The 72,089-nt window shown below is 35.4% G+C and overlaps 2 protein-coding genes across 6 annotated transcripts; one reads left to right on the plus strand and one right to left on the minus strand.

Moving 5' to 3' along the window:
- Positions 1 to 28,872: 28,872 nt before the first annotated feature.
- Positions 28,873 to 35,731, minus strand: LOC107872877 (zeatin O-glucosyltransferase). 3 transcript variants are annotated; one of them, XR_007057304.1, is made up of 4 exons: positions 34,167 to 35,731; positions 33,666 to 33,703; positions 32,654 to 32,731; positions 28,873 to 29,165 (listed from the first exon to the last, which is right to left on the minus strand). XR_007057304.1 is itself a non-coding variant. In XM_047414991.1 (2 exons), exon 1 carries the CDS (start codon positions 35,572 to 35,574, stop codon positions 34,189 to 34,191), a length of 1,386 nt encoding a protein of 461 aa, XP_047270947.1. In that variant the 5' UTR covers positions 35,575 to 35,731; the 3' UTR covers positions 32,622 to 32,731; positions 34,167 to 34,188. The 3 variants fall into 3 exon arrangements, 1 of the variants encoding a protein (XP_047270947.1); XR_007057305.1 differs by lacking the exon at positions 33,666 to 33,703; XM_047414991.1 differs by lacking the exons at positions 28,873 to 29,165; positions 33,666 to 33,703 and having other exon boundaries at positions 32,622 to 32,731.
- A 5,349-nt stretch (positions 35,732 to 41,080) lies between these two features.
- LOC107872876 (flavin-containing monooxygenase FMO GS-OX-like 4) lies at positions 41,081 to 44,185 on the plus strand. 3 transcript variants are annotated; one of them, XM_016719527.2, is made up of 7 exons: positions 41,081 to 41,777; positions 41,889 to 41,959; positions 42,155 to 42,307; positions 42,406 to 42,488; positions 43,077 to 43,237; positions 43,363 to 43,475; positions 43,862 to 44,185. In XM_016719527.2, exons 1-7 carry the CDS (start codon positions 41,237 to 41,239, stop codon positions 44,072 to 44,074), a joined length of 1,335 nt encoding a protein of 444 aa, XP_016575013.1. In that variant the 5' UTR covers positions 41,081 to 41,236; the 3' UTR covers positions 44,075 to 44,185. The 3 variants fall into 3 exon arrangements, 2 of the variants coding, with proteins under 2 accessions (XP_016575013.1, XP_016575012.1); XM_016719526.2 differs by having other exon boundaries at positions 41,083 to 41,777; positions 43,077 to 43,212; positions 43,305 to 43,475; XR_007057306.1 differs by having other exon boundaries at positions 41,084 to 41,777; positions 43,077 to 43,212; positions 43,862 to 43,999.
- Positions 44,186 to 72,089: the final 27,904 nt, after the last annotated feature.

Raw genomic sequence — 72,089 nt, forward strand, 5'->3', positions numbered from 1 at the left:
TTACTCCTACTTTTCAATAATTTCAAAATACTATCCATTTTCCAAAAGTCATTCGAGATGATGAGCTACCAGAGAACCCAAGATACAACGTAACTAGTTAATGAAGTGATTGTAGCTGAATCAATGAAATGCATTTGGATAGCTAGACAGTTATAACTTTATAATCAACTACTTTTATTTTGACAGCTGGGGATGTATACTACCATTGCAATAATTTAACCTCTAGTCATTCATCCATTTACAATTACTAGGCATATAAATATTCATTGTATTCGTACAATTATTAGGCACCCCAAAATTCATTGAATATTGTACTAATTTTCCTTTTAATAATTCCTTATATAAACTTTCACAATTTTCAACTCACAGGCTCACATGTTTTAAATTTAGTAGCTTCTACCAAAGGTCAGGGGTGGATCTAATGTTCATACGTGAGTTCATATAAATTTAATAGCTTTTGTCTATATTTTATATATGTATTAATGTAAGAATTGAAAGAAAATTTTGGGAACAAAATTGCAAAGGAATTGCGTAAAATATTCTTCTCCGTTACTTAATTGATTGATAACTTTGTACAATGTCCTCTCTCAATATACAAGTAAGAAAATGAAGTAAAACTAAAACAAAAATCAAATCTAAACACTTAAAGACTCCTAAATAAGGTACAAAATAATAGAGAGATACACTTAAATAAGTAGGATACAAGCCCAAATAAGAATACATAAAAGAATTACCTAGAGTGTACAAAAAGAAACAAATAATATGTACAAGAATTTTCTGAATATAGGACGAAATTAATGTGTTGAGGTTGGCCAAGCAACAACCGAATAATGTTGAGGCTGACACCAGCCATGCACTGCAACACACGAATATACAATAAGATGAAATATGTGAATGATTCTGGTCCAATGAACAAATACAACATATATCTCAACAATCCTCCTTAAGTTGGAGGGTACGAACGAACACCCGACTTACCCAAAACATTGTGATGAAGAGGCCCAGTGAGTAACTTTGTGATGCGATCAACTAATTGAGAGGAAGATGAAATGAATGAAAGTGAAATAAGGTCATCTAAAAATTTTTGTCGAACAAAATAGCAGTCGAGCTTAACATGCTTTTTTCACTTGTGAAATAGAGGGTTCTTAGCAATATTGCTGCTTGACTATCTTAATAAAGATGCACAGGTAGTCGTATTGAAATAGAAAGGTCTTGAAATAGATGAATCAACCATGTGAGCTCGACAACAACGCATCTCATAGAACGATACTCAACCTCTACGGAGCTAAGAAAAATAGAGGTTTGCTTCTTTGATTTTCAAGAAATTGGAGAACCCCAAGTGATTTATAAAATCCACTAATAGATTTTCTTAAATTTATACATGTACCCTAATCCGAGTCACAAAAGACAAACAACTCAAATGAAGATGATGCATTCAGAAAGAGGCCCAAACCGAGGTCTTTTGATAATTAATGAAGAACCCATGATGTAGCAGTGAGATAAGGCAAATGAAGATCTTGCATGTATTGGCTAAGATGTTGTACAATGAAGGTAAGATCCGGCCTTGTACGAGTAAGATAATTCAACTTACCAAAAAAATGCCTATAAATAGTGAAATTAGGAATAAGATTCTCATAATTAAGACGTAGCTTTATTGTTGGATCAAGAGGAAATGAAACGGGTGACATATGTGTGACATCAAATTCTTTCAGAAGATCAACTGTAAACTTCTGTTGTGAAAGTATGATGCCATGAGGCTCTCTCAATACCTCTATGGTTAAGCAAGAATGTAAGTCTCATAAATCCTTGATCCAAAACTCCTCATGCAAAAAACCTTCAATGAGTTAATTAGTTCTGCGACATCATTTTCTGTTAAAATAATGTCATCGACGTATACTACTACTATTGAAATAGAGGAGTCTGATTTTTTCACAAATAAAGAATAATTATTAAGAGAATAAGTGAACCCTTTAAAATTATGAGCAACTCTAAGCCTTGAAAACCACTACCTAAAGGCCTGATGAAGTTCATAGATAGAATTGTTAAAATTGCAAACATGAGATAGTGAGGGTGGGATTTTTCCATTAGGGAACTTCATGTATACTTCCTTATGGAAATCTCCGATGTCTCCGAAATTATGTTTCTCAAAAAGTATAAAGCGATCGCTGAATCAAATATGGAATCCAACAAGGTTGGTGTCGATCCCACAAAATAATTTAAAATTTCATCAAGCGTTTGTCTAAGCAATTGGTAAATAAGCAAAAGAAGGGGGTTTCATAAAACAAAAGAGCAATGATAATAATTGTTAATTATTGGATTTATAATCAATATAAGAAAGGTACTAGGACTGCGGTCTTCAATAACTTCATAATTTCATAGGTTCTCCATACTTTATTGATCTCTTATGATATTCGGCATGCAGAATCAATAAGTTATGTATCATCTAACAAATTAGATTATGCCCTTTATAGATGACTATACTCAAGCACAAAGGTTCATGTGTCATGAATGTTACATTACTAATCCCTAACTATGACCTCAATATAGTCTTTCTCGTTTACCGGCTCAAGGTCAATTAAATGAAGATAACTCCAAGTCTTGTTGCTGACTAATTATTCCTATCCGAGTACCTTTGCTAAAGTCCAGAGCAGAGATCGGATGAGTTTTAATGCATTCACTCGTTAGAATGCAATAAAAACTAAAAAAAGAATAATATATGCCCAACGACCCTTTGAGAATCACCTTGTAGTTCGAACACTACTTTGTTAATTCTTCATGATTCCCATAACTGTAGTTGTGGTATTTAGCTACTCATAATTGTAAGTACACAAGAAGGATTCAAAGATGGAAACATAATTATGAACTTACAATAATAAGAAAACTCCAAAATCTCTTGAATTCAAATCCTAGAAATGATGTTCGTGAAATTCCAAAAATATTCCTTAGAATATCAATATAAAGTTGTAAAATATAAAAGAGTGTAAACTCATACAAAAAATCCCATAGAAGTATTTATAGATATAATAAAACCTATCCTAATACAAATAGGAAATATTGGTCTATTATCTCGTACAAGTGGAAGTTATGATCGTGGTTAGATACCACGATCGTTCTTTGGTGCTTGTGGTTTCATCAAGGACTTTCTCATCTTCAAGTCTTCAATGGTACAACTCTTTGTACAATGCCTTTTTATCCAAGTACGATAGCATAATGTTATTGTCTAATCATCTTTAACTTAAATTTCTATAATCTCCACTTCTCCCCTTTATACAACGACCTCAAGGTACGATTGTCATTTCTAAGAAAGATCATGGGGACCTCTCGTCTGGTGGTTCTTACACTTAGTTTCTATAGCCTTGTTTTCAAGCCTTCCTTTCTACGACTAAATGGTACACTTATATGATCATGGTATGATCGTAGGATCTCTTTGTCTGATTAATTCTTGAATGCCACTTCTCTGTTTCTTACTATAATGACCTAGTATGATCGTAATTAGATTCCATGATCGTGCAATGATCGTTTGGGGCTCATTTCAGGCCAAATTCTAGCACTCCATTCTATGTGGCCTGTTTAACTTGTAAAAACCCAAAAATCCATCATATCCACATAAACATACTCTTGTACTTGCAATGTTGCAAATTCATAACACATCAAACACCCTCAACTTAGAATATTTGCATATCCTCAGCCAAACAAAACACATTAACTCAAATAAGTCGCTTATCCTTAAAAAAACTAATAACACTCTGGCAGTCCAAGTTTCACAAAAAGCTAAATTTTCAGCATGCATACACCAAAACATAGTTTGACACCCTACAATGACATTCAAAATCAACCAGTGCAGTGTATATTTAAATTAAACAACACAACACAGTAGAATCAATACATGACATTACATTATCGGCTGACAACCCAACACGTTAGATAAATGACATTACCTGAACAAGTAACAACTAACCTATAACCCTTATGCCATCACAACAAAGAAGTCCTAACACTCAATATGCAATGTAAAACAAAATCTTGGACGAATCAAATCTCTTATTCTCATAAGAAAGTTTGGTTTGTGTTCGTTTAGTACCATAACTTGTCCTTATTTCTATGCCTTCTCTTTTGGATAGTCAGATTAGGATCACTATAGGTCTTTATTGTCTTATAATTTAGGCTCGAGGGTAGGTATGGCATATATTAGTATAATGACTAATCCTCCTTGACACTTTACTTTTTCTGGCTTCCACTTTCTCTGCCTCGTTTTATTTCTTTCCCCTTTTTAATTATTTACTTTTCAGACCAACAGTGCAGTTTTATTTTATTCAACTTTTCTTTTTCTTCTTCTTCTCAACCTCCCTCTCTCCTTTTTCACACAACACCCACATATCTTTTTTACCATACATTCTTCATACCCAACTTTTTACGCACCTCTATAATAGCCATCCTCAGCTTAGAGGATTTTTCTGAGTTGAGGTACACAGTGTCCAATGAGGGACTAGGACCAAAGAAGGTTCATTATGAAAATCAACAAGGTGAATAGGATAATTCAAAGAATAGGTCTAACTAAGCTCAAAATTAGGCTCAAAGGATGTTTTGTTTATTTGGTAGGCTTATTAGAATTTTATGGGCTCATTTCATAAATGGCCTATGATCCTTTCTTAGCCTTCTGTCCTACAACTTTACCGAGACTAATCGGACAAGTTCTTAACCGCATACATACACCGACTCAGTACATCCACACATACTCTCGACTTTGGGCTATTTTCTCAGTCACTAACTATTTTCTTCAAGCATAGTCAGGTTAGGTTATTACACTAATACTTCTAATGCCATAACCAGATCCAAATAGCGGTTACAGTTCAAGAAATCACACAACACCACACAAAAAGGAAATTTTGGAGGGTCATCATTTAACACGCTCAACAACTATTGCATGATTTTCATTACTTTTGACTGCTCCATGTTTTCTCAATTTACTCAAAGTTACACATAATACCTAAACTAATACAAAACAACACAAAAATATAAATTAACACCTAAACATGCTAGTTCTAACTATGATATCGTAGCCGAGGAAAAGAAATACAATAACAAAAACCCTCAGTTATGTTACACTTCTACCCCCAACTTAGAAATCATGTAATGTCCCCACTGCACAAAATCATGGAAAATAAATATTGGGCAAGTGACATACCTACAGTGCACTAAGCGCTTGTTGTACTCTAATTAGTTGAGATTCGATATGGGACCCCTCCCTCATATTCTTTTTTCATGGCCTCGGGTGTGGTCGGAGCACTCTAAGCTATGTGGGCATCGGTGGTGGCCACTGCACTCAATGTCTCAACAGTGGGGTAAATTTGTGTTGGCCCCCAAACTTTGTTCCACCACCTCAACTGTTGGTGGTAACTCAATTCCCTTTGGAATCACTGCCTCGAAGGTCTGTGCATCATCTTTTGTTCTTTTTTTTCTTTTTTTCACTCTTCTCACCTTTTTTTCTTGAGACCTCCTTCGATGGGGATGCAAATCCTTACCCGTTTTCTCCAAATCCGTATTATTACCCTCAACTCTCGAGGGCCTAGAGTAAAAGTCTAGGATGATAGAGTCTATGTCCACCGCAAAATCTGCTACTGAGTTTATAGATGGAGGTGAAGGAGGTGCAATCGGCATCGCCCGCTCAGTAAGTATCCAGACAGTTTCTTCAAGTATGGTTATGTCAGTAGTAATGGATCTCATGTTAGGATCCTGGATTGCATTTAATTTAGCCGAGATATGTCTCTCAAACCTACTACTTCATGAATCTCATCACTCATGTAAGGTTTGACACCTACTCCAACATTTTAATTCGTGTATTATGTAGCATTTGTGTCCTCAAATTTGCTCCAGTTGAGCAGTTTGTATCAGTGTATAACCAGCTGGAGCATGTGTATATGTACTAAATAGTGCAATAGCCGGTTGTGAGGTCGATAAAATAGCATTGATCTCAGATGTCGAAATCTCACTAGTTGGGGCACCCCCAGCTATATTAGGAATCTCCATACCCCGAGCTTAAGCTGTCAGGTTTCTTAAATTCTTTATCAATGCTATTTTTGCATTTCTTATAGTAATTAGTAAATCTGTCTACTGCGTTAATGAATAAATGCCTGAGTTTTACTATAACTATGTGATGAGATAGGGTAGTGGCAAAGTGGACTGAACTGTAGCACCCTATCTCGTATCTCCTTGGTGATGATCCACGGGATGTTTCGCTCTAACTCTGTTATTAATGTTGCAACTAACCCAGCTTTAGCCACCCCCAAAGTGTTGTCATTAGCTGTAGGCGCAATTTAGTGTCTTACCATTGATCACCAAGCCTTGACAACAAACTTTAATGTGTACTTATAAATTGATGTTTCATTGATCCACAGAGCATTCTCACTATTTTCAGCAATGTGGCTCGCCAACCACCTATAATACATTAGCTTGTTATCTACACTCAACTTCTTTTCCCTCATTAGATTATTCGTCCCAAAATTATATTCTGAGGTATCCTCTACCTACTCAAATGGATCTCTGAACAAGGCATTAGAAATTTCCCTAAGGGACACGTCTACCACAGTGTCCCGGACCCAAACAGTGTCAATTTGGGGCTGATTCTTGATGTTTTTATCCTTGGCTAATGAGGTTATATTCTTCAGCATTGTTGTGTAATTATCATAAAATTCTCGTATAAATTCTGGACCATATATGCGGGTTGGGGAGGGGGGTATAGTCATTTACCCAGTTAGTATCTTTCAAAACCCTGTACTAATTTCAGGATATTTTGAAGGGACTCTGGTAGTATCTAGGGCTCTTCTTGGATATTTATTTTCTTGTTGACCTCTCCAGTCAATGAAACTCCATCGATATAATAATCTTAAAAATTTGGGACTACCCAAGGTCATTGATTTACACCTTTTTAAGGTGGGGCAACAACAACCCTTTTAGAAGATTCATTGTTAGATTCCTCACCCCATATAGGTATGAGTCTACCCTTCCCTCTTCAGACTGTGGAAGGTTAATGCGAGTGACAGTTTCTACCAAGGTCATAGAAGTGGTGGCCTTAGCCTTGGCCTTCTTAAGATCTTTGGCTTTGCCCCTCGTGGTCCGAGGAGAGTGTTGTTCAACTGAGGGAATGGTAGAGTATTTAACCTCTGTCCCATTAGAGCTATCAAATTCACTCTTTAAGGACTTAGATGGGGCTCTACTCTTAGCAATTTTTTCTCGGAGAGCCTTCTCTTGCGTCTTCTTGACTTAGGATCCATAGTATCTGTAAGGAAAATGAATTAGTTCCAATTTTTAAACAGTTTGCAAGTACAGGAATATCTCAAATGACTCCTCCTACGATCGTGCAATAAAGGTACTATCATACCATCTGATTATAGGAAGAGTTCTCCAAAAGTACTGGGGAAATATTACATTAGACGATTGATTTCTACGATCATGCATAAAAGTATGATCATACCTTTTAATTATAGGAACAATTCTAAAGTACTAGAGGCATGTCATACTAGATGAGTACATACCATGATCATACCTAGATAGGACGACCAAGGAATATGCTCACATAATCAGAACATTTAAGGAAGAACTGATACCTCACAATGACCCAACCTATAGTCGTATTCAGATACTACGATCTATGTTGTGTCGTGGAGTACACTGGCACTTAGCAGATTTTAATAACCCACTCTCTGACCCCTTTTAGACCTAATTAACTCCAGTTTTGACTAATATTTTGCACCAATGGTTACTCAGACCTAGGAGTAATATTTAGTACCCTATTACTATGCTACCCGCAAAAACTTATTTGGTCTCTCAACAGTAAGGTTTTGATTGCAGTACTTACAGGTTTGTAGTTTGAACTGAATTTTAGAGAGAGTGCATAGGTTTGGAGCTTGAGGAATAACTTGACATGCATGAATTACAGGTAATGTACTTGCTTTTTCTATATATATCAATTAAGAGTAAAGTTTTAGCTTTAAAAAATGATTGAAAATGGCTTAGTTTTTTAAACCGTGTCTCAGTTATAAGGTTTAAATATTTGAACCCTAATTGAGTTTGCAATTCAGGTTCTCAATTTTTAGGTGGAATCCTCCGATGATCCTCCTTAGATCATAGCATTGAACCACAATCGTAATATTTTATCTGAATATGCGGGTTGAAGAAAACTTACCTAGGAACTTACTAGCCTTAAGGACGATCATGGAATGTAATCATGACCTTTCTTTAAGATCTTAGGTTCATGCCATGATTTATATATTTTAGTAAAGTAATCAGATGATTGACATCATGATTGTAACATCTGGATAAGGTCATGGTATCCAATTATAGGATGACTCCTAAATTTCATCCTTCAGAACTTTAGTGAATTGGGAGCAGACGGCTGAACCCATGATCGTGGGTTCTCCCTATGGTCTTTCAATCCTCTCATGGGTTCAAAGTGAGTTTAGTTCTACACTTTTTTTCCTACATAATCCCTACACACAAAACACATATTATCCTATAAAATTAATAAGTACAAATTATGGGTTGGCTCACAAGAAATGCTTGATTTAACATTGCGGCGCGCCGTGGCTATGTAAGTTAGTTAGACATCACCAATAAGCTTATTACTTGCCACCTATGAAGCACCTAGTTTAATGTCGTGGAACGAATCGAGTTGGCTTGTTTTCTTAAGCCTCCCTTAACTCTACTTCACACATCAACTTCAACTATTCTTTTTCACCTAAATAGGGTTTCACCCTTTCACCATTGACCATAAATTTTAGACCTTATTTTCTTTCAAGTTCAATTGCTCCATAGGGGGCACTGTAACTACTCTATATGGGACTTTCCATTTTGATCTCAACTTCCCAGGTATAGCTTTAATCTTGAGTCAAACAATAGTACCATATCACCTACATTAAATTCTCTCATCTCAATCTTGCGATTATTTAGATTTATTTTTTTTATACAAGGTTGAACTCTCACAAGCATGGAGGTAAAATTCATCCATCTCATTAATCTGTTCTAATCTCATCTTTTCTGCATTACTCTATTCCAGATTCAACCTCTTCAATTCCCACAATGCCTTATGCTCAATATCGATAGGTAAGTGGCATGCTTTTCCATACACAAGTTGATATGAGAGGCATCAATACGAGTTTTGAATGTTTTCCATTAAGCCCATAATACATCAACTAAATTCCTAGCCCATTCCATCCTATTGGCATTCACAATCTTTGCTAAACTAAACTTTATCTCTCGATCGGAGACCTCAACTTGCCCGCTTGTTTGAGGATGGTGTCGTCACCTTGTATTTCACACACTATATTTATCAAGCAGTGCCTTAAATAGACGATTGGAAAAATGGGATTCTCCATTGCTAATGATAATACTTGGTGCCCCAAATATAGAGAATATATTTTTTTAAGAAAGTTATAATGCTTTTTCCTTCGTTGTTTGAAAGTGCAACTGCCTCCACCCACTTCAAAACATAGTCGTCAGCCACCAATATATAATTCATACCATACGAGCTCACAATGAGGCCCATAAAGTCAATACCCCAAACATAAAATAGCTCAAGCTCATAAATAGTAGTCATTGAAAGTTCATGTCTTCACGAGATACTCCCTTGCCTTTGACATTGGTCACAAGCCCTTGTATGGTTATGGTCATCTTTGTGAATGGTAGGCCGGTTATATCCATATTGTAAGATCTTATTCGTAGCCCGCACATCGTAATGGTGACCCCTAACTAGTGATGAGTGATATGCCTCTAATATGCTCATCATTTCAACCTCACAAACACATTGTTGAATCACACCATCTATATAAACCCAAAACAAGTACAACTCATCCCAAAATAATTTTCTTACCTTGTGTATAAACCACTTTTGCTGTTGAAATGACATATCTTTCGAAGCGAGATCACTTGTCAAATAATTATTAAAATCAACAAACCAAGGAGTTAAGTCTTGTGATGTTGCCAACGCTTGCTCATCTGGAAAAGTATCATCAATCTCAAGCTCATCCCCTAATTTTAGCATCGCCTCTTTCTCAAGGCATGATAAATGGCCAGCCACTTAATTTTGGGTCCTCTTTTGATTCTTAACTTCAAAGTCAAATTCCTGCAACAAACGTAGCCATATAATAAACCTCTACTTTGCAACTTTCTTCACCAGGATGTATCTAAAAGTTGCATGGTCAGTATGTACAATCACTTTTGTGCTAAGTAAATAACATCAAAATTTCTCAAATGCAAAAACAACAACAAACAACTCTTATTCAGTTAGAGTGTAATACTTCTGAGCAGGATTAAGTGATTTGCCAGGATAGTAGATGGAATGTAAGAGCTTCTATCGTATTTGGCATAGGACTAAATCTAGCACAAGATCCAATTCAGAGACATAATAATAAGGGCTAAAATCAAATTCTCTTTTAGAAACTTAAATTCCTTTAGACACATCTCATCAAACATAAATTTTACTTCTTTCTCTTACAACTTTTACAATGGATTTGTGATTTTAGAAAAGTCATTGATGAATCTTCGATAGAATCCTGAATGGCCCAAAAAGCTATGAATGCCCTTTATAGAAATTGTTGATGACAATTTTTCAATCACCTTAATTTTTACATTGCTAACCTTAATCCCCTTTTTCGAAATCTTGTGAACAAGAACTATTCCCTTTTTAATCAAGAAGTGGCATTTCTCCCAGTTCAACACCAAGTTACATTCCTCCCATCTCCTCAGAATATTGGAAAGATGTGCCAAATAATCATTAAATGAATCACCCCACAATTGATAAGTCATCCATGAGCACCTCAATAATGTCTCAGAAAAGATGGACATCATACAACGCAGAAAAGTTACGTAAGCATTGAATAAACTGAACCACATCCTTCTAAGTGACAACATCTCATATGAACAATTGAAAGTGATTTTCCTTAGTTTTCAGAAGAGACAGAAATCTGATTGTACCCTGAATAACCATCAAGAAAAAAATACCATTCTCTACCAGTAAGACAATCTAACATCTGATCCATAAAAGGCATAGGAAAATGATCCTTCTTAGTCCATGAATTTATCTTCTTATAGTCAATACAAACTCTCCATACAGTGACTGGCCTCATAGGAATTAACCCATTCTTTTTATTTGAAACCACAATGATTCCACCCTTCTTTGGTACACATAGACTGGGCTCATCTACTTGATGTTAGCAATCAGATAAACCACATCTGCAACCAATCACTTAATAATCTCTTTATTCATAACCTCTTTCATGGTTGGATTAAATCTTCATTGGAATTCAAAGCTCCAACCAACATTTATACACCATCACAAATCTCATAACAAGCTTAGAAAACACTTTAGTGTAAGTTCATCCAAAATCATCTAAGTTTGTGAAAAGAGAAAACCTAGCTATTTATAGCTATGGACTATTTATAACAAAATGGGCCAAAAAGTGACTCTAAACACAAAATGGGCCCAAAAGTGACCAAAGGTACCAAATATTCAAAAGGCGAGACTCCCTCATTGCCGAAATCATTATGGTGGATAACAATACTCCCATTCATCTCTAAAACAACATCTATTACCTTGAGTGAGTATTTTTGGGGTATTTAAGGGTGTATAATATTCTCTTTATTAAAGAGAATTTGTCCTTAAATTCAAGAATTCATCATTTAAAAGATCAAGATTCTCGGGAGAGTCCTTGGAATTAGGAAGGATCATAACTTTCTTAACCAAGTAAAATGAATGCTAATCTCTTTTTCTTAAGGCCAAAACTCTTCAAATGGAACTTTGTTGGCAAGAATATTTGGAACGGTGATACACCTATCACATGGACCCTCTATAACCTCTACATTCTCATCAAAATTATCAACCTCTTCTACGTGTTTTTCCTCTTGCTCTACTTCATCCTTGTAGTATGGGTCACCTTCTTGAAGTATAATTGTTCTTTAAATTGGAAACTCACTTATTCGGTGTCCATATAGTTGACTCCTAAAATATTAGGTACCCTTAAAATAAGGATTACCTCCTTCTCTAGAGGGATAGCATGGAGCATTATTCTCAATTTGTTTTTTTTTCAAAAGACTTGTTGAACTCAAAGCCTTGACTCCCAGTTGAGGACACTTGATGGATCATCTTAGTCTTGATGGACTTTCTCTGTACCTTGATATCTCAATCAACATCTGTAATACCCTGATTTTCTGAACCGAAATGCTACACGGTGTAAACTAACCCATGACTGATATCTGTACCTGTATACTGTATAATATCTCATAAAATATGCGAAAACATGAACTGTAAGGCCATAAGGTTCAATACTGATACATATATGAAAAATATGGTATAATAATACCAAAAAGATATAAATACTGAAGTCTGAACATCTAATCTGACATCTAGTCCGAAAGCCTTTAACTGAACTGAATAATGAGTTGAAGGAACATGTCTCCAACTAACTCCATGAATTGAAAGACTAATCTAAAATACTGTAATAAAGTAATAATAATATTGTCCTCGAATGAAGATGAGCACTGACTGCTGAAATCTGCAATGCTATTGCTGCTCTAAAACTCGTGCCTCTGTACCTATGATATCAAATAAAACACCATAGTGCAAATGTATCAGTACGACTGAATATACTGAGTATACGAGTGAGGTAGGCTAAATGCAAAGAGTTTTATATGCATGAACAATGCTGTCTGATATGAACATGAGAATACATACATACATATGTAACTGCAACTAAACTCGTGGTGATACTGACTACTGAGTCTGAATAATGACAACTTGAGTTTACTGATGCTGAGATACTGAATGAATAAGTTTATTGATATTGAGATACTGAATGACTGAGTTTACTAATATTGATATATAATTCACTAATAAGTGAGGAGTTGATACTGTATTACTGGATACTGGGAGATTGATACTATATTACTAAAAAAGAAATGATTGTTTCTGATAGTTTTGATTATGAAGAACTGATTTAATTGATCGTATATAACAGTCCTAAAACTGAGCTCATGATAACAGACTGCTGAGTATGAATACTGATGACATGTATTAACTGATAACATATCATGAATGATAACTGAATTCTGATAACTGATATATCTGATAACATAAGTTTTGATAACTGATAGCATGAATGACTGTATCTGATAGTCCTAAATCTGATGGAACTAGCTGAGTTTCGTACTGTATCTGAGTTTACTGTATCTGACAGTCCTAATATCCTGAAGAATTATCTGTGTTCTTTTACTGAGACTGATACTGAAACTGTGGAAAGTAGTTATCTAACCGACATGCCCCAAATATGCTATAATAGCTAAGCTGGGGTCCAATCTCTGCCCTAATAAGAAGGGTGTCATACCGCACTACTGGTAAGGACAAGCTGTGAGTGACCCTTATCTGGCAGGTACTCTAATGAGAATGGTGGGAACCCTCATCTGACAGGTTAAGCCACCCCATCTGCCCTCAACTAACAGGTATTGATGTCTTAACCTATGCTGGATACATAGTTCTAGAATGCAAGGACTGCTTGTAAGAATCACACCCTCTACTGGCAGGTGAGTTCCCATCCTTGGGTTCACTCGGTGCTGAATCCTACTCCCAACTGAATAACACTGAACTGATTATACTGAACTGATTTCCTAGTTCATACTAGAATTAACCGAACTATTACTAATTGTTCTGTTTAACTGAACTGAACATGGAATGAGTTTATTGAGTTCCGATGACTAGCGGAACACTACTGAATTCTGTTAACTGACTAAATGCTACTGAGTTCTGTTAGCTGCTGAGTTTACTGATGTCTGAACTGAATACTGAACTAAATTGTACTGATACTGAGATTTACTGAATTCCATAGACTGACGAAATATTACTGAGATTACGTAAATTACTGAGTACTGAGTAAAACTGAACTGATACTGCCTTTACATGAGTTTTTCTGAGTCATGAGACTGACTGAAGTCTACTGAACATGGCTTGACTGAGAGTATCATGAAAACATGACATGGCTCTAGGCACACGACTATATTTTTCGGGTACAAGTACCCCCAGGACTCGATAGAAGGAAATTGACAAAACATGACTTTCTTGAATACATGACCAACATCAACAATCCACAATACCATGACTTGGGGAATTTCATAACATACATGGTTATCATAATCTTGTACATAAATAGGATTGCAAATAAACATGGCATAAATTCATAGAGCTAGTTCATGAACAACCCAACAAGGTTAACAAGACACCTTCATAGCATGGAAACCATTTGGACATAGAGGTGTATCATGAATCCATCATTTAGTCACAATTTAGCTATATTGCATGATTTCTAGTTTCTTAGGCATATTATCAAACTCCTTACATGTACAATTTTAGACATAGGTAAAATCATCAATTCAACAAATCTTAAACCACCAAATTTATGGATTTCAACTTATATACTAACATGTTTTATAAAATCACTTAAAGATTCCAACATGGGAATCATCAACACCAACAACATGATCATCAACGTCCAACTTGAAATTTTAAAAACGCAACATAAAGTTCATATGAATAATACTACAAAATAAATTAGTTTTCATCATTTCTTGAGATAACTCATGGAATTAAAATTTAATTTACATCAACAGCATGGTTATAATCAACCCACAACATAAATATCATTATTTATAAATTTGAAAGAGGGTTTTTGAGCTTCATGGATGAAAGAAATCCATGAATCAACACTATACATACCTTAGATGAAAGATTCTTGAAGATTAATAGTGAAATTCCTTGATTCTTGAAGCTTCTATGAAAACCCTGTACTTGTTCTTGATGAGTTTTGAGAGAAAACAAGCATATGTTGCTAAATTATGACTGATTCTCGTGTTTTTGTGTATATATATAGAGGTAGGAAAGACTAAAATACCCCTGGAGAAAGAGAGAAAGAGGCAATTGTCCTCTGTTGTTTTCAGGTTGATAGGCTGAAGTAAATTGATCATAACTCTTTACTTAGATGTTCAAATTAAATGAAACCAATTGCATTGGAAAGAGGACTCAAATATATTTCGATTGATATATAGCTGATCTCCCAGATCAAAATATTCAAGAAGTTATGATCATTTGAAGTTGACCCTGAAATGCTGAAAATTGGGCAAGCAGTGGAGTTGCCAGGAGACGCGGGCCTTGTCGCCCATAGCTACTCTTTTGGGCACCCAAAAGTGCCCTTACGCTACTACAAAAATTTTGAAACTCACCCGGAGTATACTACGACCTTTCCCCATCGCAACGCAACTTGAAAATCGAAAAACGAAGGTCAGAAAGGTCGTCAAATAAATCCCCGAAGTTCGGAGGTATAAAATGAAACTAAGTGTTTTCAACACTTAGAAAAAATTCTTCCAAGTGTTGGATTTTCTTATGAAACCTCAAGGAGCTGAATTAGGCTTAGAATTTTATGGGGTATTACAACATCAACAGCCACTTCTAAAGGATCATCCATCCGGGCAAACTTGTGTATGATCATTCTAGAGGCAATTTCTTAGTTCAACCTCACTTTGAACTGAATCTTGGTGCGCGCTTCATCCTCGTTGTAATTAAGCTTCAAGAGTACGTTTTTGAATTTATCAAATTATGCTTCAACACTCATGTTTTCTCGTCTTAAATTGTACAACTCAATAAGCAACCCTTGTATGTACCTCTCTAGTACATACTTGGCTCCCATAAGGTCCTTCACAACTTCCCATGGTGGATAATGAACTCTATGAAAAACCCTTGCATTCTCTTAGATGATTCCTACTAAGTCAATGTACATATTTCAAATTGAGCAAAGTCTTAGGTTGTCTTCTTTACATCGGGCAAATTATTAGCTTGGAAGATCTTATCACATTGCGACATCATTACCTTCTTGAAAACTAGGAAGAGGGACCTTGATAGAATTGTAGCCCATGCTGTGAATTTCATATCTACCTTGATCTTTTTGACCATTTCCTTGAGCTCCATACCTATAACCTCTTTTTACATGTCCATCAAACTCTCCTTAAACTCCGATGGCTTGGTAGGGTGGCATTTGGTGAAGTATAGCTTGTTAAGGTGGGTTTAGATTTTGTGGTCTTTGGTAGTGTGGTACTTGCATTTGTGGAACTTGGGTGAGTTGAGGCCTTGTGGGTTCAATCCTTATGGTTTTTAATAGTTTGGAACTTAGTTTTATGGTATTTGATAGGATGGAGTGAGAATTTATGTAGCTTAGGGTAGATTTTGGGGTTTTTTTTGGTTACAATGTAATGGTGGAGACATATGTTATGGATTTTGTTCATTAGTAGTATTAGGTAAGGAAATATCTCCTTATAGGGGATGGTAAAATATGCGGCGTAAAGTTTTAGGAGAAATGGTAGCAGAAGTTTCTTGAGCATGTCCGCTTGAAGTTGGTTGGAAGTTATTTTGGAGAGTAGCATTAGAAGAGTCCATATGTCACTCCATATTTACCACACTTCCATCCATATCTGATACCCTCTTCTCGATGCCCGACATCTTTTTATTCATAGCATCCATACCTCGTCGCATCCCCATGATAGCTTCCAAAATGGTATCAAGATTTGCCCGATTGTGGTAGGTTGGATCTTATTTTCCATTGTCCTAGTACCTATCAATAGGACATTCAACACAACTAACAAACAAGGTTAACGTTAGTGAAATAAAATCTCACATTAACTAGTATTTGCAACCTTGGATTGTCTAACAATTAGCTTTGCTTGTTAATTTTGCTTGTTCACATTGGTAGACGAAGTGTTAATTTGTCACTCTCGGTTAGAATGAATTCTTGTTTGAAGTTGAAAAAGGTGACTCAAAACAAAATAACATACCTAAAACAAGAAATAACAATGAAATAAAACAAAAGAAAAAAGCACATAAAAAAGGGATGAAGAAAGAAAATGATCTCTAAGACTAATTAATCAACAAAGTAGATCGATTACTAGTTGTTAATTAGTGTTTAAGAATTAAGAAAAGCAATTAGTATGTTGGAACTTAAGCGAAAATTAATTTTGAAGTGGTTTAGGTGTGTTCGGTGAGCATGCATGTGAACTTCGAAGGTCACTCTCTAGTGAACCTGAAGTTACCTACGTTGGTGACTGGCATAAGCAAGTGCTGACCTATGTGAGCAGGTTCTGGCGCATGTGACCTAGTCAGATCAATTAGTACCTCTGAATTTTGTCCTTTTGTTCACCTTTGTGTACTTCTTTTTCAAGAATATTCCCTTTCTATTGGATATTCCTTTGTAAAAACAACTTTCTTTCTTTTTCGTCCTATTTATTAGATCAAACACCACCTTTTTGATGAATATCCATATTGAAGATATGAATTTCTTCAAGAACATAGAGAACGCCGAAATTTCCAACTAACTCATTTTGATCGGATTTTCACAAAACTTCAGATTCTAGGTCCTTTCAATGTGAGAATCACTTTCCAATGCTTTTCAACCCACAAATCAAGCAAACTCAATAATGGAAGGTTTCTTCAAATCTTTTTCAAACACTCCAATAACTCAAGATCCAACCTATAGATCACTAGATGGAGGAACAAAGCTAGTGTGGAAACAATAAAAATGACTCAAAAATACAAAGATCTTTTTGAGATTTTCTCAAAAAAGTTTGGACACTTTTTTTTAAGGTAACAAAACTAAGCCTTGCTCTGATACAAATGATACAAGGAAAAATATGAAAATGAAACACAAGTATGTAAATTAAACAATAATAAAGAAAAGGTGATAAAAACAAAAATTAGATAGATAGATAGATAGATACAAGATAATAAAGAAAGCACAACTCAAAGATATCTTAAATCCGAGGACCTCCCTTTTGGTTGCCATAAACGCCTATCTTCTTTGAAGACCGAGAGAGGAATTTACCCTATCATAACCAATCACAAATCTCTCAACAATCTTAGAAAACACTCTCAAGTGTGAGTTCATCCAAAATCATCTAAGTCTGAGAAAAGAGAAAACCTAGCTAATTATAATCATGGACTATTTATTACAAAATGGCCCCAAAAGTGATCCTAAATGCAAATGGGCCCAAAAGTGATCCAAGATGCCAAATACTCAAAGGGTGAGACTCCTCCATTGCCAAAATCATTATTATGGGTCACAATACTCCTCTTCATCTCTAAAACAACATGTATTACCTTGAGTGAGAATCTTTGAGGTGTTTTGGAATATATCACCACATAACCCAAGCTTTTGATGGATCTTCATAAACAAAAAGATATTTTTGGAGAGGATGTTGTCCTTTATTTCTTCTCAATCTGTCCCTTTCATCAACCGTAGCTAGATGATTTGCCTTTTCTTGTCTAGGACAACATCCTCTCCAAAAATATTTTCCCCCCACCAGGTATACCTTGCAACAAGGTTGCTGGATCATGAACTTCATCTCTCTCCAACCTTCAATTTGTCTTAGAGTTCTCTTAAGTTCAAGATAATATGCAATTAGAAAGTTGCCTTGACTCCAAGTATTAGGCATACACCAGTATGTTTCCTAGAAATAGCACAATACTACAATCAACAAACAAAACTAATAGTCTGACAAACACAAACTATTCCCTGACAACGACGTCAAAATTTAATGTCGCGCAAATTAAACCTCCAAAAAAATACATCGTGGTTGCTACATAAAAAATCCAAAAAGGTTGGGGTCGATCCTTTCGGGCCCTCTTTTTCTCACAAAAAGCAAAATTCGATGAGACAACACTTTTTAGAATGGTTTATGTAACACCTCGCCCTTTTACCTAGCTTAAATTCATCCCAAAAATGTCAAAGAATTTCTTTAAGGATAAATACACTTTTATACATGTGGAATTTTCTAGATTTTGACTTTTCATTGTGTGGAAAATTGAATAAGCTTTCCATCAGTACCTAATTCGCCTAAATCCAACACCAGGACGAAGAGTTAGAGCCATTTTTTAAGACAGTATACCAACTGGTACTCTAGCGTGAGACAATGCGATACCACCACATTGCACCACTAGCCTTTTTCCCAATTGTCACTTTTCAGTGTGACTCCGCGATCATGGCGCGTCGCGCCAAAGAGAAAATTCGCAACCAGTAAGGCACCGCAATGGCTCCGCATTGCCCCATCAGCCCAGTTCCCAGTTGTCCACTTTTCAGTGGCACGATGCGATAGTGGCTCGTCGCGTCAGATGCCCAGTTCGAAAATTTTTCATGAAAAATTAAAAAGACACCCAAGGTTAAAACTATCTTTTCCTAAAATTTTACTATGTACAGATAGGAGATTTAATCCCTAAAAACGTCCTTAGCTACTCATTATTCAATTCATCTCCAAATTAAAAAGCATTCTCTCTCAAAGAGGCAAAAACCTTAGTTCAATAAATGAAGTACAAGTCTAAGGATTTCTTCCAAGAACCTTCAAGAAAGAATCTTCCAAGGTATGTTAGATGTTCATCCATGGATCCTTACCTTCCATGGAGCCCAAGAATCCCTTTATAAAATACAAGATTTATGATTTTCATGTTTGAATTAGATTTAATTCATGTTCATGATATTGTTTGAGTTTTAATCCATGAATTAGATTACAACTTTCAAGAATTGATTCTAGTATGTGTTGAATTGCATGATATTCATGATAAACCCTTCAATTTGCAAGTTGATTACTGTAACCATGTTAACCCTAAGTGTTTATGATTTAATGAAATAAGTATGCTTTTTATGCGTTTGATAAATTATCTATGAGAATGAAATAATGCCATTATAGCATGCTAACATGTATTCTCCATCCATGCATAAGTTAATTCATTACAAGTGTTTGATGAAATGTCTCTATGAATAAATTATGACCAAGTGAACATTGTTATGTTATTCAAGATAATGATTTGCTTTACTTTTCATCCTATTGAGTCCTGGGGTATTTAATACCCGACAATTTAGCTGTTTACCTAGAGCCAGTGTCAGTGATAGGATAGTATCAGTCATGTCACGATCAGTAGTACTCTCAGTCAGTTATAGAACTCAGCCAGTTATAGAACTTAGCAAAACTCAGTAAACTCTGTATCAATTCAGTCCAGTTTAGTATGATCAGATCAATGTATTTCAGTTGGAAGTAGGATTCAGTACCGAGCAAGCCTAGGGATAGGGTCTCACCCGTTAGCTAGGACAGGGTCCCAAGAAACAATCCTTAAGTTCTAGAACTACGTAGCCAACATAAGTTAAGAGATGTCACCCGTTAGATAGAACTAAAATACTCAGGGATTACCCGCTAGTTTAGGACTGATCTCAGGGGTCACCCATTAATTAGGACTGACTCTACAACAGTTGTTAGTACCCGTGGCACAGTGCTAACACCCTTCTAATTGGGGTTACAATTAGACCGCAACTCAGTTATCTTATCTTATTTGGGGCATGTCGGTTAGATGATTACCTCCCATAGTTTCAGTTTTAGTCTTCAGTTTAGAACTCAGTTTAGTTTTACAAAATCAGGACTATCAGACACAGTCAATCAGTATCAGTAAATCAGTTATCAGTAACTTCAGATATTAGCTACTCAGTTATCAGAACTCAGTACTTAGCTTTAGAAAAGCTCAATAATAGTATACGTATATGCACAGTAGTACATACTCAGTATTTACAGTAGTTTCAGTTATCTATGTACTCTTATATTCAGTTACTCTATATCATTCAGTCAGTTACTGTTCATGCATATGAACCCTTGCATTCAGGCTTACCTCATCTAGCATACCAGTACATTCTCATGTACAGACACATATTTTCCTGCGCTATGATATTTCATATCATAGGTTCAGATGCTCAGGTTCTCGACCATATATAGTAGATTTAGATTTGGCCACCAGCAGTAGATTTAGCAGTGAGTCCTCATCATTCGAGGATATTCTATTATTTCATATTTTAGTAGATGTAGTAGTTCAGTAGATACAATTAGTTGGGGGATTGTCCTATCAACTCCACTTTCAGCCAGATTCAGGTAGAGGCTTTTCAGACTAGATTTTTAGACAGTAATCAGTTTTATAGATGTTATATTTTATCAGTATTTCAGATGTTTTGAACCTTATGGCATTTCAACCCATTTTTTCTCATCAATTACAGTATTATTATTCAGTGCTTATAATAAATATCATTCATGGGTTAGCTTGTGGTCTTTCGGGGTCGGAAGTACCATGTGACGACTAGGGGGTAGTCCCAGGTGTTATAGCTTAATAGAGAAGAGTCACAACCTAATGAGTTGAGGTGCATTAGGGCACCATTCTAGACTTATTTAGAAATCATTTTATTATTAGCCTATGTCATCATTCTATACTAACCTTCAAGATCAAACGTTAAAACTTTCTAATTAAATGTTTTGCTTAATAAACAACTTAAGTCAAAAATTAATTATCATTCAATTTTAAAATAAATCATCAAGTTAAATATGGTTATTCTTCTAATCTTAAACTCAATTATAGACATTACACCTAGTACTTTATTTTCAATTGACAAAATTATTTGAAATTTGTCACGATCCAAACGATCATAATTGACACCTGCCCTAGCCTATGGTAGGAGAATCATACTATTCCCACCCTTACTTACTCACGTGTTATTCTCACATTCATATTATATTATTCCTCATGTAATAACAAAGTTCTAAAAGGTTTTAATTTAAAAAATCATTGTCAAAATAAATCATCATTCATAAAGTGAATAAAGTGCGAAAACCTCTATTTATTAAAATATTCAAGATCCGAAGTCACCATACAAGAACATATAAATATAAATAAGCCTGATAGTGACGATAATATCCCAAAAACATAACAAAAAGAAATTGCCTTAGTCCTAAAACAAGGGACATCGACATCATAAGAAGATTTAAAGGTTGTCCGGACATAATGCTCACCCTCAAAATTTGATCTGAATTGCTAACTAGAGCCAAGGTCGCGTGTCATCAGCGAAAAAATATTCTACACTAAATAAAAGAAGAGTACAGGTATCATGAGTACATCAACAAGTACAAGTAAGCATCATACGTTGACTAACTAAATAATGTACAAGAAAGCAAGCCAAACAAGTATAAGAGCGATCATAACAAAACTCATATCAATGATATTAATCAACGGAACACATCATGTAGCATCGCATAAAAACAACTCACAAGTTTACTTTCATAGGCTTTCATACTTAGTCATTTTTATTAACAACTCATCATCATGTTTAATCATAAAAAATATACTCAATACATGCGTATGAGTACATGTATATTAGATATGCACATCATCTTTTACTCTTATCAACCTTATTATTAACATCATATCGTACCGATGTGATACCCGATCCATTATCACAACATATAATATTTGTCGTGGCCATTATCACAACATATCCTATTCGTACCAACATAGTACCCGATCCATTATTACGACATATCATATCCTTACTGGTGTGATACTCGTCCCATCATCTCAACATATCATTACAATACAAATGAAATGTAGAGTAGTCATTAAATCACAGTCATTAAATCACAATTCATGCTAGAAGGCAATCATAGATGTCAAGTTCACAAACAAACACAAAGCCATGAAAGTCTAAGTGCTATAACAAAATCATAATCTACTTCAATTTCTTTACTCAAAGTCACCTTTATGCCACACTTTTGCTCGTTCGATCTCCTTTTTGATTTATAACAACAAGAATATATACTCATTTCAATAATTCATCCCCTTTTAACTATTAGGGATCAAAAATCACATATTTTAGCCTTAATTTTATCCTATTTCATCATCTTAGTTTTTTTTATATCTTAACCTTATGAATTTTATTTGAATTAGCATAAACAATCATAATTCTAGTCTCATTAGTATTTTTAACACTGTAGCATCATTATATATCTAATTTATACACATTTCTTTGATTTTCATCAATTTTCATCAACTATGGTTAAACCTCAATTTACACCATTAATTCATTTTTAGTGATTTCTAAGGTTAAACAAAGTAAATTCAAGTTTAGAATGTAATTACTTACCTCCAAAGATGAAAGACTTCAAAAATCCTCTTACAGTTGCCTTTCCAAAGCTTTATTGCATTTTTTGAAAAAGTGTGGAATGAAAATGTAATACCCTGAACTTTTCTAGCTTAAATTCATTCCTAGAATGTTAAGAGATATCTTCCAAAATAAAAAATATATTTTTCATATAGAATTTTCCAAATTTCAACTTTCCATTGTGTGGGAAATTGAATAAGCTTTCCATCGATATCAAATTTGCCCAATTCCAACACTCGATTCCGACACTCGCGGAGACCCCCAATTTTTCAGTCATTAAATTCCAGTGAGCCACCGCGATAGTGGTGCATCGCAGTGGCCCATTAAATCTAGATCTCAGTTCAGTTTTTTAGTTTCGTTTAGGAGTTTAAAAAGGGTATTTTGGACAATTTCCAAGCACCCAATCCCATCTAAACACAAGATTTAAGCCTATTACAAGCATTTTATGTTTATATTCATCAAAGTTTCTCTCAAGAAAAACCCTAAGTTTCAACATTCAACTTCAAGAATCCCTAAGATTTCACCATTCTTTTCCTGAATCAATTCAAGATTCAAAGTTCCCAAGTCAAGAATTTCAAGAATCATCATTCAAGAGCACAAATAGAATTTCAAAAGTAGACTTGTTCATCTAGTTCATCATCCAAGGTATGTGGGGTTTTGAACAAGGATAAACCTTTCATCCTTGTGCCCATAACTTAATTATGGTTTCAATTTTACTAAATATTCTATGATTTCATGAAATTTAAGTTAGGATTTATATCCAAATCCTTATTATTTTAGTTTATGACATTATTATGATATTTTAGGCTCCAATTACAAGGAATTTACATACATTCATGTTTGTAATTATAAGATTCATATTATGAGTTATATACCATTATCTTGACTGAGATTATTGAAAGGTTTTAAGATAATTGTTGAGCATGAAGTTTAAATCTGATTATTGATGTAATTATTAATGCATTAAAGCTTTATACTTTGAGTCCTAAGTACTATTGATGATTTTATAAGGAGATTATGATCTCAAGTCCTATTGACAAGTTTTGATAAGTGCTTTTAAAAACAAAGATTGATATTTTGATCCTAAGCTAAGATTAGAATCCACATTATTCATATGGTTTATGATTGAAAACAAAGAAAAGCATAATTGGTTTTAATTATGAACCCTTATGCTATTTTAAGGTGGATTTCCTAAAAGTTCTGAGCAATAAGTAAGGGAGTAGTATTTAGCACTGAGTTGGGTATGATTCCAAGGACTCATGTCCCAGAACTACGAGCCATCATTTGTTTTAAACTCCCATAGTGGGCTAAGATAGTGATCACTTAAGTTAAGGTTCTATTCTGATGGCAAGAATAGAACAACTCTACCCAACGTTGGCAAGACGTTGGACTCCATGTCATCTCACATAGTTTATGTCAGTCAGAAGAAGCTCCCAAAGTTCCAAGATTTCCAAAGCCCCCACAGCTTCTAAGTTTCAAAAGAAAAGAATGATAATTTTTTTTGTAAGACTAAGTGTTATGACTCACTAGATTTACAAGTATGATTTGTTATATATGATTTTATATTTTGGTATTTTTGATATTCAAGATTATGTGAGTCATATACATCCGGCATGCATTTACTTTCTAATTATGATAATGTCTTACTTATGCATTATACCCCTATATACTCAGTACATCCTCAAAGTGCTGATCCACATATATGTCTATGTGCTACATTGTCTTATAATGTAGGTTCAGGTGCTCAATATCAATAGCATGAGTAGTTCGAGCATCTCTATCTACGCTTCCACAGTTGGTGAGTCCCCATGATTCGAGGGCCTACTTCTTCAGATTTCCAGCTACTATAGTAATTGATTTATTATTTTCAGTTTAGTCTAAGTCAGTTGGGGGTCTATCCCAATGACTCTCTAGTTCCTTAGCAGTAGCGGCTTGTCGGACAATGAGTTTATTTATAGACTTTCAGTATTTGATATTCAGATAATATCTTCAGTTTAGTTTTGGTATGATACAACATTATTTCTTGACTAGTTTATCTTGAAGTAAGGTTTAGACCTAGTACCAGGCTTAAAGGGTTAGCTTGGGGCTACTCGTAGCCTTGAGCACCATGTGACATCTTGGGATAAGATTTCGGGGCATTACAAAAATGTCTTTTGATTTTTAAAACTATAATTTTACTGTGCGCTACCACTGCAACAGATAATTACCGCTACAGCGGTACCACTATAGTGGATAATTACCATTGCAACAGTTTACACTCTTTTTACGGAGGCCGCAATTGCGGTTATTGTTGTCGCTAAAGTGGTTACTTTTTTTACTGCAGCGGTCTGAGGTAGCAACTCGGGACTTCTCTTCAATACCACGAATCAAAACATCGCGAATTAACTCCTCCACGATAAATGCTATAACCGGAGCCCCTTTCAGATGCCAAAATATGCGATGACCTCCTATACTCGTTGGCTATCCAATTATCATATCAAACCCCACTATTACCAGATATTAATATTAGATTATGTTCGACTACCATATCTTCAAAAATAAGTCAATTCTAGACTAGCCTTGAGTTTCTCAAAGATTAACCAAAGAGAATCTAGGTATAAATTTTACCTCTTATTTCAGTGTAACGACAATTTGGATCGTTACAAAACTGCTATTTATACTTTTTAAAATTGTTCTTACTCTACAATTTTACAATATGGTGTATTACTTCTACTTTACAACTGCCTTTTATTTGATATCAAGAAATCTGAATTTAATTCTTATTAAACATAAAATGGTTGTAAAGAAATTAGAGATAAGAATTTAGAATTTAAAATATGTGATGTTCCCCTTTAACTCGTTGTCCTTCCATAACAATACTAAGCAAGGAATGATTAATCTGAATCATGTTGGTCTAATCATCTCTACAATTAGTGTTCTTTGATTGATCTCCAGAAAAAGATAGCTGTCAGTGGCGTATTTGTCGTGCTTTTGGACTTTAAAGAGAGAAAGATATTCCTAAAAGGAAAAAGGCTCAAATATGCCGTTAAACTATTAGAATGGTTCATCTATACCATCCATTAAAAATTTGGCTCGTTTATGCCATTGCTATTATAAAACAGATCCATTTATGTCATTATTTTCTAACTGTGGTTTTGTAAAACCACCTTTGCCATGTGGCCTCTTATTAGAGGTCCACATCACCAAACTAGACCCAATAAAATATTACTCATTTTTAAAAAAGATCCATTTTAAATAACATAACCATATTTTATTTTATTCTATCCTAGATCAATCAAATTCAATAATCGAAATTTGTTTAAAAAAAGTTTGAAAACTCAACAAAAATTATTTATAAAAAAACCATAAATACTGGGGAGGGGGTAGTGGTGGTTGATTTCGATTAAATTGAAAACTGTAAGTATTGCTACTGTTTTGCATATTGTTCATTATCATTGATGAATTAGTTATTTTCTTCTTTTTCACAACAAAGCGATCAATGAGTTGAAGATCTTGCCATTCAAAACAAAAAAGAAGGCAAGATCAACATGTAAAAATAACAAGTGAAAGTAACTCATCCCACAAAACTAAATTCAATCCTTGAACAATATATCCTTGGGATAAGCCAAGCTGTTCATAGAAATGAACTCGTGTTGACTAAACTCCAACATGCAAGCTCTATAGAAGCCATTAGGCGATGCACATCCCTTCAATTACACAATATACACTACTGATATATTGAACAATAGTTCATCAATGATATGAACAATATGCAAAACAATCATAATACTTGTAGTTTTCAATTTCATCGAAATCAACTCCCCCTCCCCCTTCGTACACACACAACAAAGTAGTATTTGCATTTCTTTTTTATAAACGATTTTCGTTGAATTTTCAAACTTTTTTTTTTTTAAAAAATGGTTTATTGAATTTGATTGATATAAGACAAAATAATATGTAATATGGTTATGTTATTTAAAATGAATCTTTTTTTTAAAAAATGAGTAATATTTTACTTGGTCTAATTTGGTGATATGGACCTCTAACAAGAGTCCAAATAGCAAAAGTGGTTTTACAAAACCACTGTTAAAAAATAATGACATAAACGAGCGTATTTTGTAAAGATAATGACATAAATGAATCATACTTTTAACGAATGTCATAAATGAACCATTTTTAATAATTCAATAACATATTTGAGTCTTTCCTTTCCTAAAATTACCAAACAATAAGAAGTTAGCTAGTATAATTTTTATAGATTCTTTAAATTTGGCAGAAGAATTATATATTTCTATGCATGAGCTTTCTATCCATCTCTAAGTCATACATCCTATATTGCTTTTGACCTTTTCTTTTTTACGTATTTGGGAACAACTTAACGCAGTAGTTGCTTCTGTTAACTCCTTCTAAGGTGTCATTTGATTATGAGGGGAGAAATTATAATTTTGAGATAAAATGTAAAATTAATTAATTCTAGTATTTGGTAGGATTTTGTTATTGATATAAGCGATTTCGAAATCAGTTATAATACAATTTTAACATAATTTTTGTACCACATTTGAAATAATGGAGGATGTCGTACAACGTATGTATTGGAGTAGGGTGGATGAAATAGAGACTCCCATTCAATGTTTTTTATGATAAGAATGTATCATCGAGACTTAAAAATAAAGAAAGTTCTATAGACTGGCTGTTATAAAAATCATGTTGTATGGAGTCAAGCTAAGTGTTGGTAGTCAAGAACTCGTACAGTCAGAAGATGAAGGTAGCAGAAATGAGAAATGTTCAAATGACTGTGCGAGAGTGCTAGAAGATTCAAGAATAAAAATAAAGATATATGGGACAAGGTGAGAATAGCCTCGGTGGTGATCTAGTTAACAAAGTGAGGTTGAGATGGCTCGAACATGTGAATAGAGAAAATACAAATCCACAGTGAAGAGGTACGAGAGGTTGGTGGTGATAGGTTTGAGAAAAGGGTAGAGATAGAGATAGACCGAATAAAAATAGGATAAAGTGAATTCGATGGGACATAACACATATTTAACTAATCACCGACATTTTTAGAAAATTAAAAAAAAGGCAAAATGACCTTGTGGACCTTTGTACTATGTCAGTTTTGTAAGTTGGACGCTTCTACTTACATGATTGTCATCTGAACCCCTGAACCCATTAAAAAGTAACTTTTTAAAAACAATTCCTGATGTGGCATCCTATGTGGCTGGGACCACATAGGAGCGTGTGTTTTAGTGTCCAGGCACGCGTCAGCCAAAAAATTAAAGGGCCCCAATGGTAAAAAAGGGTTCCAATAGCCATTATAAATGCTCCTTCTTCCTCATTTGGTTCCAACACCATTGTTGGAGCAATTTGAGCATTTTTTTCGTCCGTTGTTCTCCATTTTTTCTCTCTCCAGGTTCTTGTTCATTAATTTCTTTTCTTGCTATGCTTGTAATATTGGAAAGTTAATTTTTTATGTAATTTTTTGCAACACCATGACAGTTTGAATTTGTTATTGTGGACTTTACGCTAAACTTAAGATGTCAAGAACACCAACCAATTCGGGAAGTATGTTTTGGGGCTGTCAAAAATATCAGGTTGGTACTGGTTGTGGATTCTTTCGATGGGCCGATGAAAATAAATAATATAAAGGTAGACATCGAAGGTAATGAAGAAAACAAGGACTGGGAAGATATGGAAGACACGGAAGATATGAAAGACCAAGCATTAATATTGATATCACTATTATCATTATCGTTGTAATGTGGTTTCTATCTGTTGTATTATTTAAGATGGCTTGATCTATATAGTTGATATGTACAATGAAACGAAATTAAAATTTAACGAGAGACATCATTGCGAACATAAAAATCTACAATATATAATTGGCATCAAAATACTTGTCTTAACAACATCAAAATATTTGTCTTAACAACAATGAACCAGAAGTCTTAAAAAATTATCTTAACAATACTTGGGATCAATACAGAAAGAGAATTACACTAATGTGTTGCTTGAGTGCTTGTTGTTGATTGATTCTTGCTGGCTTGAGTGCTTGATATGGCTTGAGTGGTTGGAGATGACTTTGCATTTGATCTTTTGCTACTTTGTTATTGTAGCTGTCTTTGAGTTATTGCAGCTCCACCTTTCCACCTTAGTACATTTGGTTTGAAACCCAAGTCAATATTGGTTGGAACTGAACTAATAAGTGTTGGACTATGTAATACTCTATCAGTATTTCTAGAATGTAAAAATAAAAAAAATCAGTTATTCATGCACTAATTAAAACTAGTTAAATGTAAAGTACATTATATGAAACTTATTCTCTCTACCACACTGCCACTTGGTCCAAATAGCAGACCAAAACCTGTTTCTTTTGCCTTGGTTTTTTATGTGCCAGATTTGCACCACTTCTCAAAGCTGTACTATTCTTCCTCTTTTGGGCACCAACACCATTAGTAGACAGCTGAGTTGTAGATTGTGTAGAAATAGCACCCACTGCTGAAGTGGTAGTGGGCATCACAGCAGCTGCAGGCCTTATATCAGTTGTTGAGGCACGTGCAAGCCTCACACCACTAACTGATGCAGTATTTGCATGTCTTTCTGCAGCTGTTGATGCACTCTGAGCATTTGCAGGCCTTCCTGAACATGTTGGTGCACTTTGAGTATTTGAAGGCCTTCCTGCAGGCCTTCTGTTGCTTGATTTAGCATTTACAGGCATCTCTTCAGCTGTTGAAGCATTTGCATCTCTCTCGGCAGCAGCAGCTGTAGTACTAGTACTGGCTTGCACACTTGGTTGACTGCCACAACTACTACTGAAATTTTTTTTCTACAAAAAAATATGGAAAGGTCAAAAACACATTCAAAAAGAGTAAAATTCATCAATAAGAAAAACTTTGGCTTACCAAAGTTGGACATCCTTTCTTGTTGTGTCCAATACACTTGCACACAGAACATGTCATTTTTCTTCCCTTTCTTGTACCCTTTCCAAACTTCTTCTTAACAGCTTCATCCTTAGCTTTCTTTCTATTTTTACCTGGCCTTCCTGGCATGGGAGTAATCGCAGGTGGCTCAATTGATGGTCTTGTGCTTCTTGGCCACACGTTAATATTTGTCATTGGTTGAATATACTTTTCATATACCTTCAGGTATGTTTCCCTTTGATACCAGTGATCAACATATGACTCCATATTTCATCCCTTGTAATGCATTGCAGCAATTGCATGTGCACAAGGAATTTCTTTTAGTTGCCAAGACCTACAACTATATTGCTTCCTCTTCACATTAACAACATATGTATAAGGTGGATCACCAATCTCAAAGCCCATATCACCATTAAATCGCACCTCACACTTGGCTACATATTCAACATTCTCTGCAAGAACTTCCATAGCCATTGGTGATACATCAGTGATCCATTTTTCACAAAAATCTCTCATTTGATTCATTCTTTCCATGACTTTGCATCTTATTTCCTCCAACATAGTGATAATTGTCTTGAACCTAGCAGCTAAAATCCAACTATTGAAAGTTTCACACATGTTGTTTTCAACCACATCACACCTGTTATGTTCCTTAAAAAAAGCCCTACACCATGCCTCTTTGTTGTACTTGAGCAAATTTTCAACAATTCCAATACCCAACTCACTCATTTCATTAAGTTTCTTTTGCAAGTACACTTCAAATGGGGCCCTTGTAACCTGCCAGAATTTTTTTCTCCTTTTCTCACCACTCCAAACCTACTTTCAGTTGGCCCATATATGTCTAACACACCATCTATGCTCAGCATTTGGCAGTAGATTAGTAAGTGCCAAATGATGACCTTATCAAAACATGTAAAATAGTAGTTAGACATTAAAGACATCATTATAGCAAACTAGCCAGTAATAAATAATTGAAAAATATGATCAGATGAAGAGTCATACCTTATACATATCAAACATGATTGTCAAGTCTTCACCCTCATTTTCTTCAAGTTCCAAATCATAGCTGATGCACCTAAGAAATCATGACCATATGTCCTTGGTTTCTTTATCAACCATAGCCCATGCTACAGGGTATATTTGATTATTTCCATGTTTGAAAATGCAAGACAACAAGATACCTTTACATACACCCTTGAGAAAGGCACCATCTGAACCAATTATTCTTCTGCAGCCCTCTTTCCATCCATTTTTTAAGGTCCCAAGACAAATGTAAATGCCCATAAACACCTCTTTTCCTGGAACTGCATTCTTGGATGTGCTAATAGATACAGTGGTACTGGGATTGGTGGTCCTCAACGGTTTAGCATCATCATACAACCTAGAAAACTCTTCAACAAAATCACCAAAATGTTCATTCATAATTCTGATTTTTTCCTTTCTCAGGTTGTTTTACTAACATACAACCCATAGTCCTTTCTTAAAAGTGCTTGAATCTGATGCAATTTTATTGATGGATCACTCATAATCCTATCTTTGTAATTCTTACTAATCCACAAAGGGTTGCACATCTTATTTCTTGTCCTTTTAGAACACTTGTGTACAGGGAATTAAGTTTTCACAGTAAAAATTTCTGTGTTATCAATACTTCCAAGAATAACCCAAGGACAACCCTTATGCTTACACTTAGCCCTTACCCTTTCCTTCTCATTAGGTTTCAACTTAAGGTTCACACCTTTTTGAATAGAGTAACTCTGCAGTGCCTCTCTAAACTCAATAACATTCAAAAAAATCATATACAACTGAAAACATACCTTCTTTCCAGTTTTATCATAGTATATCTTGCTAGAAGAAGTTCTAGGTAGGGATCTACCACTTCATCATCATCAACAGGATCTCCTTCCTCTTCATCACTAATGTTACTACCCGGATCTGAACTATCAAAATAGGGTCATCCCCACCCAGTTTACCTTCATATCTAACCCCCTTGTTCTTACAAATATCCGCAAAACCAGCATCTATATCTACTGGTCCAGATGGTATCTCATCTACATTCACCCTATCAGCCTTTTCTTTTGCTTGTTTTTAATGTTAGCCTTTCTAACTTGAGGCAACTCTTCATCAAAATCACTCAACTCTTTAATATTTTCATCAACATCATAAAGTGAATCACTATCAGAATCAATCCAATCAAAATCTAATTCAGAATCAGATGTTTGGAGATGGTATCTGGAGAAATCATTAAATTGACCTTCACCTAAGTCTTCATAAGAAACCTTAGCTTTTCCTTTTTCTACCCTAGGAAGCTGATTTTCATTTATATATTCATCTTCATTTATATATTCATCTTCATTTATATCCAATAGGTGAGATGAAGACACATCAGCCCTATCAGGTTCAACAGGGGCTGCCACATCACCATTACCAAGTTGTAATAATGGTGGAGTGGCTGCCACATCATCATTAACAAGTATAGGTTCACTAATTTGGTGAACCACATATACATCAACCAAATCTCCATATTTTAAACTACTGATAAGGCTTAAAACATCAACATTATTTTCTAACTTGTAATAATAGCCTTTTTTGTTTACTCTACACCAAAAGGTTTCAATTTTTCCCACATCTAAATCTGTTGCTAAGTTATGAAACAACATAACATGAAGCTCATCAACATCTACTCTAATTTTATCAGGAATACGAATTCCATTTGCATACCTTAAATCAGGGTTTGACAAAAAGACACCCCCATATGTGAATTGAATTGTTACAATTATATCCATTTATTTACAAAACCTGCAAAATGACAACATAACATATACATTAGACAATTATCCACAAAGCCCTAATTTTTAAACAAAAAACTAAGGAATAAAAACATCAATTCTGATTTTACCCAACAAACCCTAAAGTGTAATTGAAATAACAAAACATGCCATTGAAGGCACAAAACGGTTATACACACGTTTAATAGGAGCATTAAACAACAAAAAAAAATCAAAAGGCCCAAAATTTTCAGACCCAATTCTGAACTGATCAAAAAAACCATAAAATTTTATCGAAACAACAAAAAATGCTATCGAAGGCATAAAAACTATAATATATAGCTTTTATACGAGCATTAGACTACAAACAAACCAAAAGCCCCAAATTTTCGGTCTCAATTTTTCAGTTTACGAAAAACTTGAAAACCCAAAATTCTAATCAAAATCAGATATATGCCATTGAAGCCATATCATCACTACAAATACTAACTACAACAATACTACATGCGAAAAAGAATAAAATCACACAAAAAATTGCAGAAAAACGTTCGTAATCTGAAAAATCCTAAAATCAGTAGAACGGACCATCATTTAATCGACTACAAGCTTCAGAATAAACAACCACATACTACAACTACACCAAAATGTTAAATACTTACAAGGATCGCAACAAGCTTCAACAACTATCGACCTAAATTACCCTAAAATCGTGCTAATCTTTCAGTTTCGAATGAGAGAGAGAGGAGAGGCAAAGAAGAAGGCATAACATGACCTAAATTTTAGGTCAAATTTTACTATTTATACTCTACACACGTCATTTTATACGTGAAAATTATTTTACACAAAATTAATGACGTGGCAGCGGTTGTGCAACACGCACAACTGAGTAGACCGACAAATGATTTAAAAAATTATTTTTTAATGGGTTTAGATGATAAACATGTAAGTAGAAGCGTCCAACTTACCAAATTGACATAGTTCAGGATCCAGAATGTCATTTTGCCTAAAAAAAAAAAAAAAAAAAAAGACTAATAATGAGTGGTCGGACAATCATGTAGTACAATTTTTAATCTGAAAAAAGCTGAAAAGATCACTTTTTCAATAACATCCTACTATTAATAAAGGTCAGCCAATAATGTACAATTTTTAATCCAAATATTTTATCTTTCATTTCAATTTCAACAGTTCTGTGATATCCAGCTAATTATATTCTAACACAATTCTTGGTGTTACATCTTTCATGGAAAAGTATTATTATCACAACTACAGTAGTTAGAAAGTCTGCATTCAAATTTTAAGAGTTCTAAAAAAAAGGCAGTTTTAAGGTATCCATTACTTTGAAGGTTACCAAAGCTTCAAATTGAATACAAATTTCTGAAGATTAAATAAAGATCTTACTCCCCAAGGAAACACTAAAGTTAACATCATCGAACATGAGAATTTTAACAAAGCCAAATATTACATACGTTTTGAGATTCTCAATGGAAATTAGTTCTTGGTAATATTAGAGATGAAAGATTCCATTTCCTTGCGCGCAAGTCCTCCATGCCTAACAGAGTTCTTGATTTTATTTCTCAACTCTATTGCCCTCTGCCTCATCTCTTCTCCTTCTGGCATACCCATCAATGTCTTGACAGCTTTCTCAATTGCTGTTGCTGGTACTGTTTCCTCCCTACGAGTCCAATTCCACACAGAGATTCCAATCTTCAACACGTTCATTATGAACACTGTGTTGTAAGGTTGGTCCACATGAATTGGCCAAGTTGCTGTAGGAACCCCCATGCTAATGCTTTCCATACAAGAATTCCATCCACAATGACTCATAAACCCGCCTGTAGATGGATGTCCCAAGATTTCTAATTGGGGCGCCCAATTTCTCACCACCATTCCTCGTCCTTCCACTCTTTCTTCAAACCCTTCTGGCAATACAATCTTCCCATCTTTCTCCTCAGAATTATTCTCCATGTATATTCTTTCATCATCCGCTTCTCTTACTACCCATATAAATTTATGATTACTCTGTTCTAAACCGAGAGCGAGCTCATTGACTTGCTCTTGTGACAACATAGTGGTTGTTCCAAATGACACGAATATTACTGAGTTACCATCTTGCTTGTCGAGAAATTTTAGGCACACATGTTGAGTACTCCTACTACATTTATCAAGTGATGCTTCGAGCAACATGTGAAATGGACCAAGACACCACAATGGCTTATTGTTCTCTTCAAAAATGGCAAGTGAATCAAGATACTTGCCTTCTAGTTCTCTCATGGAGTTCATTATAACTCCGGAATTTAGCTTCCATTTGCGTTCTTCTCTCATATACTCCTCCAAATGTGGCCCAAAAGTGCTCTCCACTGTTGGAAACTCATCGCCTAATTGCTGAATTAATTTGTCCTGATCTTCATCAACAATATGAATAACTTGTCGGAGAGTAGAATACCTAACGAAAGATGAAATGGAGTGGAAAGAATAACATTTGACGTTGGTGATTGAATGCAAATCCCCTATGTAAGTTATCATCAAACAATCATGAATGATGACCAATCTTTTCGTATTTTTGGAGAGTATATTGCATTTTTCACAAATTGACTTCCCTAGCTTTTCCAACAACACCTCTTTATTACTCTCAGAAGTAGGTACTGAGAGGTCACAGAAATGTAAATTTTCATCTTGTTGAGCATCTTGAAGGCGTTTCTTTAAGTCATGGTTCCGGGCAGTGAGAGAGAGGAAGTGTACAGGAATGTTATGGGAAGCGATGAAGCGAGAAAGGAGAAATAGTGGGTTGACATGGCCGTGTTCAGGCCAGGGAATCATGGCTACAGTTACTTCATTAAGCTGAATAGCATTTTCTGATAAGTTGTTGGTAGCCATTGGAAAAAAGATGAAGATACAACTGCGAAATTGAAAATAAAGAAAACGTTAGGCCTTGAGGGGACAACCTGTCATATGTTCAGGTGCCCCCACTTGGGTAAATTAGAATACATGTGCCAGTGCATGGTAAAGAGTGTATAGTAAAGAAAATCAAGTTGTAATATATATACATATGCAACTTGCAACTATTTTATACTACATGATTCCTGTCAAGAAAATAACAATAATGTAATGGTTAAATGGTGGAATATTTTTAGATTCATCACCATAAGGTGGCGTTGGCTAAATGGGTTGATTGAGAACATTTGTTTTTTTGTGAATTATATGACAAATAATCTCCTTTAAGGAATATTGTAATGTATACTTGCCACGGCCATATGACAAGGAAGTCGAGGTTTTAAACCATGGAAAAACTGTTTCTTGCAAAAACGAGGATAAGACTGCATGCAATAGAACTTTGTTTGACCCTTCCCCAGCTTTGACATAATGGGAGCTTTCGTACATCACGCTGCCTTTTATAGTTGTCACGACCATTGAAGAAATGGATGCTATCTTCAATCTAACAATATCATGAGTTATAAACAGGACATTAACAACAAAGTTTAAAGGGGTAATGTTATTGTTAGAGTTGTGACCCGAATTTTGTTGGTCCGGCCCTGAAAGTTTCGCGGTGCGACCCATGTTTGTGATTTTCAATGGGGTGCGGGGGCGAAGCCCCCACGGTATGGACCTTTATGTTTCTGGGCCTCGGACCTATTTGTACGCACATACTATATAAGTGCGATTTAGCGGGTTATTTTCGTTATTCAAAAAATTCAGCCTTCTCCACATTGTACTCTCTCTCTATTATAGGGAAACCACCCTTGCCTCTGCCCGTGGTTTCTCCCGCAAGGGTTTCCACATAAATCTGTGTGTTGTTCTTTTTTTCTTTTATTGCGGTTTGCTTATTCTGTCCGAATCATAACAAACTGGTATCAGAGCCTATTCGATTATTTTCTCGGGGATGACAACCATGAAGTATGATACTCCGCTGTTGGATCACAACGCTAGATTTTCATTATGACAGGTTAAGATGCGGGTTGTGCTCATGACGATGGATTTGGATGATGCTCTATTAGGGTTTGGTAAGATGCCCTCATCATGGACGGACGAGGACAAACGACGTAAGGATTAGGAGGCTCTATCTCAGATCCACCTTTTTTTATCCAATCAGATTCTATAGGATGTTTTGAAAGAGACCACTGTCACTGCGTTATGGTTGAAACTGGAATCCCTGTGTATAACGAAAAACCTAACAAGTAAGTTGCATCACAAATAATGACTTTATTCCTATCATATGTTTGAGAGTGCGTCCTTGGAGGATCACCTATTTGTATTTAAAGAAATCATCTCCAATTTAGAGACTTTGGAGGTTAAGTACGATGAGGAAGATCTAGGGTTGATTTTGTTGTGTCCGCTACCTACATCATACACGACCTTTAGGGATACTATTTTATATAGTCGTGATATCGTGACGATAGATGAAGTCTATGATGTGTTGTTCTCTAAGGAGAAGATGTAGCATCTTGTGAATGAGTTGGAGACTCAAGAAGATGGTCTCATTATTCAAGAAAGGACTCATGAGAAGAATTCTGGGGTGATGATAGAAATAGGTCCAAATCTAGAAAAAAAACCTATAATTACTGTAAAAAGAAGGGCCATATCAAATTCGAGTGTTGGAAGTTACATCATAGAGTGAAAAGAAAAGCTTCAAAACCGAAGAAAAACCAACCATAGAAGTCCGTTAAAGCTAGTTTTGTTAAAGATGGAAATAGTGATGGAGAACTCTTGGTAGTTTCTGACGGTAACTCCAAACCCTGTGAGGATTGGATTCTTGATTCAATTTGCATATTTCATATGTGTTACAATTGGGATTGGTTTACAATATATGAAATAATTTCTAAAGGTGGTGTTGATGGGAAATAACACACCTTGTAAGATAGTTGGTATTGGAACAATAAGAATTAAGATGTTTGATGGGGTTGTGAGGATATTTGGTGATGTGCGATATGTCCGAGATCTGAAGAGAGATCTTATTTCCTTGAGTACCCTTGATTCGAACGGATATAGGTACATTGGTGAAGGTGGAGTCCTGAAGGCTACTAAAGATGCTCTTGTTGTGATGAAGGGACAGAGAAAGTCTAAAAATTTATATGGCTTGCAAGGATCTACAGTTATAGGTGATGCAACTGTTTCTACCTCCTCTCTATGAGAAAGTGACGTTGCTAAGCTTTGGTATATGCTCCTTGGGCATATGAGTGAAAACGGGATGGCTGAACTAAGCAGGAAAGGACTTCTTGATGGCTAGAGTATTACTAAATTGTAGTTCTATGAGCACTGCATTTTTGGGAAGCAGAAAAGAGTCAGATTCACTAAAGGCATCCACTCAACTAAAGGAACACTTAATTACATTCATTCTGATATCTGGGGTCCTTCTAGAGGAGGTGCGAATTACCTGTTGACTATTATTAATGACTATTCGAGAAAAGTTTGGGTGTTCTTCCTGAAGCAAAAGAATTATGTGTCGCCTACTTTCAAGGAGTGAAAGATTATGATTGAAAAATAAATAGGGAAGCAGGTAAAACGCCTTCGGACAGATAAAAGTTTAGAGTTTTGTTCTAATGAATTTAATTTTCTGTGTATGTCAGAAGGAATTGTGCGGCACTTGAAAGTTCATTTTACTTCGCAGCAGAATGGTGTGGCCGAACGAATAAATGAGATTATAACGGAGAAGGTGCATTGTATGCTGTCTAATGCTGGTTTAACCAAGTCTTTTCGGGCCGAAGCTACTTCCACAACTTGTCTTTTTATTAAACTCTCTCTCTCAATCGCGATTGATAAAATGACTCCACAAGGGGTATGGTCTGATACTTCTGCTAGTTATTCTGATTTGAAGATATTTGGATTTCCTGCTTATGCTCATATTGATAATGGAAAGTTGGAACCTAGAACTGTCAAATGCTTATTTATGGGTTATAAACCTGGTGTTAAAGGTTATAAGCTTTGGTGTCCAGAAAATAGAAAGGTTCTAATTAGTAGAGATGTTGTGTTTGATGAAATTGTCATGCTTCGGGCTCTCTACGAATCTAGTGCTTCTCCCCCAGATGAGCTTAGTGACATGAATTAGTAAAAGTCAAGCACCCACATTAAGCTGCAGATTGGAGTAGAGTATACACCAATGCCTACTTCTCAGTCTAGCCCAGAGATACAAAGTGGTACTATTTTTTCTTCATCACTAGTAACGCCACAATATTTTATTGCTAAAGACAGGCCTAAAAGAGATATTATACCTCCTCAGAAGTATGCTGAATCTGATTTGGTTTCTTATGCATTGAATGTAGCAGAAGATATTAATTCTGGTGACGAATTTTCTTCTTACTCAGAGGCAGTTAGTTCTGATGATTCTGACCGATGGATGATTGTTATGCAGAAGGAGATAAAATCAATTCATAAGTATGACACATGGGATTTGGTGAGATTACTTAAAGATAAGAAAGTTGTCCATTGCAAGTGGATATTTAAAAAGAAAGAAGGAACATCAGGAGTTGAAAATGCTAGATACAAAGTAAGACTAGTTGCTAAAGGCTACAGTCAGGTTCCAGGTATTGACTTCGCAGATGTGTTTTCTCCAGTTGTTAAGCATAGCTCGATTTGAGCCTTGCTTGGTATTATGGACATGCATAATCTTGAGCTTGAGCCGTTGGATGTCAAAACTGCATTCTTACATGGAGAACTTGATGAGGACATCTATATGCAACAACCAGAGGGCTTTGTAGTTTCAGGAAAGGAGGACTATGTATGCTTGCTGAAAAAGTCTTTTTATGGCTTAATATAGTCGCCCAGGCAGTGGTATAAGAGATTTGACTCTTTTATGACCTCTCATATGTTTCGTAGGAGTAGTTATGGTAGCTGTGTCTACTTCAAGGAGGTAAGTGATGGTTCATTCATGTATCTTCTCTTGTATGTTGATGATATGTTGATTGCAACAAAGGATATGAGAGAAATAATAAAAGTCAAACCCAGCTCAGCAAGGAATTTGAGATGAAGGATTTAGGAGCAGCAAAAAAGATTCTTAGCATGTAAATTATGAGGGATAGAGAGAAGTGTAAGTTATACTTGAGTCAGAAAAGGTATATTGAGAAAGTGCTTCACAGTTCAATATGCAAATGTCAATCCTGTCAGTACTCCATTGGCATCTCACTTCAAACTCTCGGCAACTTTATCTCCAGAGACAGATGATGAGCATAACTATGTCTCGAGTTCCATACTCTAGTGTCGTCGGGTTTCTTATATATGCGATGATGTGTTCCCGACCAAATTTATCCTATGCTGTCAGCGTAATTAGCAGATACATGGCAAATCCTGGCAAAGAACATTGGAAAACAGTTCAATGGTTTTTCAGATACTTCCATGGATCTGTTGATATTTGTATGCAGTTTGGGTGAAATAGAAATGGAGTAATTGGGTATGTTGATTCTGATTTTGCAAGAGACCATGATGAAAGGAGATCCCTTACAGGCTATGTTTTCACCATTGGTGGTTGTGCTATCAGTTGGAAAGCTACCTTACAGACTATGGTTACTTTGTTAACTATTGAAGTAGAGTACATGGCTGTTACGGAGGCTTTCAAGGAAGCTATTTGGTTAAAGGGTCTATTCGATAAACTTAGCAAAGACTTGCAGATTACTACGATCTTTTGCGACAGTCACAGTGTTATCTTCCTTACGAAAGATCAGATATTTCACGAAAGGACAAAGCACATCGATGTTCAATATCATTTTGTGTGTGAAATTATTACTCATGGTGATATTGTGGTAAACAAGATTAGAACCCATGACAACCCTGCTGATATAGTGAGTCAAGTTTGAGCATTGCTTGGACTTGGTTGGTGTTAGCTGTTAAGATGTGCCCTTAGGGGCTTTTGTGGAAGAGGTGGAGAGTTTGTCTTGAAATGAATTTGAGTCCTGAATTAGAATTCATGTCAAGGTGGAGATTGCTAGATTTGTGACCCGAATTTTGTTGGTCCGGCCCTGAAAATTTCGTGGTGCGACCGATGTTTGTGATATTCAATAGAGGTGCAGGGGCGAAGCCCCCGCGGTATGGACCTTTATGTTTTTGGGCCTAGGACCTAATTGTATGCACGTACTAATAAGTGTGATTTAGTAGGTTATTTTCGTTATTCAGAAAATTCAGCCTTCTCCGTATTGCACTCTCTCCATTATAGCGAAACCTCCTCTGCCTCTGTCCGTGATTTTTTCCGCAAGAGTTTCCACGTAAATCTATGTGTTGTTCTTGTTTTCTTTTACTTGTGGTTTTCTTATTGTGTCCGAATCATAACAGTTATGTATTTAGTCATCAAAATATAATGTTTGGCTAATGGCTTATATGCTACAGTATATGGCTGGCTGGCTGGCTATAAACAACCAAGGTTGGCGGGTCTTTTCATCTCTTTTAAAAATTCACATACGAAAACAGACATACCAAACACAACAATCAATAAATAAAATATTACTACTGCCAACTCATGATCATTCAACCTATGTCTTTTCTTCAAATTTTCTCCATTTGCACATATGACCACTAATCTCATATCCAACTCCACCCCCTTTTCATATTCTTTCCAATGCCTCAAAATCCATCTAAAAACGTTGCAGTTATCGGGGCTGGTCCTGCAGGCCTTGTTTCGGCCCGAGAACTCCAACGTGAAGGTCACAATGTAGTTGTATTCGAGCGAGAAAATCAGGTAGGAGGCACATGGATATACAATCCAGCAACTGATTCCGACCCAATGGGGGTCGACCCCAATCGGAAAGTCATTCATTCAAGTCTTTATTCATCACTTCGGGTAAATCTTCCTCGGGAAATAATGGGTTTTCGTGACTACCCTTTTGTCGCCGCGAAAAAGCCAAATAGAGACCCGAGAAGGTATCCGGGTCATAAGGAAGTGTTGGACTATTTGAATGATTTTGCGGCTGAGTTTGGGCTTATTAGGCAGGTGAGATTTGGAACTGAAGTTGGGTATGTGGGGATGTCGGAGAATGGAAAATGGAAAGTTAGTTCAAGAAAAAGAGAGAATGATCATGTTGTGTTTGTTGATGAAGAGTATGATGCTGTTGTAATCTGCAATGGACTCTATACTGAACCCCGCATAGCTGATATTCCTGGTAAGTTTTTCAAATTGTTGTCTTTAATATATATATGATACTGTAATTTTTACCTTGGTCTTGGTCAGTTTGTGCATACTGATTAATTAACCAGAGACCCTGCCTTTCTAGGAATTGAAGTATGGCCAGGAAAGCAAATTCACAGCCACAGTTACCGGACTCCTGAGCCTTTTCGAGATCAAGTATGTATCATGTGCATTGTACCCTTGAGAGGTTTAATGTTTCTAAATTAGTCATCAAGCTTTCACAAATATATTACGGCATATGCTAATTACAAAAGAAAAAGAAACACACATAATAATATCGTGATGCCATATATTATAACATTTCTTCTTCGCTGGCATTGCATTTGGAGGATATGATCAATTGTTTGGCAGGTCATTGTGGTCATAGGGGGCGCCACAAGTGCTTCTGATATCTCCAGAGAAACTGCTGAAGTTGCTAAAGAGGTCCACATTTCTTCTAGATCAGCTCTAAGTGGGACTCCCAAAAAGCTGCGTGGATATGAAAATCTTTGGCTCCACTCTATGGTAAAGTTGTTAATAACTTGAATAATGCTGTGAGAGATTGTTCTTAACTCTGAATCTTCACATTATTAGAAATAACTTATACTAGGTACATAATGCAGATTGAAGCTGTTGGTGCAGATGGTGGAGTCAATTTTCAAGACGGATCCAAAGTTTATGCTGATATTATCCTACACTGCACAGGGTGAGTCTACTTACCCATCATTTTCCATTTGCCAATATAATCTTAAGAGACCAATTAAGGAATGGAGTTGATTTCTCATATGGTTACTCAACTAATAGTTATTAACTCACAAAGTCACTTTGTTGAAGGAAAAAAATAGAATCAAGAAGGAAGTTCACTTTCTGAGAACATAACTTAGTTGTGTGACGACATGAGAAATCAACCAATAAGAATGAATAATAAGGGTAGATTATGGGTCAAATTATTGGAACCAGTTAGTAAAGTTGTTGATATGCCGTTAAGTACTGGGCTACTAGCTAGTTATTGATAATTTGATAAAAACGTAAAGTTTAATCTGGCTATTCCAGATACAGAAACAAACTAGAGTTATGTTTTTACTACAAGAAATATTCTTTATGAGTTCCTCGCTATATCAGTACAGATTCAGCAGAAAAGTTCTTGATTACATTCCCTTCATTATTTGATTGAATCAGAGAGTAAATTGAAAGGAACTATAGAAAATGATTACCAGATGATGTTCCAATAATAATCTGAAACTGGTGGGTGGGAGGATGAAGTATCACTAATGTTGCTATCAATTTCTCTCAGGTACAAATATAATTTCCCTTTCCTTGAAACTAATGGTATAGTGACAGTGGATGACAACCGTGTTGGGCCACTTTACAAGCATATTTTTCCACCAGCCTTTGCTCCGAGTCTTTCATTTGTTGGGCTTCCATGGAAGGTAAATAAGATCGTTTTGGGATCAGGTATGTCAATTTTAAGGTTTATATGCATGGTGGACATGAACCAAGTGTTTGCTTTGGTTTGCACCAGCTTGTACCATTCCCCCGTTGTGAATTACAAAGCAAGTGGATTGCTGGTGTTTTATCAGGTCGAATTTCTCTCCCCTCGAAGGAAGATATGATTGCTGATATTGAAACATTCTATTCATCCATGGACGCTTCTTGCATTCCAAAATGGTACACTCACAATATGGATTTTCAGGTATAAAACCCGAGAGACCTTGTCCAATGGTTGGAATTTTCCTTCACTTTTTCCCCTTCTTGGGCTGGATGGGAGGTACAATTTGATATAACCATAGGAACAATTTTCATCCTAGTTATGCAAGAAATAAGAAACGTTTTGAAAAAATGATGAATTAAGGAATAGTATGTTCCTAACATTGTGAGCAAACTTGACTAGTAATTGGTACCAATGTGTTGGGGAATGTATACATCGCATGTGACTAAACTAGTTTTTGCAAACTTCTATAATTTTTCAAGTTCTTTCCTTGTTGAGATTTCTGAAACAGCCTGTCTACCTTCTCAAAGGTAGGGGTAAGGTTTGTGTATGTTGTTGTTGCCTTGTTGAGATAGTCCTCATTTTTACAGTTAGATTACGAAGATTGGTTGGCTACTGAGTGTGGATCTCCACCTCCTGAAAAATGGAGAAAGCAAATGTTTTTTATTGCTAGGGAGAAGTTAAAGACTCAGCCTGAGATATATCGTGATCAGTGGGATGATAACGACTTGATCATTCAAGCTCATCAAGACTTCGCAAAATACATTACCGACCTAGCTCAAGTTCAAAAGCTATCAACATGAATTTTTATGATAAATGTGTCATGTATTGTTCCTGAATTTGGTTATTTCTATTGTTACATGAAGTGTATAGTTGACTAACTTTTTGTAATAATAGTAACAACTTTCCAGGAATTCTCCTTTGTCAGTTTCAACTGCAACTCTTATCATTTTCATTCCTCTTATTTTCCTAAAAGCCCTATTCCTATCCTTTCTTCTTTCCTATCAAGAGCATTGCCAAATGAACAGCACATTAAAAGCAAAGTTTAAAGGGGTAATGTTATGCATTTAGTCATCAAATTACATATGTATGTCATAATGTATTGCATTGTGCTGTATTATACCGTACAATACTGTTTTAATTAATACGATGTTTAGATAGATTCTGTTATCTTCGTCTTTACATAATATCATATTAATAATTTGAAGGATAAATCTACAAGAAAGTAGGACATAGGTAGAACTACTATAAAAAGGTATCATAAATGATAAAATAAGATTATTAAATACAAAATTAGAAAAAAAATAAAATAACACGTGACGTGATCACATCAAATTAGTCATTATGACTATTCAATTAATGATATACAATTTTGTCACGATCCACATCGAGGCACTGGACGTGGCACGCACCCGATAATATTGCTAGTACGAGCGAACGTTATGGCATATCACCCGAGCATACTTCAAATACAAATGAATAAAGAGGAAATAATATAAAATTTATTTAAGATTTCCTCAAGGAATAAAGCTTCAATAAAGTTTATTAGCACCGCATAATGTCCAACAATACTAATAGTTATGATAAATAAAGACTGAAAATTATCAAGTTTGTTTAACAACTACACCAATTTGTGAAGCCTCTAATAAGTACCAATACTAAAGGAAAAAAATATATAAAAAAGTCATCATATCTCGTGCAACCTCCTGGTAGGAAAGAGGCTCACCAATGACAGAAGATAGAGATCCTAATGAGGCGCCTGGCCACAGACTTGAGAGGCAGAACCTACATCATAAAACGATGTAACGCCAAAGACTGTCAATACATGTAATGTATTGGATGTAAAGTCATTTTAGGAGAATAGTACAACAAGAGATTATCAATGACAATAAAATTCAAATTTAAGTGAAGGCAACTGGAAAAGGAACAAGAATATAAGCTAAATTTATAATTGACTAAGTAAATTTACTTCCTTTGATTATTTGTTGGAGAAAGTAGTGAACCGACATAATCCATATTTGAGAGCATGGAGTCTAATCTCGGCCTGATCAGCTAAGCCATCCTATACCTTTTCGGGCACAGGACATGACCTAACATGATTTGCTAGCAAGTAACCATAATTAGCCCATTTTCGGGACACATAAAGAAGAGTCATTCAATTTGCAAAATAATCTCTATCCTATATCGGCAAACATGGTTTTGGGCATTTATCGTCTAAACCTATGCCTTCTCGATCAACCAACTAACTTCCTTACTCATAACGTTGGCTTATTTATTTATGTTCAAAGTGTTAGCCATATTAGGTTCATACTCATGGTTTAATCTTTTTAGGCTCATTTACATAATTTAGCCTTTTTGGACGCATGTTGAGAATTCAACCATTTTGGGTTCATAAGATTTTTATTTGATACCATTTCATAGCATCATAAAAAGTTAAAATACATTCTGTTAAGATTTCATGAACATGGCTTTCACAACTCTTGAGGGATTATGTTTATGAGTTAATTGGAAATGAAGTAATTACACACTGTGTAACAGTTGGGATAAACCAAATCTATCCAAAAACAGACTCTTAAGTAGTAAGTAAGATCCTAACAAAAATCTGAAAAATTCTATGGAACATTGCTGTAATTATTGAGGATATAATGAGTGTCTCACAACTCTGTAGTACTTGACTAAAATACATTTATAGAGAAAGGAAATATGCTTCCAGACATTGAGCTGACATGATTTTGATGCTATTGGCAGATTTGAATTTTCAGATTTCTCAAAAATACCTAGACAAGCAAAGGAAGATTCTTAATCTAGAAAAATACTAGGTTCCTAATCTACACATTAAGTTAAAGAACATCATACTAGATAGCATTTGAAGGGAAGAGAAGTAGTATTTAACTCATGATTACCAGTACGATTTTGAACAATCTCAGTGATATATTTTAACATCTTAAAGAGGACCACAAAATCATATCTTCTGGCTATTAGAGAATTGAGTTACAGAGCTACAGAACTAGAAGCATAGCGAAGATGTTATCACAATAAACCTACCCCTATATGGTAATTGGAGAGTAAATAAGACAATTCATATAAAGAATTAAGAACAAAGAAATTCCATTTTCTAGCAAACTCATAAATTTGATTACCAATATTAGCTAAAGGTATGAAGTTCATGGTAATAAATTTAATTATTTCAGAAGTTCAAAGAACTCCAAAGAAAGAGTGTCCCTTCCTACTTGTTAAACTTTAAAAATTTCGGCATGCCAACATATACTCAAACTGGATTGGACATCAACTTAAGAGACAAAGAGATGTTCTTTATTGTTAATTAATCCTAACGTCTTTCGAGAATTTTGAAAATTGAAAATACTTATTAAAAATTACCAAGACCAACGTATTATTGACCGGATAAAATTTGGATTCTAGATTTAGGTAAAACTAGTCCATATGTTATGAATACATAAACACTTGTTAAGACGCCAAAAAATAGTGACTTAACAGGTTGAATATTTAAACTAACTATTGAATACAAACATATAGACACCATCTAATTAGGAAAGAAATTTCAAAACAGAGATTTGGAGAATAGTAAAATATCAAGAAATATGAGAAGGAAACGATTCTACATACCTCAAAACTTTTGAATAACTTGATATCGAAAAGAAGGAATTTGAACTTGATTCTTCAACCAATTCTCTTGTGTTTCTTAAGAGTTGTGGTTCAGACGGTAAGGCCCTTGGTAAGTTCGAGTTTGAGAGGAGGAATGACGATGTCTGCTAATGGAAAATGTGTGGAAACTAATGGAAAAGTGAGGTTTGTATCGTGTAAAACTTGAGGAAAATAGACAGACTCTTTTAACGCACTAAAGTGATGGAAACAAAGGGGCGTTTTACGTATTTGAAACTGTTGCAAAAATAAAAATTTATTTACTGAAATGAAATATTCTTCTATTAAAAATAATCTATGGAAACTAAAGAATTTAAAAAGATTTAATCTGTTGGGATAAGGTAAAAAGGAAAATACAAAATTGCCCTTGAAGAGACTTCACAAGTTAATGAGCAGTTGCTCGTTGCTTACTGTCTTCTCCATTCTCTTGCATTGCTGCTATGTTGCAGCAGTGAAATATTCATCTTTGGGTACGAATTTACGCCCCTATAACCTCTGAAACATATACGAATCGTTACAGTTTGATTTTCAACTAAATTTGAAGCACGATAAGCTCAGTTATGCAACTATAACACCTCAACTTACAATCATGAATTAAACTTAAAATGTGAGGTATAACATTGTCTCCCCTTGGAATCATTCATCCTCAAATGACGGCCTTGGATGGATAAAAACGCGTAAGTTGAAACAATTCACTATCGAAGGTTGCACTATACTCATCAATATGGATCAGTATATATGACAAGGGTTTGATAACCATGTACTAAGGAATTCAGAAGCACAAGTTATAAATACAAGAATTATCACACTAAGTACATGAAACATAAGTCTTTAGAATCGAAAGACGCATATACATAAATAACTACATATGAATATGGCCTTGACCATATGTTCCACACAATCTAATGTTACATGACAAAAATAAAGGATGTGTTGAACATAGTAGGAGGAGTACTTCCACCATAGATGATATGATTGATAACCCTTAAGATTAGCAGGACTTCTCAACTATGTTTTCTCCGCTGAATACCACACATCATCAATTTCACTTATAGTTCCCATACGAACGAATAACTATTAGGGCCCGAGTCTACTGCATATTGTTTCCCTGTTCAAGAATAACCGCGAGGTACATTAGACACAGATTCTTCATATATTAATCACATAAATTATGAATGACAAATCATTCTAGACATAGATAAGACACTAGCGTGAATTTGAAACATATTAAAGGGTATGAGTTCATAGGACTAGGTAGATTGGAATTCATGGATTCATGGAGAAAGTCTAAGATTACAGGGTGAAGCTTTACTTTCATTCTAGGAACTGAGAATGGACATGAATCAGTATGAAGTACATAAACCTAGATCATGGCCATGATGTGAATACGTAGGACATGAGTAAAGTTTCATAATGATTGAAGTACAAGGAATATTTTAGGATAAGAATGGGTCATTTTCTCCTTCTAACTCTTTTCTAGAACTCAATATATTATTATTTGTATCCCAAGACCTGATTTGGTTTTTCACCTATCATCTCCCCTTTATCTCAAAAGTCTACATTCTAAGTATGTGGACCTATTATCTAAACTAAGCTATCATTACTTTACTCTGCATGGTCAGGGTATCACTATACACATAAATGCTATACTCTTTCTAATGGACTATATTTGTAGATACTTAATCTTTGCTAGGACTTCTTTCTAAGATACTTCTCTATACTTTTTATTAACTCTATAACCATCATTCTATAATTTATGCTCCTATTGGTATACATGACTACTTTCTCTAACGCTTAACATGGTGGTTTTTTCTTATTAGTCTACAATCATCACACCTCTAGGTTTCTATCTACCCAATTTTATATAATTAAAACTTATATCAAGAAACTCAACATTGTACTGTCTTTTCTATAATCCCCTGATTCAGATCGTAGGGTTACCATATAATTCATACATGGAATCTCCCCACCTTAGACAATATCAGAATAATAAACTAGGAACACATCATACTTAGAAGCTCAGAATCTCATCTACGATATATACCTCTTCTGGAGCACACATCTTCCCTTATAATTCTTAAAATTTCCTTATTTCAATTATTTTAGCCTCCATTCACTTATTTATCTAGAGCCCGCATGTATAACATTTACACTTTCACACTTTTCACAAGTTAACAACTTAATTTCTCGCAAATGCTATGTCAAGTCCACTATATCAAATCCTAACTAACATTATCACTCTCATACTGCCTTCTTCTTACCATAACGATCATCTAAGGTCAAGCTTTATGATCTCTTACTAAACATAGATGGCAATACTCATCCACTTATACTACTCAAAATTATTTGTATAGAAGAAAATCAAGAAACACAAGATTATTGAGGTCTCGTGACAAAATTATAAATTTTTAATCTAATTTCACAGCCTATCTAATTTCAATCTATCTGCATATTGTTTTTCACACACCTCTACTACTTATTCAATGACCTACTTAAATTACATTCGTAGCTTTAAAAAAAACAAGTGGGGGCATTCTCTTTAAAACACAAGGGTAGCCTAAATTCGTCAATTCCTGACCACTCTATCCTCTTGTTCGCAACATATACTTAATCTTTACTAACACCATAGCTTGTCATCCTAACTTGCTTTCTAGCTTAAATATACTTCTAAGTCATCGTATCCAATAATCCATGCTTTATTTGCAATCACAGAATCTATAGCAAACTTATTACACTTAGCCAACATCTAAGGACATATTACCCCATCAATCACTTAATAGGTACATAACTCTAGCTACATACTTCGATCAATTTACTATCTTCACTTTTAGGCCACTGCACTTTGATTTCATATTTCTGTCTCTAGAGTTCATTCTACTGCTTACGACTTACAATACCCCAATCTACACTATTTCTTAGGTGAAAATACTATTCAAGCATTGAAATACATACTTTCCCCTTTAAAAGTGTCACTAATAATAAGGTTTGAAATGGTCTGAGAGCACATATTATGAAGGGTCAAACGCACCATTCATATGAATAAGGGTGCATTCTATTGAAATAACAATATTATATTCATTAGTGGGCTCCCCTCGAGCCTGGTGTGGTCTCTTAGATTTTTGATGGCTCTAGCATCACAATGATAGAAATCTGAGCTTTACTACTTTATCACCTCTAAGATGAGGTGTAGATAGAAAAGTTTGAGCCACACACGAATCTAAGTAATTTTCTTATGGCACCATTATATTGTACGATCTAAAGTATGAAAGAATGAAAAACATCTCCTAAATGCCCTGTAGCCTCCCAATTATAAGTGTGATGTGCTTCACACTCATAAAAAGGACACTACTAGACACGGCTTCACAGACACCCTAGGACACTTGAACTCTAGGCTCTGATGTCAAGTTTTTCATTATCAATGCTGAGGCCCTGAACGTGACACGCACCCGGTACTATTGCTAGTACAAGCGAATGATCTAGCATATCACCCGAGCATACTTCTAATACAAATGAATAAAGCAAAAATAGTATAAAATTTATTTAAGATTTTCTCAAGGGATGAAGCTACAGTAAAGTTTGTTAGCAGCGCATAATGTCCAACAATACTAATAGGTGTTACGATCCATTTTTAAAATGTCAAAAACGTTTCATAAATTCGTGGCGAAAATAAAAGAAAAGTTATTTGATTTTATTTTTTGTGAAAAATAACTTAGAGTCACCACTTAATTGTAGAAAAATTAAGAAACCATTTAAAAAGGTGATTTTAAAAGAATAACTTTTAAGAAATAACTAGACTCTGATAAAGGTTCAAGTAAATTTGAAAGAAGGTGTTAGACACTTTTGAAAATCCAAAAAAGTGTGATTCCCGAAGGATTTAACTTGTCTGTCTAATTTTGAAAATTCTTTAAGTTATAAAAATCTTGAACTTATTCTAGAAAAATCTTGAATTTATTTGAAAACCTTATTTCAAGTCAATAGAATCTATTTGATACTAATCCATTTAATTTATTCTAAGTAATAAAATAAACTAAACATCAAAGTTTTAAAATAATTCTAACTTTAACAAATTTTATCCGGATTAAGACTTTAGGCTAAATAATTAACCCAACTTCTTAAATGTGGATTTAAACTATTTAACAACTATGGAAGGATATAAATAAATTCTCAAGTTTTTTCATAGGCTTAAGCTTTCTTAAATGGAGGAATTAAAAGAAAGTATGTTAAATCCTCAATATAAAATGAATAAATTTTAACATGAACTTGCTCCCCGAGTATTCATCTAGATAAGTTAAATTAAACCACAAACAAATAATAATTGAATTAATACAAGAAAATAAAGGAAGAAAATGTGAGATCCGGACCCCTTTTGACCCATTTTTAAATCTGGCCAGCCCTTTGGGCCTATTTTTTGGACTTTGAGTCTATTTTCCTGATTGTATACTGGCTATATACAACAGTATATTGTTGCATTTCTTATATATCTGGCACGTATTTGGCTGTATATCTGCGCATATTACTGTATATCAGCCGCTTGTTTTTCTTGCATATGTATGCTTGCTCGTTTTTCTTCATTTATTCTCTATATTCTCTGTATACTAGTGTATATCAGTCCATTTGGACTTGGTCTTTAGGCTTGACTAGATGGAATGGGACTTAGTCCCATGAGAAGATGCAAGAGGGAGTCCATTTGAGCCTGAATTGGTGTCATATGTAAAGAAGAAAAACGAAAACAGATCAGTATTACCCCAATTACGTTAACCAAATATATATCCGCCTATCTGACATTTGAAATCGAATAAAAAAAATTATCACCAATAAGTTAGAATTATTTTAAACAAACTAGACTTGGGATGGAAATGTAGAAATAGAGCACAAACAATCAGTTCAACAATTATAGGAATTGGACATATTAAAGTTGATGCAGTTCTTGATCAAAATACTCATGTTCGTCGGTTCTCTTGAAATAATAAATAACTGTGAATGCTTTATCATGTGTAGCTATAAAAGAAACATAACATAAAAAAATGATTCTATAATGTGTGTATGCTAACCAACTAAAAGTATAGTTGAACTAACCATTAGATGCAAATTCTGAAATATTGTTCAACACCAGAAGTGTGACAACAAAATATCAAAAGAGATTCAAACAGATACTTCATTGAAAAGTTTTTCATGAAAAAATGTCAAGCTAATCTTATGATAATTGAGGGGATGCAGCTACTTAACTACAATAGACAAGTTCCCAGATTAATAGTTAGGCATATGAACTATCATTTTTGAACATATAAACCTCCAAACATACGCATAATATCAAGACATATGCGTATTAAGCTTAAATCATGATAGCGCTACCCTCTTGCTCTTTTAATATCATTTTTTCTGTAAGAACCTGGTAAATGGAATGACCGCCATATGTTTCAAAAATAATTTAACCAAAAGTTAGCAACAAGTTTAAATTTAGGCAAACTCTCCAATAGACTTAGACGGACAAATTCTCAAATCAAATCTTATTCACTTAAAATATAAACACGAAATCAATCAAAACCGAATTAAGCTTAACAAAGCTACCACTCATACAAACTATTGTGTCATATAAATAAGGTTAAATCATCACCAAATCGAGCTTCGACATTTTAACAGAATGCTATTTTGATTAAAAAAACTAATGATTCGAACTAAAACGAAATATGACTATGAAGTAATACTAAAAGAGAACATCACAAAGGTGAAATAGTGAACTTCGAGGATCGCAAATAAAATACAACCAGAATATCTGAAACACCTTAGATTTTGGCCCTTAAAAATTTCTTGAGCTTTGAGCTCACTGTCCTGGTCACGACTTGACCCCATGAGTCATATGGTGTATTGATGGGTCTGGTGACCCTAGTCGTAAGGTGACCAGTGTGTGGTGTTAGGTTTTTGATGAGGGTACAACTAGAGGGAACGGGTCATTAAGGCTCGCGGCGAGTCATTAGGAGGACCAAAACATGTAAGCTTGTGTCTTGATTCTGCTCTGAGTACGAGCGGCTCACTAAGAGCTGTGAGGATATGTTACGAGTCGTGAGGTGAAATCGTAGGATTTCTAGTGTTTAAATCAAGTGAGATCTCTGCTGAGTACGACTGGGCCTTACAAGTCGTAGGGTCTGGTTACGGGTTGGTTGGTGGAGTCTTACGGATAGCAGTTTGTGTGATTGGTAAGACTATCTTGGTTATGACTCGTACCTACTAGTTGGAAGGAGTGGTTACGAGTCAATGGTTGACTCATAATCATAGGCAACATTTTTCTAACTTTTAAGTTAAGGGCATTCTAGACATTTTTTTCTTTTGCCCAACTTAAAACCCACGTCTTATAACCTCATTAGGTTTACCTTAGACCTTATAAGCACATCTAATAGACTCTTAAAACACTCTCAAATTCTCAAGGTCAAGAGCACTTAGGGTTTTCAAGATGTTACTCAATTGAGGCTTCGAAGGGCGATTTCTCTCCATACTTCTTGGTGTTTAAGGCATGTTACTCTTCCCTCATTGTCAATTTTGTAAAATCATGTGATTTAAAGTATTATTCATGAGAATATTGATGTTAGATTTTAAACTATAGGTTGAGGGTTTTTGATATAAATTGTTTAAATATTTCTTCCATGATATTTATGAAACTATTATGCTTAAATTGATGGTTGGTAAATGCATTGGGGTGTATGGGAATGGCGGATGGAAATGGGGGTAACATATAATCTCCAAATTGATCGTTTTGGCATGAAAATTGGTAATAAACTCAACCCATTTGCATAATTGATTTTGGTATATACATTATCACTTGGCTTGGCTTGTTTCCTGGAATTAATGCATGGTATAAATGTTTAAATAGTTAAGGATGGTTTTAAAAACCTTATGGGGTATAATGGAATCCCTTAAGTAAATGATTTATGAAAACCTTGTGGGATACACAGAAATCTCCCAAGTGATTTTAATAATGGAATCTGCGGGGTACATAGAAATCCCCTAAGTCTTCGCTTAGTGATATTGCATTCAAGCTATAGTCGGTATGAAGATACCACTTAATAATACCTTAATAATTGACTCCTAGAATTAGTGGTTTGGTTATTCATTAACTCTTTTAATTGGTCAATAATGGAGGTTGTGATAACTAGTCGTGAAGGTGTGAGTCTAAAAAACGAATACTAAAAACTCATATTTGTGGACATGAGGATTGATCTTGATGACCGTGTGCTTATAGGGTACAAGGAAATCCCCTAAGTCTATACATATGTATATGTATCATAAATGGCGAAGGGTACAAAAGAATCCCCGGCCACTTATGATATCTCCGGTCGTGCGGCTAACACACAATGGGGCCTGTTCAGGGGGTAACACTGGACCTATATAACATGTGGGTGGACTTATGACGGTAAAGCTACACAACCCAGGTTAAGGTTTTAAAGTGCATGCTAAATCTTGTTCCCTACCTCGGCATAGTATATTTATGTATACATGTATTTATAATTGGTTATGTGCATTTGACTTGGTTTGAATTGATGGAAGTATTTTATCTTTATCCTTGATTTATATGCTAGCGTTCACCCCTCTAACCATCTTCGGACGTTGTAACCCCACGCAATGTAGGAACCGATCATACTTTCGCTCCTTCTGCTCAGTGACTAGGTGATTCGGGAATAACTTTTGAGTCAGAAAAAAGTGGTGATCTTTCATACTTTGGAAGACCCCCTTTTATGTTATGGATTTCTTTATGTCTTTACTATTCCGTTGGTGTTAGTTTTATCTATGGTCGGGGGCATGTCCCGACTGAATATTTTTTGATTTTGATTAGAGGCTTTGTCGAACTATGGTGGGATAGGTGGTGTCGATATTGGTATTGGTATTGGTATTGGTATTGGTATTGGCATTGGTATTGGCATTGGCATTGGCATTGGTATTGGTTGGTTGTTTGGTTGTGGATGTTTGGTTTTGATTATAGACTTATTACAATATATTTAAATTGATATTATATTATCTTGTTATATCTTCAGAATCCACCCGACAAGGGGTAAAGAGAGGTCAATGGTTTGGGTATTGGGATGGTCTTCGGTCCTAGTTGGACTTAGGATATTCGAGCCCTAGGTTCATGGTCAATTAGATATCCATAAAGTTGTGTCGAGTTGAGTCTCTTTCAAGAGTGTGTAGCGCTCCACACTCATAAGGGAGAGATTACAAGGCATTTAGGAATATTTCTCTTTCTTATGTTCTATTTTTGGGTTGTAAGTCTAAGGTCTTGGATCTCTCTAGTTCTTGTTTTTGGCCTTTCAGATCATGCCTCTAAAAAGATCTGATATCCGGGGGAACCTTTCTGTCCTGTCTGAGGACAATGGAAATAGAGCTCTTCCTACTCTAAGGATTCATACTAGGTCTAGGGCCACTGTCTTTTATGGTCCTAATGGAGCTCCACCGATTCCTTCTATCCCTTCTCATACACCTCAAGCTGACCTATCTAATACTGAGTTTCGCTAGTCGATCCATTTGCTCACTCACTTGGTTTCCTCTCAGACTGAGCGTGCTGATTCTATTGCTCTATCATCTGAAGCCACTAGAGATGGCTAATTTATGAGGTTGAATTTTTATGTTTTCACTGGTATGAAAGTTGAGGAATATCCTCAACATTTTATAGATGAAATAGAAAAAATCTATCATGTGATGCATGTCACTGAGGTGAAAGGTGTGAAGTTTGCAGCTTACAAGTTGAAAGATGTAGGGAATAAATGATATGAAGAGTGAGAGCAACTCAGGGGTGTGGATGTTGAGTTCGCTTTGTGGGAGAACTTTTTTAGTGCTTTTCTCAATCGCCTCTTTCCTTAGGAGTTAAGAGAGGCGAAGGCTGAAGAATTCATAAATCTGAGGCAAGGAAGGATAACAGTTATAGAGTACGCCTTGAAGTTCCATTAGTTGTCCCGGTATGCTGGTGTCTACCGTGAAATCTAAAATGAGAAAGTTTGCTTTTGGGTTGTCCCGAGACTGATTCTAGAAAGCAAAGCTGCCTTGTTGAACAAGGACATGGATATTTCCAAAATGGTTGTGTATATGAAATAAGTGGAGAAAAAAAGAGAAAGCAAGTTGAGATTGGAGAAAGGCAGAGTAAGAAATTTTGGCATTTAGAATAAGGAGGATGTCAACAACAGAGTGACAAGAATGGTGGAAAGTGTTCAAATAAGAAGTGGGGCAATTCTGGGTCCTACTCGACGGCTAGTGCTCCTTACCCAAAATCATCTGGTGATTAATGTTTTCAAGATAGTGATGGTTCTAGGGCCCAGGGTGCCCAATCTCAGGATAGTGGGGCCCAATCAGCTCCATCATATTCTCAATATAGATTTTGTGGTCAATAAGATTGGGGTTTTTGTGATGAGGGAAGGGACAAGTATTCAAATATGGTTAGTCAGGGAATATGCTTAGAAATTTTCCATTAGTATGGTTGCATCTGGGGCAAACATGGTTCTCGTTGCCTCTTCATTAGCTCCTGCACTAAATGGTGCACCATTTAGCTCTGGTACTTGTTGAAACCAACTCTATGCTCTCACTACTTTTTAGGAGTCTAAGGCATCGCCTAATGTCGTTACTAGTACGTTAAAACTCTTTTCCCATGATGTGTGATATTGACTTGATCCAGGGTCCACTCTTTCTTATATGACCCTATTTGTGGCTATGCATTTTGGTTTTGGTCCTAAGTGTATTTCAAATACCTTTTCTATTTCTACCTCGGTGGGTGACTCTGTGGTCACTAGAAGAGTCTATAGGGGTTGTGAGGTATCTGTGGCTGGTAGAGAGACTTTGGTGCATCTGTTTTAATTGGACATGGTTAATTTTGAAGTCATATTGCAGATGGGTTAGTTGCACTCCTGCTAAGATTTTCTAGATTGTCGGACCTATAAGGTCATTTTTAAGTTCCTTAATAAGTCATTTATCGAGTGGGAGGAGGGCTTTCTAGTGCCTAAGAGAAGGTTCATATCTTATCTTAGAGCCCAAAAATTGATTTCCAATGGATGTCTTTATCATTTGGTCCGGTTTAAAGATTCTAACTTGGAGGATCTTTCTTTAAATTTCATCCCCATGGTAAATAAATTTCCTGAGATCTTCCCTGATAATCTTCCTGGTGTCCCTCCTGATAGAGAGAATTATTTGGGGATTGATCATTTCACGGACACTCGTTCTATCTCTATTCCTATGTATAGAATAACTCCAACGGACACTAACGGATCTTCTAGGCAAGGGTTTTATCCATCCTAGTATGTCCCTATGGGGTGCATCAGCATTGTTTATGCATAAGAAGGATGGGTCCCTTCGTATGTGTATTGATTACCGATAATTAAATAAGGTAACAGTGAAGAACAAGTATCCTCTTCCAAGAATAGATTATTTGTTTGATCAACTTCAGGGTGCTTGGTTCTTTTCTAAGATCGATCTTTAATCCGAGTATCATCATTTAAAAATTAGAAAGGTGGATATCCCTAAGACTGCCTTCCATACCCGATATGGGCATTTTGAGTTCCTGGTTATGTCTTTTGGGTTGGCTAATGCCCCGACAATATTCACGGACTTGATAAATAGGGTCTTTTATCATCTTTTGGATTTGTTTATCATTGTATTTATAGATGATATTTTGGTGTACTCTAAGAGTGAAGAGGATCATGCTGATCACCTCCATATTGTGTTACAGGCCCTGAAGGATCAACAGTTGTATGCTAAATTTTTAAAATGTGAGTTCTAATTGAATACTGTTACTTTTCTGGGTTATGGCATATCTAGTAAAGGGATCATGGTGTATCCATAGTAGTTTGTAGTGGTTAAGAAATGGCCTAGACCCACGACTCCAATCGATATTCAGAGCTTCTTAGGTTTAGCCAGTTACTATAGGAGATTTGTTGAGATTTTCTCTTCTATAGCTGCCCCGTTGACTAAGGTAACTCAGAAGAAGGTAAAGTTCTTGTGCTCTGATACTTGTGAGGGTAGTTTTGAAAAGCTGAAGGACAAACTATCTTTGGCTCCAGTCTTGACCTTGACTGAAGGCACTGGTGATTTTGTGGTCTATCGTGATGTGTCCCATGTGGGGCTTGGTTGGATTTTGATGTAGCATGGCAAGAAGATAGCTTATGCCTCTAGATAGTTGAAGGTAGAATTATCCAACTCATGACTTGGAGTTGTTAGCTGTGGTGTACGTATTGAAAATCTGGCGTCACTATTTGTATGGAGTGCATGTAGTTATCTGTACTGATTATAAGAGCCTACAATATGTGTTCACTCAGAAAGAGTTAAATCTCTAGCAAAGGAGGTGGCCTAAGCTACTCAAGGATTGTTGTACTGACCCTTCAGGTCATTTTCCGTATTCCCACTTATTTTCAGCATTAGAGTTTTCCATAGCTGCCTAATGTCATTTATGACTTGCTGGAACTAATAGTTCGATTATTGGGTAGTTTGTTGGTTTTTAGAACTAATTTCCTATTTAGAAGTCTTCGTCAATTTCAAATGACCGTTGAGTAAAAACTTCAGTAAAATAATTTGGATACAAATTTCAACTGCACCAGCAAGTATGTAATATCTATTTTAGGGTAGGTAAACCCTTGATTTGGATCCCACAGCACTCGAGCTCATTTTGACCCATTAGTTGAAAAGTCAAGAATCAAAATATATAGATGTGGGACCCATAAGTTGCCTAAATGACTTTGGATGGAAAATATGACTTCACCAATGCGTCTGAAATATTAAATTTAGTGGGTTTACATAGTTCGTTTGTAAAAGATGAAGTCCAAGTGAGTTCGGGAGGTCAAAAATAAGTTTTGACCTTGCGGGCCCATTTAAACTCATATAAAAGGCCCTTTAGGCTGATTTTTGGGGCATTATTCATTTCTTTGAGAACCCTAGCAGCCATAAGAGATTTTTGACTAAAAAATAAGTCTTATGGGTTGATTAGGAGCTTGAATAACTTGTGTAATCCATTTTGTTGCTACAAATCTAAGGTAAGATTTCTTCAAATTTGGTATTAATTTCTTGATTTCTAGACCAAAAAACCCTAAGTCTTTGAGGCTAAATTGTAGCCATAAATATTATTGATTTACTCAAATTTCTTGAGGGTTTTAGCTCCCTAATGATATTTAACTATGGATTGGTCTCAGAAACTCATTTTTCAAAGATGGGACCTACTTGGGGGTTTGGTGTCATTTTGGACCTATGGCATAATGGTGCCATAATGGGTGTTGTTGTTCTTGGAATGATCCTTAGATTATGTTGTTGATATCTTGGGTCGTGGAAGAAAAAGCTTCAAGAAAAGGCAAAGTAAAGCTTGTTGGTTCGTGAGCAATTGGACTCGAGGTAGGTTAGGCTTACCCATAGTTAGATTGAGCTTGGTTGTAATATAATTATTGATATCTTATAATATTGGGAGGGGTTTTTAGATGATAAATGGTTGTGTGATGATGCTTGGGATTATTTGATTCTCATAGGTTGTTAAACTTGTAAAAGTATGATTGTTGACCTTTAGCTTAGAACCTTGGATTGTTCTACATATAGTCTCATAAATAGTATGAGAATACTTTAGTTGTTCTACTAGATGAGAATGATGTTGTTAAATGACCTTAAAAGTATATTGACCTAGTTATTACTTAATTATGAAATGGCCTTGGTGTTGGGTTGACTTAGGAAGAATACTTGAAGAAGATTTATACTATAGGCTTAGTAAGGATTGATAAGCCGTTATGGTGTGACTTATATAACCTAGCCTAAATCCTGGTAGAAGTTAGTCTTGTAGAAGTGACTTTAGTATTATTGGGAGTTAGAAGTGGGACTTGACCAACTTTAAGGTCGAACTATGTAACTCCTTGGTAACCTAGATACTTGCTGAACGTCTAAATTACGTTATTGAGATTATAAGGGTTAAACCTAGTTGTCGGTTTATGAATAAGGACGATGGTTGGAAAATGTGTATACTTGATTGGTTGTTTTATTGCCATGTTATGGATGGCCATGGAAAGATGGTAATTGTGTATATAATCTAGATACTCATGCTTATACTCCTACTCACATATCATGATGATGATTAGAAATAAAGTGTGATGGTTTATGTATCTTACATCTCAATTACTCCATTATTGTAAACTTATGTATATTATTGATTTGGGCCATATATGTGTGTATGTTGTTGTCTTGAAAAATATTGATACTATGATGACGCCCGGTGAATTTAGAGAAAATATTGATACTATGATGATGCTCGGTGAATCCGGAGGAAATATTGATACTATGATGATGCCCAGTGAATTCGGAGGAAATATTGATACTATGATGATGCCTGGTGAATCCAGAGCAAATGTTGATACTATGATGATGCCCAGTCAATCCAGAAGAGGAATGATGTTATGATGATACCCAGTGAATTCGGAAGAGGTAATGATGTTATGATGCCGTGTGGGGAAACTTTATATAAGTGTATGTGTATATATTTGAGGTTATTCCGTGTGTGGCTAACTATTTATGCACTCGATACATGATGTCTTTCGTGGTAATTGATACTCATTCTTTGTCACTAATCACTAAATAAGGGGTGTGAACGTTGTTGACTCTAATTAGTAACTAGTGATAAGTTATGCTGAAGATTGGGTTAATTCCACTTGATAGGATAATCATGTGTAAAATAAAGGGCTTACTTAGTAATCTTCTTGACTTGAATAAATAGTTATGTTATGGAATTTTGTGTAGTAAAGTGGCTTATGTGACAAGTAGTTGTTTCTAATAAATAGCTATGACTTGTGGGCTAGTAACCTAGTAAACTAGTTGGTGGATCTTATTTGGTTAAAATATGAAAACTAGTCTTTAAGGTTATAATATGCCCAATGATATTGGTCTTAGGATTGTATGATGAATAGTTAAGTTAACTTCTAGCATGTGACATCATGGTGGCTTAAATGACGACTTATATAATGAGGTTACTAACTAGAAAATGGCCTTGAGATAGATGAATAAATAATAGTGTGGTAACTTGTAGCTTTTCCTTATTTGATGACTAGTAAACTAGTGTTTCATGGATATGGAGATTAGCTAATATAGACTAGACTTGGAGCTTATCAATGAGATAGAGAATAAGTAACTATATAACTATGCTATAGTGATATCGATTTCGTTGTGCAAAATTGTGTTATTGATAATGATTGTATAACTCGGTAAGAGGCTTTGGCAGGAATGTGACCCGCGTCTTTGGTGAGTTGCTTGTGTAGTTGTGCCTTGATATATTGATGGATTGACCTTTTAGGGTACTCTTCGGTAGTATAGGACGCCGTGACGAGTTCTTTGTGGTGTTCTTTTGCGTGTACTTCCCGGCGGTATGGGACATCATTGTAAGTTCTTGTGCTTTATATTGTGTTGATGATGGTAAATACATGGTTGTTATTGTATATATGTGTCTTTACGCTTCCGAAATGATTACTTATTTGTATGACGATTATGGTATATGTTGATATGATACGTTATGCTATTGCCCTAGTAGATTAGTTATTTTATACGGTGATATCGAAGAAGATTCAGGTTTGATCCTATTCCTTGACTTTAAGTTATTATCTTACTTTAAATTGTTATTATATTATAATTTAGCTCAGTCGGCCGATTATGCCTACTAAGTACCCATGTTTTGGTACTCATACTACACTTCTGTACCTTTTTGGTGCAGACCCAAGTTCTAGTTGCCACCGTTGAGTCGATATTGTGCCGTGTTGATCATTAGGAAATAGGATGAGCTCTTGGAGTTCGAGTTGCCCTTTTCTCCCTCTATCCTTATTCTATCTTTTGTATCCGAGATGAATGTATGAGATCATTTAAGACTATTTAAGTTTATCAGACTTCGAGTTGTAATTTCTGTTGTCGAATTTAGAGTTGATTTTGTACTTATACTATCAGGTGATAGGATTGGATTCGAATGTTAGTTATTTCTTTTGTGGAATATTGTTGTTGTATTATGTTCCTATATAGGGTCCGTGTTGGATGTTTCCACTAAGGTAACCCATTGCGTTAGCTCTGGGTTATGGTGTTGTCTTACCTACTGGTGGGTTATGGTAGGTATCATCATGACTCAAAAATTGGGTCATGATAATTATGACATGAGTCTTCGCTACCATCTAGGTAGAGAAAATTAAGTGGGAGGCGACAAAAAAGTCTTTAAATTAAAAATGGTTACAACTTTGACCAGGTAAGGTCAAAATTTCATTTAAATTGTGATTAAGTTAATTGGGGTGTAAAGTGTAATTTTGAAAAACTTTTTAATTTTTTAAAAAGTCCTCCAACTCCAAATTTCAAATTTTAGAGTTCCCCCCGCTTTTTTATCTTTCAGTCTTTCTTCTTCTTTTTCTTTGTCCCTATCTTCTTCTTATTTTTTTCTCTCTTTAGATTTTCCTCTTTTTCCATCTTCTCTTCTTCTTTTTCTTTATCTTTTCATTTCAGTCTTCCTTTTTTTAATTTTCATGGACTATTTAAAAAAAGAAAATTAAAAAGTTTGAAAAGAAATTTTTGATTCCTTTTAAAAATCATTAAAGAAATAATTTAGCAAATTCAGCAACTACGGTAATTGCTGCAACTAGTACTATTAGTTGTTGTATTACAACAATCATTGAAGTTTCTGTAGCAACTTCGATACTTAGTTTCTGAAAAAAGATTTGATTGGAGGAAGAGCCCACGAAAAAGTGATATTTGTGGTAAAAATAGAGGTGGTTGTCTGGTGGTGACACTGAATGAGAAGATTACATTTGTTGTGATGTTGATAGCGATCGTGGTAGAGGAGAAAGAAGAAAAATAGGCGATAGTTATACAGAGGGAGAAAATAATGGTAAATCTGGAAGAGGTGACAATAGTAGTGATAGTGATAGTGGAGGAAGAGGAGGTGGCGGCGGCGGGCGGCAACAAAAAGGGTATGGGGAGGAGTGGTGGTGATGGTGTAGGGATCTTTGTGTAAATATGGGGTAGGGATTGTTGTGTAAATAATAAAACTTGAGGGTTTTAAAATTAGTGTCATTAACACTAATCTTAAAATTATCACCTCTACTCAATATTTAAGACTCGTGTCACTCTTTTTTAGTTTTGAAACTTTTTTGTCACCTTTAATTAATTTGCCCATCTAAGTAAAGCTAATGTGGTTGCTGATGCTCTTTGTAATACCCCACACTTTTCTTAGTCCCGTTTATCTCCTAATGTGTCAAGGGTCAACTTTAAAAGTAAATAACTCTTGATACATGTAGACTTTTCAAGCTCCAAACCCACCAATGTCAAGAAAATTGAATCAGCTTTCCAACGATACCAATTTCGTCTAAATCCGATACTTAGTTGAGAATTTATGGTGATTTTAGTGAAAGCAGTAGGGCATTGCGATAAGCACCGTGTCGCGGTGAAGGACAAATTTGTAATTGTTCGATTTCCAGTAGAGCACCGCGATTGGCCCGCATCGTGGAGAAGTTCCAATTCCCATTCATCCCTTTTTAGTAGCTTAACGCGATTTGCCTGTATCGCGTCAAAATTCCCAATTGGATAGACATTGTGTCGTGGTGGAGTGCAAAATAACACTCATTCTTTTTCCAATGACATGACGCAATTTCACCACATCGCGCCAGAGGCCAAAATAACAGTTGTTTGTTTTTCAGTAAGACACCGCGATAGTGGCGCGACGCGGTGGTGCGCCAAATTGGGATTTTCCAATTTCGAGTTAAATTTTATAAAGGGCAATCTAGTCATTTCCCCAAGTCCCAAATCGTGCAAAACACAGAATCTGGCCTATTATAAGCATATTATGCATGCTTTTCATCAACTTTCTCTCAAAGAAACCCTAGAACATCAAACCTTAATCCCCAAGAAATCCAAATTTCCACCATTCTTTTTCCAAGATGACTCAAAATTAAGGATTCCCAATTCAAGAACTTCAAGAATGAATCTTCAAGAGCACAACTAGAAACTCAAAGTTCAAGCTTCTTCATCTAGTCATCAATTAAGGTATGTGGGGTTCTTCAACAAGGATAATCCTTTCATCCTTATGCCCAAAATTAGTTTTAAAGTTGAATTTTTCATGAAATTATATAAATTTCAGTTTAGGCTTTATACCCATTCATCACTATTTGAAGATTTTGATATTACAAGTGATTTAGATGTTGAATTGCATGTCTACTTTCGTATTTTTATGCGTGTGACAGTGTTTTCCAGATTTAGAATTGAGTTATCAAGATTTTCATTATTTAGCATGAACTTTATAATTATTTGACATGAGTTAAAACATGGGTATTAAGCCCTAGTTTGAATGTTAATATTTCAAAAAAGATGTCGCTTTTAAGCATCCCATGGCTTGTTATATTTAGATTTTGAACAAAGATTTGATCTTTTGATTTTAGCTTAGATAAGGAATCCACTTTACATATTTAGCTTCAGTTTACAGTCAACAGATTTACAAGACGTTTTCATTGTAAACCCTAATATTAGTTTTAAAAGTAGATTTCCTACAAAATGAGCATACAGATTAAAAGGAGTAGTATTTAGCACCGAGCGGGAAGTGTGGGTTCAGCGCATCCTACTTCTCTAGAACTACAAGCCAACATAGGTACAGATTTAGATTATTCCTATTTCTATATGGATGAAGTTACAAATGTGATCACTTAGCTTAGGTTATACTCCCTGGTAAGAGTATGACACCTCTCCCCAACGTGAGGTTTTCCTATAAGGGAACTAGACGTTGGACATTATGATAGCTCACATAGTGTATGTCGGTTAGAAAAACCTCCCTACAAAAAAGAGTAATCCTAACAGAAAAAAATAACAAAACACCTTTTAGAAACTAAGTGTAAAGACTCACAATTTTGTTCAAATATTGCTTTACATAAGTCATTAGACATGAGATTTCAGCTTTTAGTTTACAGATACAAAGGTGAGTCCTTTTATACTTAGCCTGCATAATTTGAAAATAGACTTAACCTCAGTTCTACGTAGTCCACTAGCAGAAAGAGTAAAAGTATAACTTTTAGAACTAAGCGTTATGGCTCATAAGATTTATACAGTATGCTTTATTATTCATGATTTATGATTTTCAGCTTTCAATTACTCCAACCAATGTGAGCAATTTATACTTAGCATGCTTCCTTTTTACAAGTTTATGTGAACATTGAGATATTATTTTACTTATAAATTCATCCCCATATGCTCAGTACATTCCAAAAGTACTGATCAACATATACGTCTATGTACTACATTGTTTAATAATATAGGTATCAGTTCAGTTGTAGTCCATCTATCATGATTAGACAATTGCAGATTCCAGTCAGCAGATGATGAGTCCTCCTACTTTGGGGATTTCAGTTAGATGTTATTAATGTACTCTACTTTCTTACTCATATGTATTGGTTAGTAGTAGTTGGGTTCGTGTCCCAGCTACCTATAGTCAGTATAGTAGAGGCTTCACAGATGTTAGTTAGTGTCAGTCATGTAATTTCAATTCCACTCTTTAGTTTTATCAGAATGCAAAATTGTATCAGTATTGTATTTTCTCAGATTTCATCATGATTATATTTCTGCACAGTAAACTCAATCATTTTATACATATTTAGATCAGTTGCTTAACAGTATGCTGGTACAAGGGTTAGTTGGGATCACTTGTGGTCCTAAGCACCATGTGATGTCTCGGGACCCATTTTCAAGGCATTACAAACTTGGTATCAGAGCCAGGTTCTACTTTCCTAGGGTGTCTATGAAGCCATGTCTAGGAGAGTCTTGCAAAATAGTATGGAGACGTCTGTACTTTTCTTCGAGAGAGTAAAGTTATTCTCTTAGAATAAAGTTATTCTCTTAGAAACTCCTTTTCTAGATCGTAAAGTTTTTTATACTCTAGATCATCAGTAAAGTTATTCTCTTAGAAACTCCTGTCTATTTGTGTATTACCCTAAAATTCTCTATCTATGACTTTCTGGGATAACATGAGTACTAGATTCTAATTTTTCCTAAGATAATGCTCTCAGATTTAGTATCAGTAACTTCAGAAGTCATATAAGGGGATTGAGAGGAGCTCACTAGTGTGTTATAATTTCCTCAAATTGAAATTCATGTCCTCATCCATATGAGTTGTTCAGCTAAGATAAAGTAAGATATATATTTAGATTTCTCATTAACCTTTCAATACGGATAGTGCTCATGAGAGAAGATAGAGTGAACCTAGATTGTTAAATAGAATTTGCATTTGAGGGATATTGCAACCTAGAGTGTTATGATTTATAAGTAGTAGAACTTTTTCTTATATATAGTTAGAAGTATGGGTATAGAAGTGTAGTGGCAAGAAAGGTAGAGAAAAAACAATTAGTTAAGGTAAATTTTTGTTTGCTTGAAGTATGAATAGAGTTATTGATGGTACCTACTCTATTAGAAAAGTATTGGTTATTAATGAAAGCATTTGGTGGCTTAGTATTGTTAATTTAGGCTTTCCTTGAGGCTGTAAAAAGGAGTTTAGTTGAAACTTATAGAGCTACGAAAGTAACATAGGTGGATAGATGGGTAAATAATCGCAATGTGTAGAAGGAGGAGTTGCTAATGTATTATAATAATATGGACCATGCGATCATATGATCAATTGTTGTTATTATTAGGTTATAGTGTACTAGTGTTTCTTGATGCTATATTTTATAGCTTCCAAGTGAGAATAGTATGTGAGGTTGGCTTCTAAATCATGTTTAGCACTAGATATTAAGTTTGAACAGTGGATGATCATCAAGGTGGAAGTAATGATTGCTCGATTGGTGATGTTAGTTAAATAGAAGTGATCTAGTAGGCTTGGATAGTATATGCAAGAGTTTAAGTCCATTTTATTTGTAATTAAGTATGATGTTATATGTATGATGTAGAGGTGTGTCCAAGTTGATATGGGATTGCTTTATTTTCTAAGGTTATTACGTGTTGTGTATGGTTAGTAGTATTGTTGAGTTGCTAAGTAGAAGGAGACTAGGTATATAGTATTTGATGTTCTTAATAGCTAAGTTAAGGTGTTATGGATAGATGATGTTGAGTCTTTTTGGTATGATTTTGATTCTCATGGTTTAAGAAAAAATATAAGTTTAGAAATGTGATATTAGTAGGCTATGACGGAAGAAGTATGGTTCATTAAAGGTTTGGGGATATCTATGTTAAGTGTTAAAATCTAAGTTTGAATCCTTATAGATTGAGCAAATAGAAATAAAAGTTGAAGCTCTAGATGGTGTGAACTCGGGATATGGTAATACTCATGAAGATTCTAAGTTAGTAAGTGTTCAAGTTATTATATGATGACAATTGGGCTATATAAAGATAGAGTTGTATCTCAGAAGAAAGTATTAGTAGTGGGTTTTACACTTTTAGGTATAGTCTTTCAAAGTAAGTTTATTATTCACGTGTATTGTTGTATTCCAAACTCTAGAGTCCAACGAGTGTAGTTCAGTTTAGAGTTTAGTAAACGGTTCCATAGACTTAGATAATGGCTTAAGGCTAAGGGGGAGATGATAGAACAAGGAACCAAGTTAGTCTCTCAGATTCTAGTAGTGAGCCAGTATGTTATAGAACATCAGAAAGGGAGGATGAGTCCCAACCCATTCTTATTTCAGCATTTGTATTTCAGTTATCCCAATATCTACTCATGCCTTACGTGTCAGTTCCATGATCATAGTTCATGTTCATGCATATAATAGAGAATCATGCACTCTCCCAGTTCCTAGTATGAGGGGTTCCAGTTCATTCAGCAGTTGGAATCACATTCCATAAGTTATAAACTCCAAATTTAGGTCATGCAGCTCATGACTCATGTACTCATGTTTTACAATATGTTCAATTCCAGTACTCATGCAAAAATTTTAACAATCAACAAAATTTAGATCTGTATCATGTACGTCCTCATATTAAATCTCTTTAAGTTACTCTAATCAATGTGATCCATTTATACTTAGCACGCATCCTTTTTACAAGTTTATATGAACATTGAGATATTGTTTTACTTATGCATTCACCCCCATATGCTCAGTACATTCCAAAAGTACTAATCCACATATACGTCTATGTGATACATTGTTTAATAATGTAGGTACCATTTCAGTTGTAATCCATCTATCACGATTAGACACTTGCAGATTCCAGCCAACAAATAATGAGTCCTCTTACTTCGGGGATTTCAGTTAGATGTTATTTATGTACTCTACTTTCTTACTCATATGTATTAATTAGTAGTAGTTGGGGTCGCGTCCTAGCTACCTATAGTCAGTATAGTAGAGGCTTCACAGATGTCAATTAGTGTCAGTCATGTAATTTCAGTTTTGCACTTCAGTTTTATCAAAATGTAAAATTATATTAGTATTGTATTTTATCTGATTTCATCATGATTATATTTACGCATAGTCAACTCAATTATTTTATACATATTTAGATTAGTTGCTTAATAGTATGCTAGTACAAGGGTTAGCTTGGGATCACTTGTAGTCCTAAGCACTGTGTGATGTCTCGAGATCTATTTTGAGGCGTTACATTCTTAGTAGGTTATCCATAGGGATTCTAACTCATCTAGATGAGGATAATCAAGAATTGGTGAAGGACATTCACCATTTGGCTAACCTTGGAGTTCGTCTCTTAGACTCAAAATATGGTGGTTGTTTATGCAAAAGGTAGCGCAGTTATCTCTTGGTGCTAAGGTGAAAGAGAAGCAAGTGTTGGATCTTATCTTGATAAAAATCAAGGGTGATGTAGGTAGGTAGGAAGTGATGGTCGTTGAGATTAGTGGTGATAGTATCTTAAGGTACTAAGAGAGGTTGTGTATTCCCGATGTAGATGCATTACGAGAGAGAGTCTTGGTTGAGGCTCATGGGTCGCGTTATGATATTCATCCTGGTTTGACAAAAATGTATCATGATCTTAAGAAGAAATATTAGCAGAACAATATGAAGCGAGGTATGGCCAGTTTCATGGCTAAATGCATGGTGTGTCAACAAGTGAAGGTTAAGCATTTGCGGCTCAGAGGTTGTATCAAGAAATTAAGTTACCTGTGTGGAAGTAGGACATGGTTAATATGGATTTTATTACCGGTCTTTCTTAGTATTGAAATTAGTTTGATTTTATTTGGGTGATCGTGGATAGGATGCTAAATTAGCTCACTTCTTTCTAGTGAGGACTATTTTTTTGTTGGAGGATTATGCAAAGGTATTCGTTGAGAAAATTGTGAAGTTGCATGGGGTGCCTATTTCCATCATGTTATATCGTGGTAATCAGTTCTCATCATAATTTTTACGATTGTTTCAAAGAGGTTTGGGGACTAAGGTGAGCCTTAGTACGACTTTTCTCCTACAGTCGGATGGGCAAGCAAAAAGAACTATTCTGACATTAGAAGATATTCTTTGAGCTTGCGTGATTGACTATGGACATAGTTGGATTGATTATTTTCCTCTTATAGGGTTTGCGTATTATAACAACTACCACTCTAGCATTTGGATGGCACCTTTTGAGGCTTTGTATGGTAGGAGGTGTAGGTCTCCTATTGGGTGGTTTGAGGTCGGTGAGGCGAAGATGTTTGGATCAAATTAGGTTCACCAAGCCATGGAGAAGGTTAAGGTAATTCGAGATATGCTTAAATCAGCCCAAAGTTGCAGAAAGTCCTATGCGGATGTGAGGTGCAGAGAGTTAGAGTTTGAGGTTGGTGAATAGGTATTCTTAAACTTGTCTCCCATGAAGGGGGTAATACGGTTTGGGAAGAAGGGAAAGCCTAGTCCCTGGTATGTCAGCCTGTATTTGGTCTTGAAGAGGGTTGGTAAGGTTTCCTATAAATTGGAGTTGCCCTCTAGTTTGAATTCCGTTCACCCGGTGTTCCATATATCAATATTGAGGAAGTATGTAAGTGATCCATTGCGATTTATGCCTGTAAAGGATATTGGTATTTCAGATTCATTTTCTTATGAGGAATTCTAGATTGAAATTTTAGATCGGTAAGTTCTTTGATTGCGGACTAAGGATGTAGCTTCGATAAAGGTTCTATGGAGGAACCATAAGGTTGAAGAGGCTACTTTTGAAGCCAAAGAGGACATGAAGTCCAAGTATCTATTCGTACTTCCTGTTCTAAAAAATCATTCTCAAGGTATTTGTTGTAATTAACATCTTTGTTTTATGTCTTTGTTAGTGGGAAGTTGTAAATTTCTTGGTATTCTTGTTTTCTGTCTAAAAGATAAGAGTAGTAATATTTGGGGTCAAATTGTGTTGGAAAATGCCTTGTCCTATCATTTGAGGATGAATGATCCAAGTGGGGGAGAATTGAAACACCTTAGATTTTGGCCCTTGAAAATTGCTTGAGCTTTGAGCTTACTGTCCTGGTCACGACTTGACCCCACGAGTCGTATGGTGTATTGATGGGTCAGGTGACCCTAGTTGTAAGGTGACCAGTGTGTGGTGTTAGGTTTCTGACCATGGTACAACTAGAGGGAATGGGTCATTAAGGCTCGTGATAAGTCATTAGGAGGATTCATAACCAAATCGTGTAAGCTTATGGATTGATTCTTCTCTGAGTACGAGTGGCTCACTAAGAGTTGTGAGGATATGTTACGAGTCGTAAGGTGAAATTGTAGGATTTCCAGTGTTTAAATCAAGTGAGATCTCTGCTGAGTACGACTGGACCTTATAAGTCATAGGGTCTGGTTATGGGTTAGTTGGTAGAGTCGTACGAATAGCAGTTTGTGTGATTGGTAAGACTATCTTGGTTATGACTCGTAGCTAGTAATCGAAAGGAGTGGTTACGAGTCAATGGTTGACTTGTAAGTAAAGGCGACATCTTTCTAGCTTTTAAGTTAAGGGCATTCTGGACATTTTCCCTTTTGCCCAACTTAAAACCCACGTCTTATAACATCCTTAGGTTTACCTTATCCCTCATAAACACATCTAATGGACTCTTAAAACACTCTCAAATCCTTAAGGTCCAGAGCACTTAGGGTTTTCAAGAGGTTAATCAATTGAGGCTTCCAAGGGTGATTTCTCTCCGTACTTCTTGGTGTTTAAGGCATGTTACTCTTCCCTCATTGTCAATTTTGTAAAATCATGTGATTTAAAGTATTATTCATGGAATATTGATGTTGGATTTTGAACTATGGGTTGAGGGTTTTTGATATAAATTGTTTAAATATTTCTTCCATGATATTTATGAAACTATTATGCTTAAATTGATGGTTGGTAAATGCATTGGGGTGCATGGGAATGGTGGATGGAAATGGGGGTACAGTATAATCCCTAAATTGATCGTTTGGCATGGAAATTGGTAATAAACTCAACCCATTTGCATAATTAATTCTGGTATATGCATTATCACTTGGCTTGGCTTATTTCTTGGAATTAATGCATGGTATAAATGTTTAAATAGCTAAGGATGGTTTTAAAAACCATATGGGGTATAATGGAATCCCTAAATGAATGTTTTATGAAAATCTTTTGGGGGTACACGGGAATCCCCTAAGTGATTTTAATAATGGAGTCTGCGGGGTACACAAAAATCCCTTAAGTCTTGGATTAATGATATTGCTTGCAGGCTATAGTCGGTATGACGATACCAATTAATAATTGAATCATGGAATTGATGGTTTGGTTATATGTTAAATATTTTAATTGGGCGATAATGGGGGTTGTGATAGCTAGCCGTGAAAGTGTGAGTCCGAAAGACGGACACCGAAAACTCATATTTGCCAACATGAGGGTTTGTCTTGATAATTGTGTGTTGTGCGATACAAAGGAATCCCCCAAATCTATACATGTATTTATGTATCATAGAGGGTGAGGGGTACAAGGGAATCCCCGGCCACTTATAATATCTCCGATCGTGTGGCTAACAGGCACTGAGGCCCATTCAGGGGTAACACTGGACCCATATAGGCCGTGGGTGGACTTATGATGGTAAAGATTCACAAGCTAGATTAAGGTTTTAAAGTGCATGCTAAATATTGTTCCCTATCCCAACATAGTGTGTGTGTGCATGTATATATATATATATATAAATGTATTTGCAATTGGTTATGTGTATTGGTTTGACTTGATTTTGGATTGATGGCATTATTTATCTTTATCCCTGATTTACATTCTAGTGTTCACCCCGCTAACCATCTTCAGATCTTGTATCCCCATGTGATGCAGGAACCG

This window comes from Capsicum annuum, chromosome 6 (genome assembly GCF_002878395.1).
Source record: "Capsicum annuum cultivar UCD-10X-F1 chromosome 6, UCD10Xv1.1, whole genome shotgun sequence".
NCBI classification, from domain to species: Eukaryota; Viridiplantae; Streptophyta; class Magnoliopsida; order Solanales; family Solanaceae; genus Capsicum; species Capsicum annuum.

Excerpts from the sequence above, each read along its gene's own strand:
- LOC107872877 (XM_047414991.1), bottom strand. The coding sequence starts at position 35,574 with ATGGCTACCAACAACTTATCAGAAAATGCTATTCAGCTTAATGAAGTA.
- LOC107872876 (XM_016719526.2), top strand. The coding sequence starts at position 41,237 with ATGCCTCAAAATCCATCTAAAAACGTTGCAGTTATCGGGGCTGGTCCT. Across the intron at positions 42,489-43,076 it reads ATTATCCTACACTGCACAGG|GTACAAATATAATTTCCCTT; the intron begins GTGAGTCTACTT and ends AATTTCTCTCAG. Across the intron at positions 43,476-43,861 it reads CTCACAATATGGATTTTCAG|TTAGATTACGAAGATTGGTT; the intron begins GTATAAAACCCG and ends TCATTTTTACAG.